Source organism: Phaseolus vulgaris, chromosome 6 (genome assembly GCF_051622355.1).
Source record: "Phaseolus vulgaris cultivar YP4 chromosome 6, ASM5162235v1, whole genome shotgun sequence".
In the NCBI taxonomy this organism is placed as follows: Eukaryota; Viridiplantae; Streptophyta; class Magnoliopsida; order Fabales; family Fabaceae; genus Phaseolus; species Phaseolus vulgaris.
The window spans coordinates 21,804,593-21,876,681 of NC_143503.1; the positions used below are offsets into that span (position 1 = coordinate 21,804,593).

Below are 72,089 nucleotides of genomic sequence, written 5' to 3' on the forward strand. Positions count from 1 at the left end.
ATTGATTTTCATCTTTGTCTTTGTGAAGTGAACCTTCACACTTACTTAACCATTTAGTTAAGTTCATGTCCAGTGGAAATCTTTCTTAGGTTTTCACCATAAATTGCTAAAATCCCAACTCTAAGTAAAGTGTCACCATAAAATGAAACCATCTAAAAATCAACTCATATCATGTGGTTATCAGAGTTTAGGTTCTTGAGCTTATTTTGCTTAGTTGATTTGACACTTTACTTTTCTTATACCTTTATTTCCTTGTCTTTACATTCAAGCACCTTTAATTTCTTATCCTTACATTCAAACACATTTAATTTCAACCCTTTATTTTCTTACTTGTCAATTCGACATTTATCTTATCAATTAGCTTTATTTTTGCTTTTGAATTATAAATTGTGTCTTCTTTTGTTATTGTCATTTTCACCTTAAGTCATATGTTCTTTATTTTTTTTAGGAGTCCTTATATTTTGCTTCTACTTACTTTGCTTTTAATTGTGAAATTTTAAAAATAATTAAAAATTTGTTTTAGTAGAAGTAGATTTAAGTTCCAAACAAAAGATTTTAAGTGATAAATTAAATTGAATCCCAAACTTTTGTACTAATTGATGGTCTATGAAAATATGCATGATCAAAACTATGGATATCTCATTCCATAATCAAAAAACAAGTTTATATATATATATATATATAAAAAGAGAAGTGGTGCAAGCTTTTGGTTCCAATCTCTTCAAATAGAGACATTTCATAAAGTAGGTTCGTTTTAATTAGCAAATTAATTTCAACATTGTGAAAATTTTATCCTTTTGCTTTAACAATTTCTAGAGAAAGAAAAACTTAATTGTTAAAAGTTTAGTAAGTATCTTAGAGTCTTTTTGTGTGTCTTTTTTACTTGTATTTCTGTAAAAAAACTTGTCATACATCTTTTCTCAAACTTGGTTTAACTTTCTTGTTTTGTACTTTTCTTGTTTGTCTTTTTAAATTTCCTTATGTTTTGTTGTGGTCTTATTGAGATCAAGTGATAAGGTTTTTTTTTTTTCATTTGAGAAATTTTAACACTAAGATAGACCTTTGTTGAGGAAAAAAAATTCTTTTTGAGTGCTTTATGTCTTTTTCTCTTTGTTTTACACAAGAGTGATGCAAGATTGAGGGAGAGTGATCTAACTTTTTTTCACTAATTGTTTGCTCATTCTTTGTATTTTATGGCTCATCTTTCTTCAGAAAAATCATCAAAACCTCAATCTCCCCAAAAGGCTTTCCTTATAGGTGAGTTGGCGGCAGCAAAAAGGTCCTAGCACAAAAGGAGGAAAAGATGAGACAATTGGAAGAGAGACTCCAAAGGCTTGAAATCGCACAAGTAAGACAAACAAGAAGGTGGGAGCATAAGAGAGCTACAAGGAGTTTCACTCAATAGGAAACCATGAGGAAGATGAAGATTGGAGAATGAATCAATTTGATAAAAGGCGCAAACATCAACACCATCCTTCTAAAATTTCTTTTCTTTATGTAAAATTGTCTAGTTTTAGTGGGGAAAGTGACCCCAACATTTACTTAGGATGTGAGGTTAAGGTAGAGCAAATCTTTAATATACATGAGGTCCAAGAGAAGGTAAAATTAGCCTCCTTAAAAATTTTAGATGCAGTGGTTGCATAAGACTTAATGGACATTGTGCTAAACAAGAGGCCAACCGTGGTCTTTTTATATGATTTGAAAAAATGCATGCATGCGATGTTCGTTCCTTCTACTATAGTAAGAAACTCTTGTTGAAGCTCCAACGACTTCAACAAGGACCTAGTAGTGAAGATGAGTACTTTAAAGAGCTTGAAACAATTTTAACTAAAATTGACATGCATGAAAGTGAGGAGTCCAAAATTGCTAGAATTGTAAGTGGATTGAGAAGGAAAATCCAAGATGTGGTAGAACTTTATGAATAATCATCATTGAAAAAATTGCTTCACCTTGCCATCACGGTTGAATCTCAACTTTCAAAGAAAACTAATTAAAAAAACTCTCACAATGATGACTACTACCAATCATCTTGAAAAAACATAAACAAATCTTCTTAGAAAACTTTTTCTTCAAATTTTGTAAAAAATTCCACTTACAATTCTAGAAACTTTAAACCCTCAACTTTTACACCTAAGTCATTCATCAAAACCTTAAGTCAAAAATGTTTTAAATATTTGGGTTTTGGGCACATTACAGCCAATTGTCCTTCTAAAAGAAATTTGATGGCTAAAGGAAGGGTTGTCATGAGTGACCATAACTCACAAAGGTCTGGGTCCCCTATCTCTTTTTAGATTCCCAAGTGAAGAATGAAATTCTATGTGGAGGAGACTTATTAGTAATGAGGCACATGCTAGACCAAGTTTTAAAGCCTTTTGATGAAAGTCAAAGGGAAAACATTTTCCACACTAAGTGCCTCATTAATGATAAGTTATGTTCCTTAATTGTGGATGGAGGAAGTTATGCAAATGTGGAAAACACAATAGTGGTGAAAAACTTAGATTATCCACCATCTCTCATGCAAAGCCCTACAAGCTCCAATGACTAAGTGAAAAAGGGGAAATAATAATAAATAAACAAGTCCTCATAGCCTTCTCAATTTGTAAATACAAGGATGAGATCCTGTGTGATGTTATACCTATGGAAGCCACACACATTCTTTTAGGTAAACTATGACAATTTGATAGAAAATCAATTGATTATGAGAAATAAAAATAGTTTCTTTGGTTAGAAAATCATCGATTATTCAAATTGAAAATGACAAACATAATATAAGGAGTTTATAAATGTTAAGGAAAAGCTCATGAAAATATCAAAGGATATGATAAAAGTGTCAAATGCAAGAAACAAAGATAGAATAGCTAAAATATGACATCAAATGCATATTGAGCTTAAAATAATGCAATTATTGTCAAATAGTTACAACATAATTAGGTAATGACAAGCAGGATAAGAACCTCTGTCAATCCCAATTATTTTTAGTTAGATAGGCAATTGAATTCATTGTGACCAATTGGTCATCAAATGCACGGTAGAAAGCCTCATAAAATCCATTCCTAAAATTATAGGGTTAATAAAATTAATATTATCTTCTTGACAATTACAAAAAAAAAAATATGTTATTTATGAGTAGGTACCGATCTTTCTTAAGAGTATGTTGATCCATCTCATCAAATTTCTGAGTAAGAACTTCAACCCCAAGAGAAAGCAACTAGGCAACAACCTAAAGTTAGGTTCCACTTGGATCCTTCCCGCTAAGATAAAATAGAATTAAAAAAATAAATGTCATACACAATATCCCAGTCCATCATCTTCCAAACTCTTTTTTCACCCGTCCTCTCTCACTTAAAAGTTTACCACCTCACTTTCTGTTGCATATTCCATAATCCCTCCAATAGTTTCAACACCAATCAACGCACGCATGCACCATCATTTCTTCTATTTTATCAATCTATCATTTTTTAAAATTACTAAATTACTCTTTCAATAACTCATATCCTTTCAACAACATCAAAATCAAGATTCTACTAAATATTGCATCACCTGATTTTGTGACTCTATTAAATCCCTTTGGGGTTCTACTTCCTGGTGTTGTTGACTCTGTTTTCCAAGCACTAGAAAACGTCCCTTTTACATTCTTCTTCAGCACTCTCTACCTCCCCACATTTATTACTTTTCTGTTTGCCCCTCTTCCTATTCTTCTTCTCGCTACCCTCACATTGTTCCTTGACTTCATCCTTATCCTTCAGCACATGCCTCCAACCAGAAATGCACACAATCTCCCTCATCTCACAAAGTTTCTCCAATTGCAGACCCAAATTGTACAAGCCTCACACCCTAAATGCAAGAGAGATACGTATCATTAATAAAACTCAAACATAGGCCACCAAAACCCTAACTCTACTAAAACAAAATCAGACTTCCAAAAATTTCTCACCCAACGTCTCATCCCTTGCAATAATAACTCCAAAGCACATAATCTAGCACACGGGAAGACACCCACCGAAACCCACTAAAACCAGAGCGACCAAATGAACGGCTACACATCACGATCCTCGCACCACACACAACGACGACAAACAACAGCAAGAGAAGAGAAACAACTCAATGAGAAAACACAGATGAGCGAGAATAAGAAATTTTTCCTCAAATTTTGATTTTTTTGTCACGTCATCCAACCTAAGCCACGTCATGCCATGTAAATCTACCTCTGCCAAATCACGCCACGTTGCAGTTTGTCAACTGTGCGTTAGTTAACAGAGGGTGTCACCACCAACCACCACCACCAATCACAAGGACCAACAACCATTACCACCAGAGACCACCAATCACCAAGCACTTAAGCTTTACTAAGAATTCAGATGCTCCAACACTACAATTAATTTATTTTAGAAAGATAAAATTGAAATTTCAAATTTTATGGATTGCAGCTTGAAATCATGGGGTGCAGAAATAAAAGGCCATTGTTGTATGCCAAAGTTGTTTTACCACTTTCAAACTTGAACCTTTAATTTTAATGTTATTGTTGCTCAAAATGAATTCAGCAAGAGAATTAACGAAAATGATATTTTGATAACTATTGAATTTATATACAATTCTTTATGTAATAGATTTAATATATATATATATATATATATATATATATATATAATAAATGATAAATTATCATGGTCGAGAATTAATAATGAAAATATGGTATATCTTTTGCCTATTGTCTCACTTTCAAATTAAAGAAAACGTACAAGTGAAAAAGTTGAGAGCAAAGATTATCCATAACAATTTTTAAGAAATCTTTATAATACCACTTTGCTCGGCTACAATACAATTATACCTAGATTTTGCTATTCTCATATAATTACACGGGTATTATTAATTAACTTTAAAGTTAACTAATATTTATTGCAGAAACTATTATCATACTCCAAACATACCCAAGTTACAAGGAAAAAATTCATCCACATGGCACAATAGTAACCAGCAATCATATCTTAGATTTGGTGTAGTAGTAGGTTTTCTTCAAGATCAAAGATGTGAAAAGAATATTACAATATAATTTTTAAATATTGTAATTAGATGTTTTATTTTTCAATCAAATCTTGAGATATCTCCAAATGGATGTTTCGGATTGATTGTGAAGTTAATCTCCAATCCAAATCGTAATCATACCCAAAAATTCTAGTCACTTTTTAAGGATAAATTGTGTGAAAATGTATTTTGTATTATATGACACTGAAACCCTAAACCCCTCAACCAAGATTATTGACTGAATATTCTACAAATAACATGATTGACATGAGTTTCATAAACTCAATAAACATTTTTTAACACTATGATTAACGTAATCATAGTACATAATGTTACTATTCTGAGGTTAACTTTAGTAACTTGTCATAATCTTGGTCTAGTATGAGAGACTTATCATGATCCTATAAATGTACACACAAATCAAGATAAATTTACACATTGAAGAGTATTTATTACTCTTATCTATCTCTTACTAAGTTCTAACTTAAACATATACCATTTCCATAGCTGAGACTCATAGTATGATTAACTAATATCATCGCGTGACGAGACAAATTAAAGAAAACTCCCCAACATAATTAATTCAGATTTTATCTACCAAATTGAAAGGGTATTAGCAAGTAAAGTAGAGTATTAAAACAATGTAAAAGCATATGATGAAGTTTGGTAGCTGCCAATTGATGTGTCTGGTCAGCACAACCACTTTGAGAGCAGCCCAGTTGACAATCACAAAACGGCTCTCATGTGGCACTACACCAACCAATTATTTACATTAGAAATAATTTTGGTGGAATGGATCCAAAAAGATGCAAATCTTGCAAATGAGCTCGATCCAAGTTTCAACTTCATTGCTTTGTTTATTGCTTGTGATTTCATGGTTTGTTGAACAAGGAATCTCAGCTTACACGTATCAATGTTTGTATCCAAATGGGTGCATTGCATTGGTTCTCCTCACACTTACTCTACTCCTCCCATGTGCTGGTCCCACCCCCAGCTCGTTGCTTACGAGTTTTTCACTACAAAATTTGTGTCTTTCCGATGATTCAGGGAAAGTAATTAGCATATCTCAAACCTACATTCTCCAACCCACATCATCTCATTTCATTAATCTTAAAACTAATCTTAGGGAATAATCTTCCTAATCTTGTACACAATTTTTTATAATTTTCTTAAAATGTCAACTTTATAATTTACTATGTATATATATCTTTAAAATAAAAATTACCAACATTTAATATATGAATCTGTTTAATACGTTTTAGTGTGTGGAGATTGAATTGTGAATATGCAAAACACATGTATGAATAAACTGTAAACTTTTTTTTAGTAAGGTGCTATTTTGAATTTTTCAAAGAAATATCTCTAAAAAATTCAAAATTATACTTTGAAATTAAAATTTTCATTATTATTTTGTGTCAGAGGAGTAAGTTCAGCATTTGGACATTCCAGCTTCATGCATATAAAATGGCAGCTACATACTCAGCCAGGGCAATACCCTTCTATCACATTTATAATTATTATATTATGTTTGGATAGAAAATATTTTTTTTATCAAAAATTGAAATGCTTTATAATAAAGTATGTTGATTTTAAGTAGAATTATAAATAAATGAAATTTAAATGATTTATAAAAATAATTAAATTACTTAAAATTAAATAATTTTAAATTTTATTATAAGAATTTGAAAATTTTCAATTTTTTTTCTTTTTTCACATTTTTTAGTTTAACTATAATCAAGAAGATATTATTTGCTCGAGTGTGATCCTAATGTTATGAACTCGACATTAGTTTTTTTTTTTTTTTTGATATAGGTTTAATTTCTTTTCTGGTTAAAGTTTATTAATAGTTAATATTTCTCATCATCGTCAAGATTATGTTTTTGTTACAAAAGATACTTTTTACCTATGTTAAGTAGTTTTTTTTTTTGTTAAAATTAATGGTATTTTTGACTGATGTCAAATTTATAATATTTTTTAACATAAACTAATAAATTAAGATTACTTTTAATTAATGTAAGGTAGGATTGTCTTTTGATCATGTTTACAATGACATCTTTTAATATTATTTCTCAATTAACGTTAACAAGAGTTTTCTTAACTAAAATTATCAAGACTCTTTTTCAACCCATTGCAACCAAGGTTTTTTTTTATCTACAGCATTGAAATTATTTTTCAAATGAAGTTTGTAACAGTTACTTTTTCATTAATATTCTATTTTAAAGAAAAATCAATAAATTTAAATTGTTTCATCCTAACGGAATATTTTAAAAATTAAATAATTTAAAATTGTAGCAATTCTATTTCAGATTTACTTAGTAAGTTGTATAATACAAATCTATATGAAAGAGTTACATAAACTACAAAGAAAAAAAATACAGATAAGATCTAAAAAATTATCACTTTCCACCTGTGTTTCTTTCTGTCTATTCCGAAAATTGGCGTATAAAAGCCCGAGTTGAAGTCCAGCGAGCAAAGCTATTTATTCTGCTCTCTCAAGTTCCCAATTCCGAACGCCACAAACAGACAAAATAACTACTTCCGATGAGCGATACCGCCGCTACGGCGCTGTTGGACCGACGCGGCAAGTACAACCGCAGCGTGTCACACGTCAACGATGAGTTCCACACGTTCCGCTCCTACTTGCGGTGGATGTGCGTCGATCAATCCAACGCCTTCACGGCGGCGCTCTCCTGGTCCGTTTTCCTCCTCCTAGCCGTCGTTGTCCCCGCGGCCTCGCACTTCCTACTGGCCTGTCCGGACTGCGACGGCCACCACTCTCGGCCCTACGACGGCGTTGTGCAGGTCTCTCTCACCACCGTCGCCGCCCTCTCCTTCCTCTGCCTCGCTGGCTTCGTCCGGAAGTATGGTCTCCGAAGGTTCCTCTTCTTCGACAAGCTCTGCGATGAGAGCGAAACTGTGAGAACCAACTACATGGCGCAGCTCAATGTATGTCATCTCATCTCTCTACATTTTTTCTTTTTTAACTAATTAATTGTTATTATTATCTATTCCCCATGCTAATTACACATTAATTCAGAATTCTTAATTATTTCAAACTCCATTCTGTTAACTGTTGCTTTCTGCATTTCTTGTTTCTGAGCTGTTTTTCATTATATTTTTTTTGTATACCTGTTCTGTCTATTCGAAATATGTTTTTGCTTGCATTACGATGAATGAGTCTGATTCTGAAGCATCTAGAAGCTACTTTCTTCTTCTGAAACACGCTTTCACTGTACGTTTTTTTGTTCCTAAGGTGTTTTTTAAAATAAATAATCATTGAACATTTTTATTATTTATTAAAATTAATTATAAACTATTAAAAATCTTAGTTCTTATTTAGTGTGTTTTTTAATTTTTAATTATATATTGTTTAATAATTTTCAAACAATAATATGTTGGATAATGTGTTGTTAACATTATTATTGGACATTGTTTTTGTCTCTTTTTATCTATATTTGGATCATCAAGTTTCGATGTTCATCTGCAAGTTTTCTATCAAAAGATTTAGAAAATTACTTACTTTTTATTTAAAAAATTTATTTACTTGTAAGGATAAACAAAAATAGTTTAAAAACTATTTTTTTAAATAAACTCATAATCATAAAACACCCTAAATATTCCTATAATTTCTATCAAGCCTTTTATAACGCCTTTTATTGTAATTCAGTTCTCAACTTGTACGAGACACAATTTGTCCCATAATGGCTTTTGTAAATTTTTTCCTTAACATGTAACTATTAAAAAAATATTATTTAGAATTTATAAAAAACATATTATTTAGAATTTATAAAAAAAAATATTATTTAGAATTTATTAAAAAAATGTTATATATTTTATTTAATTGTTATAATTTTACGAACACATTCTGTTAATTAAAAGTACTACTTTCTGAAAAGGGAAAAAATTATGCCATTTTTACTATCTGAGTTTGACTAAACAAAAACAAAAAAATTGATCCAATTTCATAGCTGCTTTATACCGTTTTTTCACCGGTAACTAAATCGTTGTTACTTGATGTAAAATTGATATGAAAAAACATTAATATGTAAATTGGTGTTATTGTTTTATAAGTAAAGTTTTCCACGTATTTAGATCTGTATGCACTAAAATTTCTTTAATTTTTAATGATGTATAACTATTTTATTAATTATGTATGTTATTTACAATGATGATTTTTATTTAGTTGTAAGTCACTCATGTTTTTTTTGGGTTACTTATGTTTAAGCAATAATGACTTGGCATGTAATCGATTAATACTCATCATATTTTTTTTTATAATCATAAAATTTTATTTCTTTTAATGATCATAATGTCACGTGATTATTTACACGATAAATGATATTTTCCTTGTTGATCTTAACTAAGTTGAGGAAACAGGAACATGTCTCTTTTGTTTTTGTTGTTTTACGGTTCGGAGATTTTTGATTTCGGCTTCTTAGTGGAAATTTGAATTGGTCCCGTAGTTTAAATTCATTCCCAACCATTAGAATATATTGACGATAGTGGAACTATTTTTTAGACAGAATTGTGAAACTTCAACATCACAACTTGAAAAATAATGATTTTCGATAGAACTTTGATGCAAGGAAATAACAGCTTTAAGTCTTAATTATTAAAACCTCATCATCTGAAGTTCCTCAAGTTCAAAAGATATGTACTAGAATAAAAATATTAACAAAAGGAAACAGTTTAATTAATTATTGTAGCTTCAAGAAGACACGTAATCTTCTAGATTAGAAAAATTGATAGACAATATTAATCTTTGTGAAAGAAACTATTATATGATGTTCCGAAATTTTATGAAATAGTAATTGTTCAGTTCCTATTTATTGTTTAGATGAAAATTTGCTGTGTAATCTTATATACCTATCTCTTAAAGTATCTAAATCTAGAACAATCTATATAGTAATATCAATTAAAGAAGAAAGAGAGGAGAAAAGGCACTCATCAACTGTTGTTTTCAAAGTGCATTCTTTTCTCTTGAACTATCTTTTACACTACATTATGATTCCCACGCAATAATATTCGACAATTAGATAAATAATTATGCACACAAAGAAGAATGACACAGAAACTTTCTTTCACACCCTTTTTCAAAACTCTCTATAATAGATTACAATTTATTAAAAACTATTAATTTTAGTATACTTCACTTCTAATTAGAAAATAATCATTAAATGATAAATAGCACACTCCAAATTTATAATTTTCAATTAACTTTTTTTGCAGAGATCACTGAAGATCCTTTCGGTGTTTGTGGGTCCGTGTTTTGTGGTGGAGTGTGCATACAAGATATGGTGGTACGCGTCTGGAGCCTCACAGATCCCGTTTCTGGGGAACGTGTACGTGAGCGATGCGGTGGCGTGTATATTGGAACTGTGTTCGTGGCTGTACCGTATCACAGTGATTTTTCTGGTATGCGTTCTGTTCCGTTTGATCTGCCATCTCCAAATCCTCCGACTGCGCGACTTCGCGGGATTCTTCCACGTGGACTCAGACGTGGCGTCGGTGATGTCGGAACACCTTAGGATCAGAAGGCACCTGCGAATCATAAGCCATAGGTTCCGCGCGTTTATTCTACTCGCCCTCGTATTGGTTACTGGAAGCCAGTTTGCAAGCCTCCTGGTCACAACCAAGCATTCAGGTTCTATGAACTTATACATGGCCGGTGAACTTGCGGTATGTCCCTTCCCTTCTATTTTTTCTAAATAAAGAAAAATTATACTTTTAATATTTTTAGCATCATAATTATATGATTTTTCAATTTTAAATTTTAATCGTGTGAATTAAATATTTCAAATATCACTAACATAGGATCCTAGTTTCTCAAAGTTCAAATTAAGTTAATTAGATTTTTAGGTTGTAATTGTCTTTTACCCTTTCAAACACATCATTAGTAACTAACACGCCTTAATAGTTTTCAACAAAATAAATGGACTAAAGTTACCTAAATATAATATTTAAATTTTTTTCATAGAATTGAAATATAATAGACTAAAATCACAAATTCATAATGCTGAAAAAAAATTATCATTAATACTGTTAAAACATGAGAAGGTTGTTCTAAAAAAAACTTCAGAAGGTAAAATTGTATAACTACAAAATAGGTAAGAAACTAGAAATGTAAGTAAACTAAAAACTTTTATTGAATATAACTTATTTAATTTGTTTTATCCGTTGTTGTAAATTAAATCATTTAGTGATAACTCGTCATAACTATTACTACTTTGGTGAGTATATACGCTTCCACTGTTATTTTTGTTTTAAGAGTTTAATTTTAATGTATCTTATTATTATAATTAATATTATGTTATACTCATAATATGTAATGATATTATTAAATACAAATATAAAACTATTTTATACTAGTAGTTAATCAATGTTGATATATTTTATTTGGGTAAATCATCAATTTAGTTGTTAAGTTTTATTCTTTATGTTTTCAGAAATTATATACATTTTTTCATTAGGATTAAATTAACCACATCGTGATCGTTTACCAATTTTGTTTATTATCTTTCTTTTAATAGACTTACTCATACGTGCCTATCTCTTAGCTGTACATATGAAATTTCTTAAAAGTTGTACAAATAAAAAAATTATATGATGGAAACCATTTGAAGTATGACGAAGATGTATCCTATTTGATTAAATTGGAGCTTCTTCCATGTTTCTTTGGTAACGTTAGTCATTACCCTATTATTGATTCCTTGTTCCTTCACTTATCTAGATCATAAAACAATACTGAAGAAGACTAATAAAAAGGGACCAAAACATTTAATAATCTACCCCATCAGGGAAACCAAATAGGACCAAAACATTTATAACAATTCATTACCAAGTGAAACTTTGGTCTGTCGTGTTCAAGCACTATAATGAAAAAGCATTATTATTATTAAGAAGAAAAAAAATCATTGTAAATAATCAGTTAATTTTTTTAAATACTGTGTATTTTGTACCAAAAAAATTATTAAGTAAAAAACAAACTTCTTAAGGGTTTTATTCTTGTGCAGTTGTGCTCAGTGACACTCCTTTCTGCGCTGTGCATACTGTTGCGTAGTGCCACAAAGATAACACACAAAGCACAAGCGATCACAGGACTTGCTGCCAAGTGGCATGTGTGTGCTACGTTGGATTCTTTTGATGGAGTGCTGACAGATGGCGAGACCCCAATGGCTCCTCAGAGTTCCCATGAAACAGTGTTTCCTAATGTGGGAACTGATGGGGAATCAGATGCAGGAGATGAAGAAGATGAAATTGATACTACAAAGTTCATCCCATCTTATGCTTACAGCACCATCTCATATCAGAAGAGACAAGCTCTTGGTAACTTCTTTTCTCACACCTTGTTATATTTTCTATCTGCCGTTTTAGAAACTCAGTAAGAAATTACCTTTAAAATATGAACCATACAATATTTTTATTATTACTTTTTAATTAAGATTAGAGATTTATATTGATAATTCATATAATATAAGTTTACATTAAAAATAACATAAATTGAGATAAATTTCAATTCTAATGGAAACAGTACCAAAAGTACATATATAAAGATTGAGTAGAGTTTTTAGTAAGACTCTTTCTAATATTTTTATTATCATTATTATTGGTTGAAATTTCTTCAAATCACAATTTTCAATACATCTCACTTCTAAATCCGGAAAGAGGAGTTTGAATGTAATTTTTTTTAATAAATTTCAACCAGTAGAGAAAAAAGTATTTATTTATGATAAATTTGTTATTTTTTATAATAATTATTTTAAAATTTATAGAAACGATAGTATATAATTAGATGATGGTGTAAAATTGTTTTACTCCCAATAACATTAAACTCACGAAAATGTACATTACTAAACAGAAGGAATAAGATCAAATGAAGAACATCAAACACGTAATGAAAACAACACAACACATATATACTTTAATTAGTTTATAATATGGAAGGCCAATGTACCAATCACTCATATATTATATTACTTGATTAGTTTCTCCGACAAGCACGTAATCTATGCCATACCTAATCATCATTAAGCTATTGTTTACTTTGGGTTTTAATGAATTAAGGTAAAACTATATGAAAATAAGAGGCTTGTTCATCCTACCATACATGTAACCCAAGAAGTTGTGAAGAAGTAACATTTTTTTTTTCTTAATGAAAGGAATGTACTGTTTATTGAATCATGATATGATGATTATCATGAATATTTGTTGACTCATAGACATGCTTTTGACCTGTTTATGCAGTAAACTACTTTGAGAATAACAGGGCAGGGATTACTGTATATGGATTCATGTTGGACAGGAGTACCCTCCACACAATATTTGGCATTCAACTCTCCTTAGTTCTTTGGTTGCTTGGAAAAACCATAGGCTCCTTTTGATCAGTCTTATTTTACTTGTTTTGTTTCATTATAATGTATCACTCCCAATTGCCAGCTGCACGCTCTTTAAATTGGATTAGAAATTAGTAATGCATTTACTTTGTTTTTATTTTTAATTTTAGCTAATTATTTATAATAATTCTCTTTTTTTTCAAAAAAAAAAAACAAGTAAAAATAGCATTATTTGGTAATCATGAACAAATAATATGTGTAATAAAATAAAAGAAGTAACATATGAAAGACATGATGAGACCCACCAACCAATAGGTGTCCATTTAATCGGTTACCGTCTTGTCTTGGTAGTAGATTGAGGTGGCCGAGCAATCCAATCCGTAAGAGCAGGGAAGCAGTCATTTTTGTTGAGTAGGATTCAAGAAATATATCACGAACAGCGACATCGTTAATAAGGGTTTTTTTTTTTCAAGTAGTGAAAATTTTCAAATTTATTATCGAATTGATAAATTTTTAAAAATTATTAGAGTGATATGAATTTATAATTAACACAACTTTGTTTATAAGAAAATGAAGTCATATTATATTAGTATGATTTTAATATTGAAATAGATGATGTATCATTTAGTATAATTTTGATTAAGATTTTTTTTTAATTGAATTTGATACGATTTTTATACATTATTTTATTATTTATATTAAATCAATATATATATATATATAGATTTTATAAAAAATATATTAATATTAATTGTTTATATGAATAATAGATCATTATTATGTAAAAATGATTATTTACATAATTATAAAAAGAAGAGTGGTAGATAATTTTATCAAAATTATTATAATAATAAAATATGTTAAAAAATATATTATAAGAATTATGATTAGGAATATCATACAAATTAGGTTGTTAGTTTTATAGACTTATATATTAATATTTGTTGATCATTATTTGATGTGACTGTGGAACAAAATACAATTATAAATAGATAGTAAAAGATAGGGAAATTAATAATAAAAATTGGAAGTGAATTTTATTATTAACCTTCTTTACACGGAAAATTGTTTTTATTGTAATTTTTGCTATTATAATATGAATATTTGTTTAGATTATTTGAAATTAGCTCATTCATTTCGTTAGGTATATGTTGAGTATTTAGTCTTCTTGATCTGTGTCGTTGCATTATGGGGTTAGATATCAAATTTAGTTTCATGTAAGTAGATCAATAATCTTCATTCTAAACGGGATGAAATTGGACTTCATAAGCCTTGAAAATATTGTGGAAATTATACACTAGGACAACAAATTTCATTAGTTGTAAATGACAAAACAAAAAGCAATAATTACATGAGGATAAGGCAACCGCAAAACTTGAAACTCCCAACAATCACACTACCATTCAATTAATTTAATTGTGTATGACATATGTCGGCATCAAAGTTTGGGAATGACTATCTCCTGAATGTCAAGCTTTGAATTTTCTCGATTATATCTTTGTACATGTATAATATATTGTTTTACAATTTTTCTTAGTAAGACATTTATATATCCAGGATATTGGTGTCGTGCTTGTAACATACACTCCATCTTGATCCCTCGTTTAATAAACCAAAACTTTGTTCTTTCAAAAATTGTCTTAACAAGAGCACAATGATGTCTTCACAAGGACCCGATAATGAAAGTGATAACGATGATTGCAAAGATAATAATGATGATCCACCTTCACTTCTTTTGACCACTAGCCTTCGCGAAGGCTTAGAAGACCACCTTTTGACATCTCTTCTCATAGATAAATTACTTCATGTAATTTAACAATATTTATATTATAATTTAATTACAATTTTTATATCTTCACTTTCCCACTTTCTTCTATATTTTGTGCTCCAATTTATACCTTCATTTGTTTCCAATTTTCCCACATATCATTACTAATTTCTATATTTTTAATATATCGCTTTTTGTTATAATATCTAAAGCATTACCTATTACTCTTATTTATTTTCCAATTACACAAAATATAAAAAAATTATACTAAAATATTAAACACCATTTATTTAACAAGACTTATGTGTTAAATATTTTTATTAAATAATCTAATAACTTTTTACGAGTGTAACTAAATATTACATAATTAATTTAATTTTTAGTTCTCGTGCCTGAAGAGAACCTTCTTGAGAACTTGATCGATCAATTCATTGGATAGGAAAACACCGCCTTGCTTTGAGGGATTGTTTGAGAAGCAGTGTAGGATTACGGTTGACGGAAGATGTGGCCCTTGGGGACATGGCATGTTTATTAATGAATGGTTTTATTCCACAATATAATGCATTGGCTTTGTTCTCACCGAGATGAGCTCAGATGATCTGAGGTGGTATTGAGGTGATCTCTTTGCAAACTGCAACTTTTGATGTTGGAAGTTACAAAATGAGGAAGGAACTCCACCAACAGAAAAATTTTCGAAGCTCAAGTCAGTTATAGTATAAAATATATGAGTGTAACATATATTGAAAATATCTTAATTGAATTACTTCTTCGAAAGTCTTCATCTATTTATAGAGTTTTTGGTGGACCTGATCATTCTTATTTTTTTTTATTAGTTATTTTAGCATAATATCATGTAAAAAGAAAAAAAACTAACATAACAAAATTTAAGTAATAAGATTTTATCAATTAATATATCTTTAATATTTTTGTATCTTCATAAACGGTTAATTTTTAGGTTGATTTCTAGGAGAGACAACTGATTAGTATCAGGTCGATACCAATCTAATATGGACCTTATCAGCATAAACCCAACTTAGGTCAAATCGACACGTATTTGATTTGGCTAGGATGGTACTGACTTCAATCTTTTTTTCAATATCTCTTATAGAGAGATTCTATCTATTTTTGTTGCAATTGTCACATTATGCGAGCTGTGTTCTGGACACTAAATTATTTTTTTATTTCCCGTGATTTGAATTGGAGTTATTAGTGCTGTGATTATGGTTTTGTAGGATTGAAAGCATTCACTTAGCTAAGAATAAGAATTAGTTGATTTTTGTTTGGGAGGGAAAAGAATGATTATATGTCCATTCTAATGTTTATGTTATGTTTTATTGAGTTGGAATAAATGGGTATTAAGATTTTGTACAAGATGAGAAGAAAATTATATTAATAAGCTAATAAGAGATTTGATGAGTTGATTGAGAAAAGGAAATATAATACTTGCAATCACTTTAAATTTATAGTGTAAGATCACATTTTATAATATTGTTATTATATGACATTTTATAATATTGTTATTATATGTTAACAACTTATTAATAAAAAAAATATTTTAGATTGATGAGATTATGATTAAATTAAAAACAAATTTGATAAAAAAAATTAAAATATTAAGGAGATTATTATGAAATTAAAATCATTAAACAACATTATTTAAAAGGTGTTAATATTCATTACAGATGTTAATATATTATAAAATAATATTAAAATTATATTTGTTACGGTTGAATAGATGTTGAGAGTGAATTCAATTACCTAAAAAATCTAAAAACTAATTTTAAAAAATTTAGCTTTTATTTTTTATTTTATTTGGATATTAGTCCTATTGTTACCAAAATAAGATTTTAATATGCTACTTAAATAAAAAAAAATTACATTAAAAATACTTTAAAAAAAATTAATGGTGAGATCAGGAATCCGTTACATTTATGGAGATTAAATCAATTGCTAAACCTAACTTAAATTAAAATACCTTAAACCTTGTGTGAATAAAGGTTTTGCCCTTCAAACTCCTTTTTTTTTCCATTTTCATTCATTTCGCAGCATCCTTCAAACTCCAACCACACTAGTCCTCTATTTCTTCGCCAAGCTTCGTTTTTGATCGGTGCCCAACTACGCATAGGCGTTAAATTTCAGGGATTCAAAACAAAAATGCTTCCTCAGGGCATCAAGAAAGCCATCACTGACAACCCTAAGAAGCTTGCCAACTTGATTGACCTCGTCAACCTTCCATCCACGCTCAGAGAATTCGTGGGTCAGTCTCAGATTTCCCGTTTGGGCTGTTTCATGTGCGTTTGGTCCTACATCAAAACCAAAAATCTGCAGGTTCCCCCTCTTTTCTTTAAATATTTATGTTTTTGTTGAAGTTAAGTTCAATTCTATTTTGTTGGGAGTTGGATTTTGCCTCGCTTTTGAAGTTTGTAAAATTTATGTTAAGGTTACTTGTGATGACAGAATTATGTGAATTGTTTGTTAATGGATTGATGTCGAAGAGGTAGTGTTCAGATATGGCTTTTGAGCTAAGGGTTTTGTTAACCAATTCAAGGAGTTTTGTTTTTGAAATAAATATTGCATTCTCTTTTGGAGTGGCAGTGATTAAAAGAGGTGGGAAGTAGAAACTGTAAACTATTGGAATGGGACCTTTATAAGGTAGTTGAGTAATTCAATAATGATACACCTAGCCCAGTTTTGAATATGTATTGGGGAATGGAATGGATTTGAATAAAGTTATAGTTCTATTGTTTGGGTAATTTTATAACGGAATGGAAAAAAGGAGTGTGATTCTGTCCCCCCAGATTGGAATGGAAGAAATAAAGGAGTATTTGATTGAATGGAATGCATTCTTTTATGTTTCATTCCATTTCTTCCTATGTTAAACAATGCAAACATTTTTACTCTATTTCATTGTTTTACATAAATCAATCACAGCTCTATATTTGGCTATGATATGCGTCCTTGCAGCTTTAATTGTACAGTAATACTTAGCAAAACTATGCACTTGTATACACGGGTTGAGGCAAAACACGAAATCTCTAGTTTGTGCTGCTTATCTTGTTTGAGCTATGCTATGCATTATCTACATATTATTCCAAAATGTAGATCTCTTTCTGACGTTTTTGAACTGTTATATAATCTTTTATAACTACTAAATTTGTGATTTTATAAAAATGTAAGTTTTAAGTTTGTAAAATGAGGGTATCCAGTTGCAGTTGGCTCTGGTGTTTTATGGGTTGGGGGCATTTATTTTGATATATTGATATTCAGCTCCCATGGATTGATTAAGATGAGTTGCTTCTTTAATTGAGCAGGATCCGTACAACAAGAATGTGGTCAACTGTGATGATAAGTTAAAAAGTATTTTGTTGGGGAAACCTCAGGTTGACTTAGCAGAACTTCCTGCACTAATCAAGATGCATTTTCCGAAAGAGCCCAAATGACATGGGTGATATAATAAGATGCTTGTTTTAGAGAGAGTGTAGCCTTCCTCAAGACGGGTTTCTGAATTTGTTCCTTTTTTGCATTTCCCCCATACTGTAACGTCATATGTGTAGGAATCTAGCTTCAGAGCTACCAAATGGGCAGTTCTCTTTTGTATGGATGGGTTAATCTTATTACATGTGATTCAACTTAAAATGTCCTGTTTCACAGCATGCTTTTGCCACTTCCTAAATTTTGTAATTAAAATTGTAAGTTAGATATTGTTTTTGTATGCAATATGCTTTTATCATTTATGGCAAATCACTTTGCGAGTCCTTAGAATTGATTTTTGAAAAGGGAGCCAAAGTTACATTATCAGAAAGATAGGGTATCTATTATAATTTGAAAATTTCAGATCTATTCTGAGTTACTTTGTGATGTAAACCATGCTATCTCCAATCTGGACTGTGCTAGTCTGCTTCATGTAGCCTCTATCAACAGAAGTGGCGATGCTATTTTTTACAAAACTCACTGCTAAGATAAATATTAATGTCAAGCCATGATTGGTCTAAGGTGAACAGTGATGATGTGGCTCCAAAATGGAATCAGACAGTAGTTATGGGGGTGTCATTTGAGGATAGTAATGTCAATGAGTTAAAAAAAGAGTTTGCCATATAAAATTGTTTGTCTTTTTAATACTTCTATTGTTAATAATTTTAAGTTTCAATCTTGCTGTATAAACCGTGTTCTGCAGCATGTGACTAATCTAATATTAGTCATGTTCTTCTTTGTGATTGCAGAAGTTCATTTAAGTTAATATTTGTGTTTTCAAAAGTTCTCATATAGCCCTAAGGAGGGAAACAAACACTAGTTGGATCCATCTAGTTTTTTTTCTTTCTAATATTGTTATTGTACTCATGTTTGTTTCTTAGATATCTATGCAACTTTTGAGCACTCCCAAAGTTAGATGTTTAGTTTCTCCCTAACGTTGAAGAGGATAAACCTAGTTTATCAATTGATTATCATCCAAACTTAGCATGTAAGTTTCTGCAGGTCAGTAGTGTTATACTATGAGAAAAAAAATTAAGGTTTAATTACTCACTTAGACCCTATAATTGTCCATGTTTCACCTTTCAGTCCTTATATTAAAAAATAATTCATTTTAGTTCTTTACATACCATATTTAGTCCATGTACATGCTATTTTATGGAGAAGTCCTCATACAACTCATAAAAAACTTTGGACATTGTGCTTCTATGATATAGAACATTGATATCCTCTATTTTTTGTTTTTCATCTTGAAATCTGGTTCCTTTGATGAGATAGAACATTGCTAACCTTTTGTTTCTCAATGTTGATTTATGCTTTTGAAGTTGGAATGGAAGAAACTTGGCAATGTTTTTTTCATTTCTTTGTTGCTCCTTCTCAATGGTTATTTTATAGTGTGCTTATTTAGTCATTTATTTTTGTAGTAACTTAGTAAGTATTATTTGTTCTTCTTGCTTGTACTTGTACATTAGTTTCTTGTTGTACACCGATGAATGGTGACAACATAAGTAAAAGATTGGGAGGAGGAATATATTTATGGTGAATCAAGGATTATTGGTGGCTCAATAAACAAGTCTCTTTAAGGTTTCCTAGTTTCTTGTGAATCATGTAGTGAGAAGCATCTGATGTACCTGTCTATGAAGACTGTCTGGTGCAGACCATTTGATGCCAACTAGAAGTGTCTATTCTCTTATAGATTGTCTACGTTTTAATTAATTGTATTAGTGTGAAAAATGTGTTAAAAAATGTGTCACATGTAACTAATTGTATTAGTGTGAAAAATGTGTTAAAAAATGTGTCACATGTAACGCATTATGTGAGATATCAAATATTTTTTAGTGGAAGCTATACAATTAAAACCTCTTTCAAAGTTCACCAAACTCTTGATTTCACTTTTTTTTGAAGATATGTGATATAAAGGATAGTTCACTTAATTAAGTAGAGTGTTTCAATTATTGTAAATTTTGTAGTATATATTTAATTTCTAAGGTTAAAAATGTGGTAAAAGATAATTCTGATATTCATACCTTCAATATGTCAATGTGAAATAAGCTGTACCAACTACTTCCTGGTAAAAAGAAATTACTTGCACAATTTCATTATCTGGAGATGTCTCCAGTGGCTGCACTTCAAGGAATTTGCAATTCAAATGAGAAACTATTACAATTAACTTGAAAAAGATTAAAAAAGTTACCGTATTTTTCATTTTATTTATTATATATTATTGTTTATCTTACATTGAAAATATATATTACATGTTCATAAAATATACATGTAAATTATTTTCAAAAAGAAATAATATATATAGAGAAATTGTACTTACATTTTATGATATCTTGTCAAAAGAAAAACTACACGGTTCAATTTTAAAATATACTTTTCACTCTATTGTACTTTGTATCTCTTATGTTATTTACATAAATTAAAATAAAAAATTAAATTAAATTTTTAAAATATAAAAGTTGAACAATTTTTCATTAAAAAATTGAATAATTCAATTACTATATATTAATAAATAAATTATATTATCACTTATTTATAAATTTTCTTATAAAAAATAAAATATTATTAAACCTACTATGTTCAAGTAGTGACATAAGTATATGAATTTCTAATTATATACTCATGTCCCTTCCATGTTTATATGGGTGTAGTACAGATCTCATATCTATTAGTGTGTATAAAGATAGAATTTTGATACATTGAACCTCTCACACTCATGTAACTATAATTACAATCAATCATGTGCGTCAATTTTAATATTAGTGTGTCTCTAACATGGTTAAAGGTTAAAGCTATATTTTTATGATTAAAAATCTCTTATACATTTTCTATATAGGTGTGTCTCCTACATTCATGTAGATAGTGTAGATGCAACGCTAAAATGTGGGGAACGCGCTTTTTTGAAAGATTTGTATGAGATCTACAAAAGGTGTTTCGACGTTCAAATTATTTTTTTGAGTATTTGAGAGTGATAAATGTTATTAAAATGTAACATTTACCTATCTTAAGCAAACACATTTATAGATTCACATTGGACCTCAACACGGAGGAGTTTGGATTAGTACGGATATTGTAACTAATTTTGTATTAGTATGACAATACGATATGTTAATTGAGTTCATTTAGGATTAGCGTTAATGTAGCCCTAACTTGAATCCATGTAACTCTTTGTAATTTTTTATATGTTGTGGTTTGATGAATGTTTTGTGTGGGTTAAATGGATAAAGAAACTAAATGGATAAGATGAATTTGGTTGGTGAATATAGATGCTTAGAAGAGGTTAGGCCAACTCCTAAGAGATTCTAAGCTAGACACAAAACTAGTGCTAACAAAGAGTGAGCAAAAAAGATAAGATGTGCACAAATTTGATCATTTCTTTAATCAATTCTAAGCTCCTTTACAAGAGGGCTAACACTTTATTTATAGTGCTAAAGGCAACAAGGTGCAGGTTTTAACCCCAAAAACTCTCCATTCCCATGGTGACAATTGACTTCCTCTCATTGGAGCAAATCCTCTCAAATTAGAGGTTGACAAGTGTCCACCTCTAACAAGAGAGAATCATCTCCATTTCCAAGAAGGCAAGTGGTGGTTTGACATTGGTGGGAGTCCTCTTCATTGAGGGGTTGTCATGTGGACCTTCATGCATTTCTTGTCACTCCATGCTTTCTGTTTGCACTCTTGTAATTTATTTGTGTACCCTAGATAGTCTAGAATTGCATTGGGTCCAAGGAGCCCTAGTTGTAACTTTAGCTATATTCTTTTTTTTTTCTGTTTACACCCTACTCTAATTGTCCAATACATGACCCATAAAAATAAGCTCAATAAGTGGCCCAAGTACAAGCCAAAAAAAGGTCCAAATACAAGCTCAATTAAATCCTACACAAAAATTACCAAAACTACGCTACTTTATACAAATTTACAAGACTAAGAAAATGAGAAAAAAAAAACTCATAGAAATGGATGCTCTAATCAAAGTTTTATCTTCTTCAATATTTTTAGCCCGAAGTTGTGGTGGTTTGATGGTCCTCCATCAAGTGTCGTGTTTAATTATTCTTGTTTATCAGTTTTTCGATATGTTTATGGCAGCATTTCAAAAAAGTCTTTGAAGAAATTTCCAAGATCTTTATGTAATATTTTCGGCCTTTTATGGTATAGGTAATATCGGTCGTGAATAGTACACCAATCCTTCGGGCTTGGAAAGCTTTGCTTGAGAGTCTTTGCAAGAATGTTTTTGCGAATTTTCTTTGGTGGTTGTCGAGATGGTCTCAACTATCTCCCTAGCCCTCAAGCTCAATGGGACTTTTGTGTAAAGTCTAGAAGATGCTTAGTACGTAATAATTGGGTACTTGAAATTATATCTCCTATGATCCCTGTTTAGAATGGTTGTGTCAGTTGGATGTGGATAGATCTAACGGTTAGAAAAATATGTGTTCTTTAGGTTTCTTTGCTTCCAAATTCTATAAATTGGAATGAGTCCTTGTGTTAGGACCACCCATATTTTATTATTCATCTAAGTAGTGGCTAGGTGCAAAGAGTTTACTTTTTTTCAAGGTTAGTGATGTCTTCTTCTATGAGTGCATCAACCTCTTTGGGTAGGTACTCATCAGAGGATTTCAGTGAACCTTCGATTATCATAGTGGGTGTCAGTTCTACCTTCAAGATTGGAGCAGTGTAATGTTGTTGACAATGTATGTCATGGCTGAGAAAGGGCTTTGTACGATTTCTTTTATATGTACGCATATCTTTTTATAAACCTTCATGTTCACTTTTGCTTGTTATGTGAGTTGTTCAAACAACTCCCCCTCTCAAGTTTTTCTTCACTATTATAGCTCACAACCAACTCACCTGATTGGTTGGTTGTCATTTGTCGGCCAATTGAGAACGTGTTTATTATACGTCCTCGTATAAAATTTTAAGGGTTTTTTTAAATGTTGTAGTAGAGCCTCTAGGTAATAAATTTTTCTATGATGAGGGGAAATCAAAGTTCCCTTTTTTATTGAACCCAAAATCCCATTCAATACCATAATTTGCCGAGGTCGATGATGACCTCTAAAGATGTAGAGGTTTTCAAGGTTTTAGACTAGTTTTCGAAGAGGTTACCCACCCAAAAGATCCTCATTGTTTACCTTTCTCCCCAACGATGGGTGGACTTTACCATTATGTATAATCTTTATTTTTGTGTAGATGTGGTTGGTGTTAACTTTGTTAGATTCAAAACATATACAAAAGCATACACAAGTTAGATGCAATAGATACCTTTTGTTGGTCATATATGAACATGTTTGAGGCACACATTACAACACCTCTCAGATCTTCAATTAATAGTGGAAAAAACCATTACCATGAGTTGTTGTTCTCAACCTCAACTAAAGCATAAGCCAATGACAACATTTTTTCATTAAGGTCCCTTCCCACTACAGTTAAAAGTTCACCTCCATAGTACCTCTTTAAGAAATACCCAAAATCAATGATGGACCTACATTACAAAAAATTGTCCTTGCATGCCTTCAAACATGTACAAAATCCTCTTGAAGACTATCTGATGGAGGACCATCCCAGTCACCTAAATCATTAGGCTTAGAAGAGAAGAAGTGTTGAATAGAATATTTTTTCCTAGAAGATTCTCTTTCTAAGCCTTGTAAATTTGTAAAGAGTAATTAGGATTTTCTAATTCAATCTTTAAATTTTTGTAGTAAACTTTTTGGGCTTCGTATTTAGGCCAACTTTTATATTAGAGTTGAAGAGCTTGAAGGGAAGTCTAATTGGCATCCACATAGGCGTCACATAGACACCTACATGGAGCATTTTCCTTCCTTTTCCCAAAGTGACTATTCCTCTTCCACGTGGAGCAAAGAGACACCTATTACTTGCCTTCTCCTCTTCATTATGCCACTTGTCACATCATGAATGGAGAGTTTTGGGATACATGGATTGTCACATGGAAACTCATGAATTGTCACATGGCAACTCATGAATGGAGAGTTTTTTCAATTCCACTAATCACTTTTGGCTCTATAAATAGAGAGTTCTACTATTGTAAACATAAGACTTCAATTGAGTAATGAATTTCTGCCTAAATGGTTTTCAAAATTTCTCTCAAGTCTCACTTTTCTTTTGTTTTCTCTAAGTGTAGAAGGTTGGTCTAACCATAAACCCTAAAGCTAGAAGGTTGGTCTAACCTCTTTCTTAACACCATTCTCCAAGCCCAAACTCATTCATTTTCTTACCCATTTCTATTCAATTTTTTCGATGCCATGTCTTCTCCAATCATTCAAATCATCTACAACTGAAGAACTTAAGGAAGGAAAGTGAGAACTTCATCACTATCACTGCATTAATTTACTCAACTTTGACTTTCACTATGGACATAGGGTTTGATCTCAACAGCTCATAGGCATAATCATAATCATTTTGTACTATTGTTGAAATGAATCTTGCACATGTCTTAATGTCATTTATGTTGTCCTTTGTGCCTTTGACCTTATAATTGTAATACTTGTGTTCCATTTCTTGACAACTTTATTAACTTTATTACATATGTTAAAACTCTTCAAAATTGAATTTTGTCTAATACAATACTCCAACTTTCGACTAAGCATTTACTACCATGTAAATCAACGTGAATTGTCCCACACACATCTTCATTAGATACCATATGAACTTCAACATTTCCTTCACATAAACCTTCATTACATTCATTTTCAACACCACATTCACCTTCAACTTCCACATCCACAAGTTCATCACGTCCTAAAGTATCTTCACATACACCATAATTTGATTCTTCATTAGGGTCCCTTAACCAAGAAGAATCTTCCAAAACCTTATCACCTCCTTCAACATTCCCACTCTCAGCCTTCTCTACATTATCACTCTCAGCTTCAACCTCAGCATCGTTCATACTGTCAAACTTAGAGTCAGCTTAATAATCACTCCCAATCTCAGCCTCAGACTCATATTGCCTGACCCTCACCGACACTCCCCACCTCACCCTTATTCTTATTCTTAACCTGATTATCACACTTAGCATCAGCCTCCTTGACATGATTATCACACCCAACATCAGCATCAACCTCACTTTGAACTCCAACCTCATTCCCCCTCTTCACCTTATCACCCATATCACCACTCTCAACCTCAAAGTTGGCCTCATTCCCCCTTCTAGAATCAACCTCAACCTCATTCCTTCCCCATAATTACCTTCAAAATCATTCCAAGCCCTATATTTCAAAAGATTATCAACAATCTAAGATTGAAACACCATGTGTACCATAAAGAAATGTATTTCACTATATAACCTTGCAATATTGACCATATTGATTGCACCATTATCATCAGCAACAAGTGCAACTTATCTTCCAACACATAACAACCACCATGAGTATACCACAACTCTTTCATTGTAACATATCACATTTCCTTAAAAAAGCATAATATCTCAAAATAACTCCATCTATCTAAATCACATGACAATGTACTTGTTTGACCAACATATTCTAGTTTCAATATTTACAAATCCCCTTAATGGTGGACCACAACATCAAAAAAACCTCTCGTACATCATAATCAATAAATATACCTAACACTGTCAAATATGGATATGCACACAAGAATAAAAAAAATTACAAAGTAATCCAACAAAACAAACACCGAAAAGGAAATGATGGACCAGAGAAAACAAAAATTTTCCACGTGGTGAGACCCTAATAAAACATAATCAACTCAAAAAGTGCAATGAAATTAATAAACTAAACAATTAACTACATAGAAACAACCAAAACCTCAAACAATAATATTTTAATCTCACCAAAAACCCCTAAACCAAACACCCGAAACACAATCGAAGACTAACCAAGAGAGACTCACCTTACAAAGTGAATAGAAAAACACCCCACTACACTGACCAACAATGCCAACACCACAAACCCAATCACCACCACTATAATACACAAGATCACTCTCCAAATCTCATCAACAATCCTTCAAGAAAAACCCCAAATTCGTTCTTCTTGAATGTTAAGGAAAAAATACGTTTTTTCAACCTCAACAAATGCCTAAAAAGGCCACACATTTTCCTTGTCAACATAGAATGACACACATGTATCACATCTCGCTGAGTCATTATACAAATTATTGTATTAAAAAAAATCAAATTGAATATTTTAAACAAAATTGAAATGACATTGAACAAAATAATAAATAAGAGACTTAATTCACTTTTAACTTTTATTAGATCAAAATTAGTATTAAACTGTTTCTTTACGAATGTTTGGTTTTAATATACAATTTTTTTTATTTTATCCTAATTTTATGAATATTTTCCATTGATATTTTAAATTAAGAAAAAATTATTATCTACAAATGGTGAAAATTTTACCAAAACAAGAAAAATGATGAAAATTTTATCAAAAAGAGTAAAATAAATTTGTTGAACATATCTACAATTTTTTTATAGACGAAATGTTTTACAAAAAAAATGGTTTTATATATCTACAAATAATTATATCATATACTTTAACTTTATTATATTTAAATTGTTATTTAATTATGGTTTGTGTTTGAATGGCCCTAGGTAATATTTGATTTTTCTTTTCGTGTTATATTAGAATTTTTTATTTTACATTTGAATAATTATAATTTAAGTGTTATATTAAGGTAATTTAAGAATGAAATTTTAGTTATTATAAAGATCAAATGAATTTCTAATTAAATTAAAATAAGATTTAAACACAAAATATGATCAAATATGTACAATGACACTAATGCATAAAAAATATAAAGCATTTATATTAAATAATAAAAATACATTGTATATTAAATAATAAAAATACATTGTATATTAAATAATAAAAATACATAATGTGTATGTAGCTTTAATAAAAGATCTTAGACAAATTAACTAAGAAACCCATAGATATTTGAATATGGTAAGTTATAGAACCTGTTTTATTTGGTTTCTTTTCCAAAATTAAAAGAAAAGAGTGAATGCTATTATTCAAATTAAGATTTATGTAGTTCTTTATGTGAAAATCAAGAATGTTCTCTACTTTGCCCAAAAGAGTTAAATTTATGTAGTTCCAAAATTTATGTAGTTGGATCCCCAAATTTTTGGAATAACAGTTCAGATATACCTTAACAGAAATTGTAACCATTGTCATTCCTAATTCTCTACTTTGCCAACGAGTGGTAACCAACTGTCTAAATTCTTCTCATGTTACAACCAAAAACCAAACAATAATAGAAAGAGAATGACCAACAACCTTTCCAATTGAAGGATAAATTGTATAAATATTTAGCTTTTCCAATTCACATTTAGAACAGACACTATGTATTAACAATGTGAGTGAGCTTCATACACCATCATGTCCAAGTAAAACAAAATACAAAGAAACAGAGGTGTAGAAAGATATTGCTAATCATCTTCCTCGGGATCGAAATCCTTAACCTTCACATCTGCATCTTCCCCATACTGGATGCAGTTGTCAATTTGGGCCAGTACATATTGTATACTGCAGATACAAAAATCCAACAAAAAGTATAAAGGAAAATAGGATAGATAAAAGAACTCGACAAAATAGGTTAAACAATGAAACTTTAGGGTGAACATGATTAGTAATGCCAACAAATTATAATGTTCCAAATTAAATTTATTGTTATAATCAATTATAATAAAAAAACAATTTTTTGATGACAAGTGTTTACTGAAAAGAGATTTAAAGATAATGAATTGTATGAAAACAAATCAGACTTCACATAATAAAAAAATATAAATTTTGTAAAAAAAATGTATTTTTCTTCAAAAAAAACAGTTGAACATAGGAAAATAAGTTTGAATTCAAGGATCTCAACACCAAGTTAGCATGTTGATTCCAGAGTACAGCATACTTCATATATCTCATGAAGACAATTGAAGCAAGTCTATTTTCTTAAACGATGAGACTTATTCTTCCCACTCCTCACACTATTCAAACTGAATGTTCTATTTGTTTCAACCATTGACTTATTCTTCCCACTCCTCACACTATTCAAACTGTATGTTCTATTTGTTTCAACCATTATACTGCAGAGGCAAGCTCTAATACAAAATCAAGTCAAAGTTAATTCATAACCATCTCAAGCCTGTAACCATTTGCCAACTCACAGTCATCCAACAGATCTGGAAGCACAAGCTACAAGAGTCATAATTTGAGATAGGAATCAGTTCCTATCAAATAAAACTGTGATTTGTATTGATTGAGAAAATAAGGGTACAACAAAAAACATAAGAAACTGATACAATGAATCTATATCTTCTCTTTATAACATATCTATATCTACACTTTCTCTCCGAATAACTAACATAAAATTCCTTCCACTAGTGCCTCATCTGAATTACAGTCAAGCTTAAGCCTTTAGCCTAGGGAAACAGGTGTAAAATACAGCCGTCTTGGCCCATGAACCTACAGTTGGTCCATGGTACTATCATCAACTACAATAGTTGTCATTCTCTCTTTTTCTTTCTTCGGTAAAAATAATTTACACCTGTTTCAGTTCATTCCATTCAGATTTAATATTTCAGTATCACCCATGGTAGATGTCCAATACCAGTCTATGATGCACAGCCACATACAAAATTATATCCACTATATGCTAACTATATAAGTATAAGATTGTTCAAGAAATGAACACGTAGTTAAGATATGCAAGGAAAAAAAAAAAATACCTTTTTTCCTTCCTCAAGTCTAGTGGTATAAAACTCACCATGTTATAGTTACTCACCTGTTCAGAAAGGGGAAATAAATAAAAAAACTGATAGAATAGAAAAAAATGCTGACATAGAGTTCAATAGGGATTGATTGTCCCAAGAAGATACATGGGAATGGGTTAAGCAGAACCAAATCCCTTAATTATTTTTTAAGACTGATCCCAAAGGAAATGCAAAATTCATATATATACATACACATTGAAGAGGTGATGAATAACTGTGACTAGAAACATAGCAAAATGGAGTTAGTTTAGTAGACTGACCCCAAAGTTTGGAAACAAAATGCATTTAAATAATAAAACAGGTGGCCGGTCTGAACCACATGAGTATGACTGTACTGAGACAAAATATGATATTTAAAAAAGAAACATCAACCAATAATCTTAACATCCCCAAGTATTACTCTTATAAAAGACTAAGGATCAACTGAAATGATTATTTAAACTTAGAAATTGTTGTCTACACAAATCCACTGTACTTCAGGATATAACAACTCTAATGAAATAGCTATCTATGTTCCTTGATAGTAGTCCAACATTCTACACAAACCCAGCACCCATAAACTGCTATCAAATTGTGTAATATAACATCACATGGCACATCACACATACATTAATCAATGGTTTAACATTGAAAACCAATATGTACATAGTTTTTTATTAACTTATAATACTATTGGGAAAGGGGGAAAATAGCATAACTTTAAAAAAATCATAGATGACCCACCAATTCAATCAAAGCTTTATTCAACTTTGCATATTGAGGACCCATCCGTTGATTCAATTCAGACAGTAAAAAGGTGGGCTCTGGATCCAAAAAACTAAGAGCAAAAGTATATTATAACTTCAATGAATGAAATTATGAAAACATGTTTGGGAAAGAAAAATTAGTGATAGTGATTACTCTTCAAGATCTTTCTTGTTAGTCACTAGGTCCATCTTTGAGAGGATATTAACATGAGGTAGTTCAAGTTGAACCATTGCAGAAAGGCATGCCATGCATCCACTTATAAATTTGGTCACATCTGTCATGAACTGGAAACATTTTAAAATCATTAGTCAACAAAGATGATAATCCAAAAAATATACAACAGCTGGAAGCCTGAAGGAATACAAGAGAGCCAAAAGCTTAAAAGAAAATTTGGTTTCAGCAAACTACCACAAACCTGAGAATCAAGTAAGTAAACAGCACAAACACTAAAATTTTTCCGTTTCAGATGTTCCACAAAATTCTTAAGCACTGGCACGTGTGAATAAAGTTCTATCTGACCTGTAAAACATTACAAGGTAAAGCTTTTTTATCTCAATTTGTCAAGTCAACCAAAAATCTTTGTAAAGAGTGAATACCAGGGCAGTCAAAAATCAAGTAATCATCATCTAAATAATTGTCCAATTCCTCAGTGAGCCAATCATCCAGGTTATCTTCAAGGTTCCTAAATATAATTATTAAGGCAACCAAATCTTAAATCAAATTTTTAAAACAGTAAAAAACTAACATGGGTAAACAAAGGGAAAAGGGAGAAACAGATCAACTGGACTGTTAAACATAATCGAGGAAAAAGGATACTCCATGCAGTAAACAAGACCACCATTAGGACCCAATCCAAGTTCCTCCATAACATCATCCAGAGAAATGAGCTCCCTGATATCTGCCAGCATCACAGCCCAAAAGTCAACCTCCAAGGATAACAAAAATCCAAACCCTTGAAAGAAAGAACTACATAATAACACGTTTTATTTACCCATTGCAACAGGATAGTCAAAATTTTCAGCAGCAGGATCAAGGTTCACAACGTGAATTGTTCGCCGCGAAGCCACACAGTATTCATACAAACTAGAGCAATAGGTAGACTGATTGCACAAAAAAACACAGATAAGCACAAGCACGTCTCAAACAAATTATAAGCTTACAAGCATACACAACAAGTTTCCAAACTGAGATCTAAAACTGCAATGGAAGCAACACCTCTATAAACCTCAATTGCAGCCACACTTGCTAACAATTTTCAACAGTAATTGCAGTGTAACTTCCATTTAAAACCTTTATATATTGTCTAACTCAGCAAGTTCAGCAAAATGGACAAAATTAACTTGCAGCCACATTTGCTTGCAAATCTCCACAGTAATTACATTTTTACATTGTGCAATGTAACAGCAATTTAAAACTTTGATAGGGGCTTAACTCAGGCAAAATTGACAAACACAATAAGATCATATTTGCTAGCAAATTTTCACAGTAATTTAATTTTTGTTAAATAGCAAATTTAAAACCTTGGTATGTGGTTTAACTCAACAAATTCTGTGAAAACAATAAAATTACCTTGCCACTACCAGCAGGACCTATGACAAGCTGTGCATAACCCATGGTAATCTTATGAAACTGCAAGGAGGTTTCAGAAAGTACAAAGGTAATTGACTGCTCGTACGGAAGCGAGAACTGCAACAGTAAGGTAAGCAGTACACCAAACCGCAACGGCCAACAACAAATTCACGAAATCAGTGTAGGCCATACACCACACACTACTACAAAACCTGAACATTAGCAATTATCAAAAGCAAAAAGAGTAAAATATTTATAAAAAAATCGCTTAATTCCCGCTTTGTGATTTTCCCTAATTGCTTTTTCATTGCAAAATGCTAAATTCTAAAGGCTTGGGTTTTCTGATCGATTGCAATACTAAGAAACAGATTTTCCCTCAACAAACAAAAGGGGCAAAAAAGAAAAACGAACTGATGAGTTTGGTTCATGATAACAAAACCTGTGAGAAGCGTGGCTGAAGTGTGTTAGGGTTGGATTGCTTGAAGAGGGAGACAATAGCATTCAACTATATGGCGTGGCTGCTACTTATATCAAACCCTGTTTAGTTTAATTATTTTCCATAGAAAATAATAATAAAAAATAAAATAAAATTTAATTTAATTACTATGAATATTAAATAACATATTTTGCTTCCTTTATATATATATATATATATATATATATATTAATGTTGAACTTCAATGTCATGCATATTTTGTAACAAAAAAAAATAAGACTATTTATCTTAAAATATGTAGTTATAATCTTGAAAATAAAATAAAAAGAAAATAAATTAGAAATTTTATGCATATCATTATAAATTAGATTATGAGTTTAAGATCATATAATATAAATTTAAGATTCTCAATCAAAAAATAAATTTTAGATTATAGGAAATAAAAATTGTTTTTTTAATAACAACAATTAAGTAAAATTTAACTAAAGGGTAGGTCTAGGAAAAAAATTCTGTTGAAATAAAAATGGTAAAGAACTCTAAAAACTAATGTAACATACAAGAAGAAAAGACAATAATAAACATTTTAGGAACTAAAAATAAATTTATGCATAAATTAAAAATTTGATTTTGAAAAAAATAACTATTACAAATTAACATATATAATTTTTTTTTTATTTTCTTTTTTCTAAGAGTGTGTTGATATTCATCCAACTGTGTATGTTTAAGAAAAAGTTATCCATGAAACTTTATACCAGATAAAAAATAAAATATTGTTAAGATTGTTTGCTTAATATCTTTTATATAAATTAAATTTAAAAACTATTTTACTTTTTCAAATATTTTTTTAAAATAAAAATATATTTAACTATTATTTAGATATAGAAAATTAAAATTGAGATATTGTTAATATTTAAGATTATGCTACATTTTTATTATATATATATTGTACATAAATAAACTAAATCATAGGTTCTCTATATAATATATTTCTTATACTTTTAAAATATATTTCAAATTTCAAAATTTAAGAATTGATTATTTTTACAGGACTTATAAAATGACAAAAGAAATAAATTTCTTACAAGTCATTATTTTACTCTTCGATGACAAAGTTATTATCTATGAGTTGCAAGACGTATCTAAATGGATTAGTTATATGGAAGGTTGTAGAAGGAGATTACATTTTTTATTCATTGCTTAAAAATTCCACCATGCCCTAAATAAAATGCAAAAGAAAAAATAACAAAGAAGGTAAAGGCGAGGTAACGTTTATTTATTGGTGTTTTACAAGTTATCCTCCTATAATCATGACCCTAAACTCATTCAAAGAAATTTGAGATTATTTGAAAGAAAAGTATAAAGAAAATAAGAATATTTGAAAGTGTTAAATTTGATAAGTGAATTTGAATTGTAAAGATCAAAGAGTCTCCAAGAATTAAGAAATACTGATAAACATAATTTTATTCACAATAATTAACTTTAATCATAAATTATTGGAATGTAATAATAAATTTATTGTTTTAATTAATATTCTTCTAATTTTAAGTTTATTTGGACCTTTATTTTTATTTATGTTAATTTTGTATTTTTAACCTAAGTTTCTTCTTTTGGATCAAGATAGGAGACAAAATCTGAAATAAAGAATTAGAGAACTAAATCTGTAAATATTTTAAGAATTGAATGCAAATTTTTGTCGGAATATTCTCTAAAAATCTTACAATTATTCTTGTGCAATATCCTTCAAAAATAGAGAAAATATAATTTGAAGACATTATTTAAGAAAATCTTCTGCAATATCTCTCACATCAATGTTGGAATCAATTATAATCAATGCACAAATATGAAGAAAATTGGGAAACAATATTTATGAAAGAGAAGCAATAATAAAACTTGAGGTTATTTGGAAAAGAATATTATAAAAGAGACTATGGAGCTTTTGGGATCGCATTTTAGAGGAGTTTGATAGGGTTTTTTTAGTTTCTTTTCTTCTTTGTAATTCTTTTGTTTTTCATTCTCACTTTCGCATGGAAGGCTAAACCTTTTTTGTTGATTATTTTGTAAATTGAGTTTTGAGGTTTTTTTCAATAAAAGTTTCAATTTTTAATTCTCTATAGCAGTTGTTTGAATAGTTTAATCTCCTGGAAAAATGGTTTTTGTGAGAGGTTATACTTGAATGCATGATTAAGAGTCTTCCCTATCTTAAATTTTGGTTTTTTAGTTAGTTTGCATTGTTCTAATTAATTTCTTGGGCACATGATTCAAGGGAGAGGAGAAAAGCATTCCCATGAAGTATAGGTATGGAACAAAGTAGGTACACTGATTAAACCAATAAACGCATACTTTACTAGTGAGTTTCATTTGAATTAGATTGGCGCATGTTCAATCTGGTTTAACTCTGTTGGACGATTGAGAAAGGAATAATCTTTAGAGAACCTGTGAAGAATTCAATGGTGGAAGAACTTGGGATCAATCGCTTTTTAATTGATTTTTTTTTTCTGCACAACAATTTTAACCCCTTTTTATCTTTATTGTTATTGCTAACTTTTCTTTCTTGTAGATATATTCTAAACATTGATTTACTAATTTCACCATTAGAAGACGACTTGGGGTCATTTGACTATATCTATACTATCATCTTTCTAGCGTGAAATAGGTCTATGCTAGAATAATCTTAATTTGACAGCAAAACGACAACTATTAAATACTCAAACACGTTGTTTGGCATTGCTAACAAGAAAAATTGTTGGGTAAGGATTTTCGTGATTGTAGACTAGTTGAGAAAATTTTGGTAATAGTGTTATAAATATGAACTATCTATTACTTTATTGGAAAATACAAAGGATATGTCTACAATTACTTTGATAGAAGTCATACATGTTTTACAAGTACAAGAGCAATGGAGATTAATGAAAAAAGATTGTGTTTTGAAGGTACTTTAGTTCATATTATCAAAGGTGCTTTTAAAAAATAACTACAAAAGGAGCAAATACAACCAAAATAATAACACACATTTTTTTGTCTTGTTGTTAATGCAGAAAAAAAAACTCACTAACACAATAGGTATTGGTGAATGCTAGATATAAAATTTCACAAATGTTGTTAATTGGGACATGTAGAAAAGATATGTAAATTCCAACATCCCTAAGAATTTGTCAAGAGTGTATAGGACGAATCACAAGAGTAATAACTTCTTGTTGCATCATATTTTACAACCAACAAATCTACACATGATTCACTTATGGATAGTGATTGTACAAGTCACATTACTCATGATCAAGAACTTTTTAAAGAGTTCAACAAATCTAATATTTCAAAAGTAAATATTGGGATTGGAGAACAAATTGCTCTAGAAGTTATAAGAACAATTGTAATTAAAATTCATTTACGTATCAAATTAATTTTGATATTTTATGTGTTGTTCACTTGTTAGAGAAAGCACTACAAAAAATCGTGTAAAAAGTGACGGTTTAATATGGCGGTTATTAATAATCGCCACAAATTTCAATATAATATGTCATTTGACTAACCACCACAATTATCTTTCAAAATATGTCATTTTCAACTGTCACAATTATACTTTAGAATAAAAACAAGTTTTTCTTCCCTCATTATTCCCAATTATTTTTTAAAATATTTTTGATAACCGAAATTAGTTTATTCCCAATTATTTTTGAAAATTTGGTTTGACTAAACAGTCAAACCTCTCTCTCTGCCTAAACACGAAGCCCTAAACGCTCAAACCTCTCTCTCTGTCTAAACTTGAAGCCCTAAATGTTCAAACGCTCCTCACAGTCAAACCCTAAACGCTCAAACGCTCCTCATGAACCCTCCTCACGAAGTTGTCACCAAGTTGTATGAAATCATTTCGCGATTATCCGAAATCGCCACCATCGGCGCCTTCGCGGAAGGATTTGTTCAGGTTTGTTCACATTCTTTCTGAATTCGATTTATCCAATGTTCTCTGATTTGATTGGATTGAATTGGTATGGTTTCCTTTTGTTGATTTTTGGGTTTTAGAGATTTCAGTTGTGGTGAATTTCATTTCGGTTTGGTATCTTAATGGTTTGATAAATTAACTCTAGCAATTTGTAATTTGTGGAGCACGACTCTTCACTGAAGAACATTATGTAGGTAGAGTTGAATCTCTTCATTTATTTCTATTCATGAAAACATATGCAAATTAAGCTAAAGCTAAAATATACTTTGGTGCATGAATTATATTTGATAAGACGACATTCGATACCGAGTGACGTGGTTCACTCGGCCCCGAACGGTACACTTGCACCCTAGGCTTGATGAGAAACTTTTAGAAATATTCTAGATGTCACTGTTTGGTGTCTCGAGGTAGAAAGTGACAATTTTGATCATTAATGGTTTGTAGTGTTAATGGTGATTAGACGTGCGTTTCTTAGTATTTCGTTTGAGTTTAACCTATTTCCTGATATAAGAGATCTAACGGTTCAGTTGGTCATGTCGTTTCATGCTCAACCATTTGAACTTGTTGGATTAGAGTGGATCCAACAATTGAGAAGAGGACAACGTTCATCCATAAGTTACTTCCAAATTGCACAACCCATTAGCTATTATTCCCACAAAAACACTTCTAGATTATATAATCCATAAGTCACTCTCTGATTACACAATCCATGAAATTCTTGGATAACGTAATATAGAGTATTATAGAACCCATATAAATTAAATGATAAAAGTGCATCACACACCTTTCATGAAAAAAAATGGTGTCACGGTATGTGGTGGTTGTCATTGCAACAATAGTGACAATGAAAAAAATTGTGAGAAAAGGTCCAAGCTATTGATGCATGAGTGAGCAACGAATAACGATAGAGAGGAGGGAAGATGAAGATGATGTATCCCAAGTTTAGGGACAACTTCATATTTTACACACCCCCTAAGAGGATGCAAAAATAAATTCCTTATTCATTTGTTTAACCACCTCTTGCAATCACAAAGTAATAATACAATCACTACAACAATCAAGGCGAGTGGACAAGTGGTCAAATACATATCATATACTGGCTCCCCAAGCTCGAGTAAACGAAGGATCACGAAGTGTCTTAAAAGAAAAATGTATTTCTTTATCGATGTATACCCAGATTGAGATCTATACCACTCTTGACCTTCTGAGATCGAGTATCCAAGAAAATCTTTTGATACAATTTTTCTCTTTTAGTGTACATCTCACACTCATGTAGACGCAATCACACTTTAATGGATGGACCTCTAATGCAATATCACTTTTGTACCTCATACACTCATGTAAATAAAGTCAAACTTCTCTGAATGAACCTCTGAATAAGATATTCATGGTGCGATTTGATTCGGTTTGTACTAAAGAATGACAAAATAAAACATGTGCGATGTAGTTTGGTTTAATTTAAATTAATTATGCAATTTGAACCAAACCAAATCAAACTTTTACACAATTTGTATACACCTTCATGGAAAAACCTCTTATATAATTCTTGTACTTTTGTACATGATAAACGTGATTAAGAGAATATATTAAAATCATTCATAGTCACGTTGACATGCTTAATTAAAATTTGAATATAAAAAATAATTATCACAAATTTTATTTTGTCTTGGATTTGTATTTTCTTTGTTTAAAACAATGTAAAATTAATGTACCACTTTATCAAGATAAATTTATGTCTAACAACTTATTATTAACTTGGTTATTCTATTTGACCTTTATTTGTTAATTGTTAAGCATCTTCAAGTCAACTTCATGCATTGACCATTTTTAACTTTGTCTAACTTCTTGAAATATCAATAATAACAAATTATTTATCTATGTAATTCATACTATATGCAAATTTCAAGTTTAGGAACTTGTGTACCTATATACGTTGAGATACTCACCAATTATCTTATATATCAATTATTATTTTATAATTAATTACTATCTTACATATTCAAATAATAATTATGTTGTTATAAAGAGATAAAGTCTTAGGACATGACTTATTATATTATATTATATTATATATATATATATATGTGTGTGTGTGTTTGTGTGTATATTATATATATATATATATGCACGCATAAACACACTAGTTACATAACCACCAAGTAACAGAGCCTGAGGGATAAACTCTTATCTTCAGCATATTACTTGATTACAACAACTTTATATGATCTAATATGATAGAAATATATACTAAAAGATAAGTCCAAACAAACATATATAATGGCACGCCCACAATAAGAAGACAAACTTCAACTTGAACTCATTCTTTTAATATGTGTGCTTATTTTGTAGTTGTTCTCTTGTTCACTTACCAACTTTAGCGTTAGAGCATCCTTCACGTGTGGATCTTTATGTAATTTTATTTTCAACCTTCATTAGAGTGCCCTTCTCAACTTATACACCAAGAGATAGGTTATTTTGACCTTATAATGAGTTTAATCGAAAGATGTTTATTTACCAGAAAGAGAATATATAAGTGTCATATAAGAATATATCAAGAGAGGTGAGTGTAATTTCTCTTTATATATACATACATACATACACACATATATACCTAAAATTGCATTCATCAATACTCCAATGTGATTTCGAAAAATGCAATATTTAACCAAACACAAACATAGTAATTTGCGAGCATATTCCTTTTGTTATATTACATAATTTACTTAATAACATCATTTCAATCGCATTGTAATCTTATCCATACACACTAATCGAGCATAACACTCAATTATGCTAGGGAAAAGATAAAAGATAAGAAAGATGAAGTTATCTTCCTCGGTCTGCAAATGATGAAAGGTATATCCTCATTGTGTAATCATTAATGAACTTGTATACAAATTTCATTGTAAAATATAATTAACAAAATGACTCCTTTATAAGTAGGGATACCTGAATCTAAAAAACTCATACCAATGTAACATATTATTTCAATGTTTGAAGTGGAAAATAGATAAAAAAAAATTCTCACTAAAATCAAAACAAAAAAAAACTATTTGAAATAATAAAAATCTATTAAATTGCACTAACCATCCTACATGATTTTGGATAATACTGCATTCAAACAGAAACATAATAATTTTGAACAATATAACATTCAAACAAAAAACATAATAATTTAGATAATATAACATTCAAACATATAGTGATTTGAGAGTATATACCTCTTTTGTTTTTTTGCACTACTTATTAGTCATACTCAAATAACACAATTTCAATCACTAAGCAATTCTTATACAAAGTAATATGTTAGGGAAAAGAAAAGAAAAATATAAGAAAAAATGAAGGCATATTTCTTAGTGAGAAAATGACATGAGACTTTTATAAATTCATCATACATTAGTACTTGTCAGCTAAAAGATAAACTAAAATATAATGTGATTTTGGAAAATGCAACATTTAACCAAACACAAACATAGTGATTTGAGAGCATATTTCTTTTTTGTTGTAGTATATAACATAATATATACTTGGATAACACAATCTCAATCACATTGTAAAATATACATTAACTAATACTCTAATGTGATTTTGGAAAATGCAACATTCAACCAAACACAAACATAGTGATTTGAGAACACATTCCTTTTTTGTTATAGTATATTACATAATTTACTTAGATAACACAATTTCAATCATATTGTAATCATTATCCATACACTAACAAATCATAACATTCAATTATGTTAGGAAAAAGATAAAAGATAAAAATATGAAGTTATCTTCATCAACCTTGCAAACGGTGGAAGATATATCCTCCAATAGTGTAATAATGCACTTGTACACAAACTTCATTGTAAACTATGGTTAACGAAAGGACTCCTTTATAAGTAGAGATGCCTAAATCTACAAAACTCATAACAATGTAACATATTATTTTAAATTTTGAGGAGGAAAACAAATAAAAAATCTCACTAAAATCAAAATAAAAAATAACTCTTTAAAATAATAATAAAAACTATTAAATTGTACTAATTAATACTCCTACATGATTTTAGGTAATACTACATTCATACAAACACATAATAACTTTGAATAATATAACAATCAAACAAACACATATTGATTTGAGAGTATATGCATTTTTTTGTGTGCACTACTTATGAATCTTACTCAAATAACACAATTTCAACACACCAATAAATAATACTAATATGTTAGGGAAAATGAAATAAAAATATAAGAAAAAATGAAGGTAAATTCTTTAGTGAGAAAATGAAAGAAGATTTATAAATTCATCATATATTAGTATTTGTTAGCTAAAAGATCAACTAAAATGTACTCCAAAAGCATAGCATAAGTAAATATGTGCACATATTTCATTGTATACTATAATTAAATGAAGAGTTCACTTCTTTAGAAAAGGAGAAATACTTAAATCTACAAAACTTATAACAATGTAACATCATGTTGTTATTAAACTTTAAAGAGGAGAACAAAGAAGAAAAATAAATCACTGAAATCAAAATAAAAAATAACACCTTAAAATGAAAAAAAAACCTATAAAATTGCATTAGCAAATTATCATATGTGATTTTGGATAATACAACATTCAACAAGACACAAACATAGTGATTAAAGAGTACATACTTTTTTATTTTAAGTGCATTGCTTTTTTAATTTTACTCAAAGAGCACAATTCAATAATTTTACAATCCTTATACACATTAAGAAAGAATCCTAATATGTTAGGAAAAAAAGATAAGAAAAATTAAGTCATCTTTCTCAATATGCAAAATTCAGAGGACTCTTCCTACAAATTCATCTAACATTATTACTTATAACATAAAAGATTCATTGAAACAACCTCCAAAAGTATACCATGAATGAACATGTACACAAACTCCATTGAAAAATATAAGAGGTGGTTTATTTAGAAGTACATATTTACCTGAATCTTTATTTCAAAGTTTAAAGATGAAAAAATAAATACTCACTAAAATCAAAATAAAAATTAACTCGTTGAAATATAAGAAAACCTATAAAATTGCATTAAACAATACTCTTGGATGATTTTTAATAATACAAAATCTAAACAAACACAAACACAATGATTTAAGAGCATGTGCCATTTTGTTCTAGTGTACAACTTCTTAATTTTATTCAAACAACATAATTTCAATCACTGTACAATCCTTATGCATACTAACAAACCATCTAGTCTTTTTAGAAAAAAGAAGTCATCTTCGGGAGCTTGCAAATCACATAAGATTTCTCTTACAAATTCACCTTATATTGTTTCTCATCATCTAAAAGATTCATTGAAACATAATGAACCTAGATACAAAATTCATTATACACCATAACTAAGTAAAGAATAGTATACGATCAAACAAATTTACCTTTTTTGAAGTTTTATTGCTTCATCGTATTCAACATTGTAAACAATCCTTATATATTCAATACAATTCTAATTTGTGCTACCATTGTTTGTGTTACTAACATGGTTATTAGAAAGTTGAATGACTACTACCACATCAACCTTTACCCCCAAATGCACATATACTTCAATTCGACAATTCATAGTGTTATGTGGAAAACATTAACCTAAAATTTAAGATGAAGGGACACGAGATATTGGATGACATTAGCTTCTCGATGTTACCCATGGCTTCTTTGACTCCATTACTCATCATTTACTTCCTCCGTGTGGCTTTTCCTCTATCTTTATTACACAAGTCACTCTACCTCTATAGTGTTGTGCTCGTGGTCATGAAGGACTTCTCCTCCTTGCTTAAGAGTGGATGGTGGAGGATCATAGGATTCTCACTTCATTGGGGTGGGTGTGAAGGCAAAGTTGAAGGCAAGATTGGAACAACATAGTAAAAATTAGGGTTTTTTTATTAGGTTATTACATTGAGAAATTAAGGTAAAAGTTGTACCTACAATATAATTTGAGATGTGGTTATATTTATTAATATAATTCATAATAATTATTACAAAAATATATAAAATATCATAAAACTTACCAATTTTATTAAACATTTTGATTTTGGTGATCAGGTTTTCCTTTTTATCTGCATATTTTTTTATATGCTCATCACATTGCATAATATAATTTATTTTTTATGAGACTTAAATTATAGTTAGCTAAATATATTTCGATATGTTGTGTTTTGAATTGTCACTAAATTGAAAGTTTATTTGACTTAGATTTATTAAAGTCAAATGTGAGTTGGAGTCCCACATTGAGTATAATAAAAATAGGTAAGAGAAGCAATATACAAGAATAAAAAACACACAAATTTATTACCTTAAAAGGATTTACTTGAAAGTGATAACATAATCATTTATATGAGATTTTTTATAACTTATACTTGAAATCTATTTGATCTTTACTCTCAAAAGAACCCAACAAAATCACATATTTGGATATCGTGCCAAAATGGTATTCTTACCTACACTTGACTACTTTGTACACATCTCTAAGTATTAACAACTTCACATTATAACCTTATTACATATATTATTTATTTATTATCATAAAATTTTGTTACAAACATTTGTTTAGACTCCAGAACGAAACGTCACAAAAACTTTTAAATTCATTTAATACAAGATATCAAAAAGAAGTATTTTTAGTCTTAAACGTCATTACTAAAGTATAGAATTTTCAATGATAATAAATATTTATCATAAATTAGGTTGGAAATCGCATATCGAATAGAGATAAAACCAATTCATAATAAGTAAATGAGTGCAAACCTCACCTTAAAAACCAATTTTGTAAGGATGAATTAGGCTTAAAATCTACTTCCTAATAAATTATGATAGATTTTCTATCGAAGTTCATAGTATACAAATAGGCACAAACCTCACTTACAAGCCGATTTTGTAAGGTTAAATTAGACTTAAAGTCACTTCTTAATAAATTATGATAGGTTTTCTATTAGAGTTGCTTAAAACCCACTTCTTAATAAATTATGATAGGTTTTCTATCAGAGTTCATAGTATATAAATGAGTACAAATATCACTTTACAAGCCTATAAGATTGAACTAAGCTTAAAATCCACTTCATAATAAATTATGATAAGTTTTCCGTCCGAATACTTGTTTGGTGATTTTAATTTTTGTAATTATAGTCATGTCTATCATCAAAGCCTTTATTAAAAAGTTGGTTCTTTTAATTTCGATATGTTGGCTAATTTTTATTACTTTTTCTCTCTTTAATTTTTCCTAATCTACCTTTTAATTGTGGGACTCAAATCCGATTCTTTGTTTATCAGTCGTCTTCAATATTACTTTCCAATTTAAAACTGTTTTCAATTTTCATTTTGTTTATTGACGACCTTCTTCTCTCATCTCGCCATCGTTCCTTAATATTCATGGGGGATTAGCAATCCCTCAATCCCTAATGAAGATAAAAATAACTTTCTTTTTATAAAGACGCACCCTCACAACCGTCTGCGTGAACAGTGTACCCTAAATCTAAACACAAGTGTGAAGTATGAAATTTATTCATATTTAAAGCTGACATTTTTATTTGATTCTCATAGATATTACATAGATGATGATAAAGTTATGGAAGCCCTCTAATGGTAATATAGCATGATGGGCATTGAATGGCTGGTTCTTGTACAATGTGATAAAAGGGTCTCTCATAATTGCGACTGATGCTGAAGAGAAAAACTCTTGGACATTCATAAGAATGTTGATACTCTCTTATCAATTGATGAACAACAAAACGACTGTATTGATTCATGTAGCTTGATAAAGGAGAGTTTTCCATGTAAACACCTCCTCCAACATTGATTGGTGACCTGCAATCAAAAACTATCTCTCCATTCTCATTCTGCTTATAGTAAACAACTCTCCTCTGTCATCAAAAACACCAAAAATTAAGATCATAAACAAAGAACACTTCTTTTTTCTCATGTTAGAAACAGTGATAGATTTACCTGAATATCAAAAATTCTTTCCCATGGATAAGGGAGTGGGGCTTGTGGGTTATTCACTATGAAGCTAAAAAAGTTTGAGACTTCCATTGAAGGCAAAGTAAGAATAACTCAGCAGCACAAGCACCTTTCAGAAAGCTTGTTATATCACACTGAGAATGCTAGATGATAGCCATATTTATACTACTATTTTCTTATTACATAATTAATTATATTTTTTATTAAGTTATATAATAACATTGTTCTTTATTAGCTGGCCTTCTTCAATAAATTTGCTTTCCCCATAAAACAAACTAAATGTTACAAATTCATTCGGATATCATAATATATAAAATGACAAACATATATATACTAAATGTATATTTATAATACTCCATTATTTGAAATAATAATAATAATAATAATAGTAATAATGTAATTTGACACCGAAATAACTCGAATGGGTAATAAAAAATTACTGAAATGGGAAAAGCATGGACGACATTTTACTTTAAAAATTAATTACGACTTTGATTAAGAAATTAATTTATCCAATTTTTTTTAATTGAAATCATCATATGAATCATAACTTGGTTGAATTTTTAAAAAAATATTTATGTAATAATTTTAAAATTATTTAAAAAATTTCCTTCACATGAATTGAATATATTAAGTATTGATATCTTAAAATATGTATTAAGTATTTTAAATATTTTTAAATAAATTGGGTTAAAAATATATTATGATTTAAATTAAAAACATTTTACTATTTTTTAAATATTTTTAAAAATAAAAATATCTGTGTTGTTCTTAAAAAAAATAAGTAATGTTAGTGAAGTATGATTTATGGTTGATATAATTATAAATAAGTGAGGTATAGGTATAAATTTTTTGATTATCTAATATGAATGTTAATGAGAGTATAGATTATATAAACTGTAAAAAAGTTTAAACTTAAAACTCAAATATAAATACATTTTAGCTACTTTCACTCTAATTGATGTATTTCCTCAAATATCTTCCAAATAATGGAGATGTTGTTCAAAATCACTTCATATTTAAGTTATAACCAGGATACTTTAAGATAGGAAAAAAGACAAATGTAATTATAGTTAAATGATATTAACTAACTTTTTTAAATAGCAAAGTTGGTTAATTTTGTTTATACTTCAATTCTAAAAGAGTAATTTTCAAAGTGGTATAGAGAAGTTTTTTCATATAATTTAATTAGTCTAATTAAAAATTCACAAAATAAATTGCAAATTATATTTATATTAAATTTAAATATTATTTAAAATGCTATAAAATTTAACTATTGAAAATATGAGAAAAAAAAATATTACGTTCTTATAAAATGAAAAATAATTACAATGGTATCTAATTTTGTACTTCTGTAAAAATTATATCAATAATTTTTTTGTAATTGAATTGTAGTGTAAATTTATTTTAAACTGATTTATAACTATTAAACTCTAAATTATTGCTCTAATGAGTAACATAAAAATATTTTCAAATAAAAAAATTAAGTGCTGTATATTATTGATAAATCATATAACACTTTGTTGCATTTCATTCGTAACTAAAACAGTAATTCTTTGTTGTAAATTCTGAAACAACTAAAGAATTTTAAAGAAACAGTTACATGTGTTTTTTTTTAAAATATGCTTTTAATTCTTTGATTATTGGTACTAGTTCATGACATAAGATTAATTGATGAGTTATTAAAACATAATTTACCAAAATTTGGGTTTTTAATAAATATATTATATTAATAAATACAGATTTTATAAGAAACTTCTAGCTTCAAATACAATATTACTATTAGTTTACTACTACTAATTTAATAATATGTTTTTCATACATCCAAAATCATACAAAATGTCGTATGTTTACTAAAAATAATTTTTTTTATAACTTAATAAGTTGCTTATTATTAGATTAAAAAGAAAATAAAGAGTAAATTTCTTTAATGTATTTCAATAAGTTTAGGTATTGTATTTTGTAATAAATACATTGCATTTAATAATATATTAGATTAAATAATTTATTATATATATTGCATTTATTAAGTCTAATAAATACATTATAATAATAAATGCATCATTTAATATTATACAAAATATATTAATTGATATAAATTTTATATTAAATAGCAATTTGTCAATGGCATACAATATTTAATGTTTCTAAATAAATATTTAATGTATCTAAATAAATATTTAATGTATCTAAATAAATATTTAATGTTTGTTATTAATATTAACTAATAACATATATTTAATATCACCTTCTTCCAAAAACTTTATTCAATTTCCGGTCAAAGTTATTAAATATAATCTAATATTTTATTATATACAACTGCTAATGAAATACTTAAAATATTATTTAGTAAATATATAGTTTTAAGAAATGCCATAGTTAACATATATATTAAAATTAAATATAGTTGTATAGTTATATATATTAAATATAATGTGCAGAGGCAGACTATTAATTATAAACATTGAGCTACTAATTCATATATAATTTTATAGTATACTATTATATGTTTCAATTTTAAATCTAAGAAAAAAAATTATTTAATAATTTATATTACATCGGGGACGATATTAAACATGTATAATATTTACTAAATTAAATACACATATTACATTTAATACTAAATACTCTCTTATAATTCTCGCCTTTTCTATCAAAATGTGTTCTTTTTTATTTATTATTTTTTAAAATTTTAAGATGCAATAACTTTTTTCGTCAATTATATGCTTATTTCCATTTTTACTATACATTGAAATTTGTTCGAAAAAAAAAACTAAAAGAAATATAATAGATAACTTATCTAAATTATATTAAAATAGAAAACTTAAATAATTGTCTTAATTTTAGTAATAAATATCTTAAAAAAGTATTATATAGTAACAGAATGAGTACAATATTTAATATTACACAAAACATGTTTTGTATATACTTTTATGAATATTGTAGTGAGAACATTAAATATTGCATTAATATTCAATTTAAGTTTACTATATACAAACAATAGCAACCGTCAATGAAGTATTCAAAGTTTGACTTGTTTAATAATTCATAAATACAGTTTAATGTAGTGTTTTCTCTCTATTCCTTTTTATTTCTTTAAATATTATTTTGCAGAAATCAACTAATATAAAAGAAATTATTTATTTTGATAAATTAATTGCTTAATTTCATATTTTACTTATTTATCATTCTATCAAACACAACAAATATCAAATATGTGTGTAAATTATTGTAAATATGTTATCAAAATTTTAAAAAATGGATAAAAAAAAGAAATGGATTAAGTATACATTAATTAATAATATAGGTTTAATTCATGAAAAAAAATTAACGGAGGTTAATATAATTCGTTAATTTCAACTTACGTTAATGAAGTTTTTTTAATCTTTGTTAAATTTCAAAGATTTATTCTAAAATCTTTGCAAAATAATGGAGATTTTTTTAACTTTCACTAAGTTCCAAAAATTTATTCTACAACCTCAGCAAATTAACAAAAGTCTTTTTAACATTTGTTAAGTTTCAAAGGTTTATTCTAAAATCTCAACAAAATAATAGAGATTTTTTAATCTTTGTTAAATTCAAAAAATTTATTGTAGAATCTCAATAAAAAACTTCAGTTTTTTCAAACTTCAATAAATAAATATAATTAAATCTATTTATAAATAAACAATTAAAAACTATATAGTTTTAATATATTTTATAAATAAATTCTTTAAAATTTTGAAAGTGTAATTTTACATTACAAATAAGTTTTCTAAAGTTTCAAAAATTTATTTTAAAAACTCAGCAAAATACCCTTTGGATAATAAGTATTTCAAAAACTAATCTTGGATAATAAGTATTTCAACAACTAATCTTGGATAATAATTATTTCAACAATATTTGCATATTTCTTATGATTAATGGTATAGTTGATTTATATGATTTCTAGTTTTTTTGTTACGAGCTCATACTTCAAAAATCTGACTTATTTTGTTTTAACTTTTGATGTACATATATTTTATGTGCAATTTTAGTTTTAGTTATAATTGTTAATATTTAATTTTCATAATTTTGAAATATTTTAAATTACGACCTTTATTTTAAAATGAATCTAATAATTAATTCACTGTGAAAGTAAGAAGTAATAAAGTTAATTTCTCCTTGCAATATGTTTTCGCAATTTTTAGTCAAGAACACACATGGCTTTGAAGCCGCCCACATCTGACAAATAATGCAATTATTTAGGATATATAAAGCAGTAATAAACACTAGTTGTTGTCGAGTTAGGTAACAATGGTTTGTGACCCAAGTTGGGGCACTAAGATGATGGAAGAAACAATATTGGAGTAAAAAGAAGATGGTGTCTTATTTAGTGTTTCTTCTCCTTAGATATAATAGACATAAGTGTGGCTGAATTGTGATTTTTTGTTAGGACTATCGTCGGAGACCATTGAGCCTCTGCCAAAAAGCAGTGTGTCTACGGTGGAAGAAGAGAGGAGTCAAGAGGATCGTTGGAGATGGTATAAAATGGGATTGAAGGTTAGGTTTTTAAACTCATGATATTTTACGAAAGTTTTTAAACCTATGATATTTAACAAGGGTTCTAAAAAACTTTTTTCTGAGGTTTAAAAAACCTCATAAAACTTTAGGAGGGAGAAACGACAACCCTGGATAAATGACTTAATAGAGATTTTAACCTTAAATAATGTAAAAATAAATTTGCCTTATTTTTTCTTGTAGTGATTTTAGTATTTGAATGGATCAAACTTATTTATTGTAGTCAGTAACATATATTATAAGCAATTTCCAATAAAAACGTACAATATTTTCAATTAATTTAAGAAATATTAGAATTAATAACTTGAAAAAAGTTATTGTCAAATAATTTCTTGGTCGTAAGTATGTCATCAAGATTTTACTTGATAGAGTTGTTTTAATAATATACAACTTAAACTAAATTATAAATTAATTAAAGTTAGGATTTTTTTAGAAATATCATTAAATAAAGTAAAAATAGTTAAAAATTATTTATATTCAATAAAAATGTGTTTTTTTATTTAAAAATGAGAAGACAATAGTATAATTGTGACAACTTCATTAATTTTGGTAATTATATGTTAATAATGGAACAAAATTAATTAATTTTTAAAAACTGAAAAACTAAATGCATAATTAATTTTTTTATAGGAACTAAAATTACATATTTTTAAACAATAATAGAAATACAAGTGAACTTAAAATCAAATAATTTTTTTTTTGTGAATTTATTGATATTGATGTGAATTTTTAATAAAGTTATATGTTGATAATGAGATTGAACACATACATACAAACTACCCTAACTAATTAAGAAATATTGTGTGAGTAAATATTTTAAATCTTAAGTTAGGTTTTAATCTTTTATGATCAGCCCAACATGTGTCTTCCAACAAATTAAGTTGAAATTATTAAAATTCTTGATGTTTTGAGTAAAGTTGGAAATTACATTAATAAACTAATTTATTAATGTATTTATTTATGTTATTATGGAGGGTGTAATCAATGTCCTTCTCAAAATAATATTTTTAGCCTTTTAAAAAAATGTCTTTTGATGTAAACAAGAAAAATATAAATCAACTTACTCCAAGAATAAGTAAAATGTTAATATTTTTATTTTTTTATTTTATATTAACAACTAAGATTATTTTAGCAAAAATGCACTTTAATTTTCTTTCATGAAAATAATAACATTTTTCTTGATAAATGTGTCCCAATACACTACTAATGAAATAATTCCGAACATTCTTCTAGATGTTTTTAATGTTTATGATCATGCTAAATTAAAAATTAGTTAATAATATTAATTAGTAAAATTATTATTATATTTTGTTTCAATTATTCAAATTCAAATTAATAAATTAAATAATGTTAATTATTTAAAATAAATCAATTATGCTTACAATTTTTTGTAATCAATTGTGCTTACAATTTTTTGTAATCAATTGTGCATACAATATATATATATATATATATATATATATATATATATTATGCTTATTTAAATGTAGACATTCCAAAATCAAAACGTTATTTTTTATTTTATTTTAAAACATGATTAAACATATTTTTTGTATTTGTATTATAAGGTAAAATTAGGTGAAATTGATTTTTAATTTAAATTTTAGATTTTTAAATACTATTAAAATATTTTTTATATATAATAATAACTGAATTTTCAATATAAACTATATTATAATATATAACATACTGACATCAACCACAAATCAAATATAAAATATTTTAACATCCTAATTTATACTCAAAATTTATTTATCATATAAAAATAAATTATAATAATTTTCTTTTTACAAATTTCTAAAATTTAAACTATAAAAAAAATCAATTTCACGTTTAACTCTTAATATTATTGTGAATTTAACCATATAGAAAGTAGATAATATTTAAACATTATCTACTTCATACTAAAAATTCATTAAATGCATTAAATGATGTAATAAATACTGTGTTAACTTATTAATATAAAACAATTATAATATATATATATATATATTAATGAAAATGAGAGAATTACAATCCTCATTCTCCAACAAACAAACAAGATGTTAACAAATTTATGTGTTTCACCAACTAAAGTGTATTTATGATCTAAGTCGTTAGTGTAAAATAAATAGAAGGCTGATATTAAGAGTAACATATATTTATTTTACTCATATGTTTTATTTCAAGACTTTTTTTTTTATAGAAGTAGTGTAATTTTGTTTATAAATTATATAAATAAATATATTTTTAAAAAATTATAAAATTGGGTAAGTACGTTTGCTAAAATTGTAACAACAACTTTAAGATAAAAAAAAAAAATCTTCCTTTCCGTTCAAAGGATAATTTTGTGATTTTTTTCTGCTAAAGTGTGTTAGTAAACATGTTTTTGTAATTTTTTATTTTTTTATAAATTTTTGCATTGTGCTTTTTTTTGTTCTTGATTGAAGTCGCATTTGATAGTACTTTTACATTTTTTTTTGTGAGGTTGTGGTTGCTAGTATTACTTTTATTTTATTTTTTAAATCATGCATTTTAGTATTTTTTTTTTGTTTTTTTATTCCCTTATTCTTTATTTCTGTTTTTTTTGTTTTTAATTTTTTAAAATTTGATAATGTTGTTAATTATTTATTTATATTCTAATTAAATATATTTTAGATAATTTAAAATATTAATTCAGTCAAAAAATATTTAAATTGTTTTTCTGTAAAAAAATAGTTAAATATTTAATTAATTAATAAAATTACTTATGTTTCTAAAATATATATTACCATTGAAATCAGATTAATTGAAAAGAAAGAGAAATAAATATGTAAGGAGTTATTTATCATTGTTTATATGAGCAATTTTTTCAATTGTGACCTTTATTTCGACAATAAAATTTTGATCCGGTTGATTCATTTATTTATGGGTATAAGCAGTTATTCATTTTTGTAACTATTTACATGCATGTGAGGGTTAGAAATGAAATTCGAATCCAATGATAAATAATCTTCATTCTTTTATAAAATTGAACTTCATATATAAGTCTTGTATATGTTGTGTAGAGTGTAAATTGGGTCAACATAGGTTAGCAAATGCAAGTCACAAGTGGGTCAACATATTATTTTAGATACATCTTCCTCTTTTAACTCTTCAAGTTGTTTTTTAAGGACAAAGATAGAGCACCGAGTTTTAAAGTGGACAATACAATGTAATTGACCCTACTTATGCTATCTTAATGGACTTGAAGTCGGAATATTAGCGTCGTATGTGGAGATCGAAAAGAGGCCCCAAAGACAAATCCTCACTATCCAAGGACATGGAAAAGTGGTTCCAAAGATGAATCCTTGTTTCCTTAATCCTTGACTAAGAGAATAGAAAAGTGATTTCAAAGACAAAACCTCGTTCCCCTTAAACCTCGACTAGGAAGCTTATTTTTGTATGTCCAATAGTCCCATATAGCTTAGGAATTGAGACTAAAAACAATTTAAATACACATTTATTATGTAATCCTCTAAGATGCCTTTTAAGAACAAAATTGTAATGATGTTTTAAATTTCAAAGTGGATAATATCTCATATGCGATAACTGATTCTAGTCATGTTATCACTTGAGGTAGGAAAAGTTATTTAAAATGTTGTAAATTATATTTTTGAAATGAAATAAAGGATTTTATAAATTTATTTAAAAAAATATTTAAATTAAAAATATTAAACAATATTTTTTATAGTTAAATTGTTTAACAAATTTTGTTATTGATTAAAAAAAATAAAAGTTAGTATATAATTATTTTGAATTAAAAAAAAAACATCATAAAACTTGTAACACCTAAAAAATACATCTAATTATTTCAATACAAGTTCTACATATTTCTATACAAGCTTAGAGTTTTTTTGAAACATTCGTAATACTTGATTAAAGCTTATAGAAATACAAACATTTACAAGTTTTAACAACACCCTAAAGCTCTTGTAAGTATCGCAGTTCAAACACAACAAGAAAAACAATGGTAAGCTAATGAAAAGAAATTTCATAACAAATATAATTTGTGTTAAAATAACCAATCAAACTAGTCATTTAAAAATATTTCTTTAAATGTTGTCATGTAAAATTTCAATACCAATTCTATCATTCATATAAACCACACATAGATATATTTTCAATCACAAACATTGGATTTTATTTCAATCCCACTACACATGAATCCATCGTCTTTCGGAAGACTCATTAAGTATGCTTCTACCAGAGACTAACACTTGATCCAAAGATTACTAGCGAATCCGATAGAAAGAATTAGGGTAAGTTCAAGCATCCTATACCGAGTATCTACAGTGGGACCTGGTGTGTATAAACTCCCTCTCAGCTTCTCACAATCTGATATCTTAGTCTATATGACATAGATCATCAATAAAGTTAAAGGATCTCCATTAAACATAGGTTTTTCATACTTAATGTCATCAAACAACAAGTCATACATTATCCCAAATGTATGACATCAATTTCATACAATTTTCATCATTCACATATAATACATATTATTCAATCACATAAGATTTAAAAATTCGTACCATTCAAGAATTTTTCCAACATAAAAAATAATATTTAACTTTCAAATTATTAAAATATAATATTTAGACATGTTCACACAACCTTTATCAAATAACATCTCTTGAAACTTGAGACCACGTCCCCTCCACATTCAAATCTTCTAGTCTATAATACTATTAAAAGTTAAAGTTAGTTTCTCTTACCTTAATTGCTTGTTTTCCAAGCAACTATTAGAACTTTGTCCTCTTCAAGATTTAAGGACATACATCTACAATGTGGTGCCATCAGATTGTAAAATAGATGAATATGGATAGAGAAGAAAAAAAAACGGTGGATGGAATGGACTCTGTGGCACGCTATTACAAAAGTGATATAAAAATTAAATCTAATAATTATAATGACATTTAAATATAATATATATATATATATATAAACAATTAATATTTTTCATTGATAATTTAAACGGATCTTAAAATATTTAATTATTTTATTTTATTTTTATTAAAATAAAATTAAGTTCAATTGAATACTAATTTGATAATATTAGTGATTTTTATTTCCTTTTCTTGTAAAAGAAATATTAACAAAATAAATTAAAGTTACATGAAAATATCAAATTATATTAAAAAATTAATTATTCTGTAAATTCATGTATTTTTATGGAATGTTATTAAAAGAAGTTTAAATATTATTTTTTATTTTTATAGATTAATTACTTTCTAATTAATTATTTTTAAATATTAATTTATACCCATTTTTTTATTAAAATTAAACTAGGGATATTTTGTATTTTAATTGTCCAATTAATTTTTTTTTGTCACATTAATTATATTTATTACATTTGTTTTATTTTTTTAATTAAAAAACATCACTTTTCCCTTTTTTTTATTCTTTCTTTCTTTCTCTTTCCACCCCTAGCACACAGTTAATTCATACTCTAAAACCCTTTTAACTATATTTTTTCTAGGATAAACTAATTCTGGTATTGAAAATAAATAATACATCAATTATAAAAGCAAACACTTTATTGATTTGAAAAAACTAAAGGACTCACGAGTTGCTGATAAAAAAAAGTAACGAGTAATTAAATTTTGTATAGGAATCAAAATTATATTTTTATTAAATTATAAAGACTAAATATATAATTAAATTTTTATAAGAATCAAAATTATGTTCATTTTCGAAATTACAAAGATTAAATTTATAATTAAATTTTAATACAAAATAAATATTTGAAAAATGGATTGATATGTCTCCCTTCTATAATAAAAGAAGAAGAAAATAAATATAATTAGAAATTCTCGTCAATCTACCAGGTAGATGATTCTCTTTTGCCTATGTTCCATTGTTCTAGACTCTTCCAATTTGGAAACTACAATGAAATTCCCATATTATACACCACAAAAATTAAACATTGCAGTTTCCAAACCCCAAAATAGAAGGGCAATATAGTCAACTAGAGAAGCATTTCCATAAACCCTAACCTCCAACATTTGTTTTCTTTCTGTCCAAGCAAATTTTCCCTTATTCATTGTCTTCTTCTTTCTCCTCACAAATCACTCAGTCATATTTGCATTTTGGATATTGCTTTCTATGATTGTGTTCTTGGTCCAGCAGAAGTTGGTGTAACTCAAGAAGTAGATGATAACAAAGCAACTGGGTGATAATGGCATGAAGAAATCATAATTTACAAGGGACTAAGAATGAAAATTTTCATTATACAAGTCACAATTTCTCATTCATTTCCTTCTACAATATTTCTCTCTATTTTGAAAAAAAACATACTTTCAGTTTCTATATTTTTTTCCCCTTCCAGACAAGGATAACATTAAAACTAGAATATCACAAAGATGAGGACTGTTACAAGGTTTCTCATTTCCCTCTCTTACCAAGGGTTTCCATTTAAAACTTAAATTAAAAATTAAAAATTTCACTTCAGTAATATATCTTGACGTCAATACAAACTTTTATCACACATATTACCAAATGCAACTCTAATTTTGATTAAATAGAGAAATTGCTTCTAGATTTTGTTCTACATAGTTATGAATTTCCAAAGCCTACAATGCAGCATACTTAAGACAAGACATAGTAAGCATCACATTATGCATATGATCCATCATGAAATGTAACTGATCATTCCTATGCTACTGGCAGCACTATACACAAGATTATGGCTCAATTACATTACATGTCAATGTAGGATGGTAGGATGTAAGGTGATAAAAGGTCATATATTACATTACATGTTAATGTAGGATGGTAGGATGTAAGGTGATAAGAGGTCATATATACTAGCTTGGTATTTCTTGAATGAAAACTTCCCTGCCTGACAGCTTGATTTTGTACTTGGGAATCATATAGTCAGTTCATGGACCAACCACTAGATATTAGTTTCCAATTGATTATCACTGTTCAGGCTGGTTTCATCATTGTTGCTTTCCAAGTCCAAACCATGATCCAATTTAACAATGTTTGAATCCTGCAATACATTGATATGCAGACAAAAGTTAAAAACAAACTTTGTCAAATTCCAAATCTTCAAAGATAAGGTCATGCTGTCAATGGTCATCATCTCAATTGCCTAACACAGCCCTCCTCTCCTCTTCCATCTGATTTAGGATCATTTACTAAATGCAACACAGACAAAAATTATAGTGTCATACCTGAATACGGAAAATGGTTTTGGAATCCCCAAAGGACAAATGATAGAAGTCTTTACATGGCATTATGGTTTATTGCAAGCACACATGATTGTTCTTGAATGTTAAAATAAGGTTTGTGTGTGTCAATATGTAACTTAGTCAGCAAAGGATAATCCAAGGGCAGTCTGAGTGAGGAAGAATACAGATTTAAAGCACATGAAATCCGATGTCAACTTCGAAAGTCCAAAAACTGTAACCAGAATACTAGACCATTCAAAACAGGAATGGAGAACTCTGTTACTTTACCTTGGTCTCCTCCAATATTTCATCCATGTTTAATTTCCCTTGCCTCTCATGGGTGATATTTTTCTGTCTAACTGCTGGTTGATCACTCTCAGTTGCGGATTCATGTTCTTTCTTTACAACCATAATCTTTTTCTGTTCTTCTAGCACCGCAATCTGCACCATGGAATTGACCAACCTTTAGTCATGATGAAAAGGACTCATTTGACAGATACTATGATGAACCAAAAAAATAAAGCACAAACCTGTTTACATAATGCACAAACTGAATGACACTGCATGATCCCTATAACCAATCTCTCCCAAGAGACAAGACTTTGTTCTTGCTTGCCTTATACTTCTAAAGTTAACTTATTTTTTTCATTTTTTCTTCAACCAAATAAAAACTTAGAAAAATGAGTTTTTTTTTTCATCTCATTACTCTAGGTCAAACTTTATCATGGTCCGTATACTTTCAAAAGAATTGAATTTAGCAGGCTAGCTACAAAATATGTGAATTTAATCTATTTTCCCAACTTTATAGCAATCAAAATCCATTGCCAAATATTAAATTTAAACATGGCTAGGGACTAAATTTATATATCTCAAAAAACTAGAGAACTAAATTCATAAATTTGTGAGTACATAAACCAAAATCAAGTTTCCCAGAGGATATGGAAACTAAACACATCTCCCCAGAAACAAATTATTACTCTGTATTTTCTCATCTATCTTCTCTGTTCTTTTCCCTCTCTTCGCCATATATCAGTACCCACCTAGAATCACAGATAAAGCAGCAAAAAAACCATCTTTCTCACAACCCCAAATCCCAATTCATGCAACATGCAAACGAAACAATTCAACCCAACACTTTTCGTTCCACAGAAAAATCCCAAACCCACCTAAACACTACACCCCATCACCAAAACACAGGAACATAAACAATAAATCGAAACTTTTCACCACAAAGCAAAAGCCCAATTAAATATTCACCCAAAAATGAAAAAAGGGCAAACAAAAAAGGGACAAAAACAGAGAGAGACATACAGGAGTGTAACGGAACTTCCTTCTGGGAGGCTCGTCGGAGACAGCGGCCGCGTCATCGGCGGTGGTGGGGGTCCATCGGCGGAGGAGTAGGCGAGAGGAAGAGTTGGAATTGGCATGAGAACCCTTGTTGTTGTTGGTGGTGGTGGTGTTGCTGGCTGAGGAAGAGGGGTTGACTTGGACCCACTTCTTCTTCCACTTCCTGACGGGGCCGGTGAAGACGGTGGAGGCACCGTAACGAGAGGAAGCACGGCTGAGTCTGGAACCAACGGCCTCCATTTAGCGGTGGTGGCGGTGGAGGAAGATGGTGTGGAGTTTGTCACCAAAGTGGCAGAGTGAGAAGTGAGTTATGTTCTGAAAGCAAGAGATGAAGAAATAAGGAGTGGTAGCTTTCAAAGTTATTATTACTGATGTCATAAATTTGTAGTATTGTGAATTTTTAAATTTATTTATTTATTTATTAATTAAGAAATTAAAGTTTTCTTCTTCTTCTTCTTCTTCCTTGTAAAATTAGAGTTTTCATTTCTTGTAAACTTTTTATAAATTGTTAAGTGAAATTGTAGCCTTGGTTTTATTTAATCTGTAGTCTGTGGTTGTAATTTTTAATTTTTTCAGTCAAATTTTAAAAAATTGCTAATTGAATCTGTGCAAGGTATTATAAAAATATTTTAATTAATTGAAATATAAAAATAAATGTATGTAAAATTAAACAAAAGTTATGTTTTTATAAAATTTAAGAGACCTAAACTCCGATTTATTCAAATTATTATTATTATAAAAGTGGACAAAATTTTACAATTGAATGGTGGTTCTTTTTCTATAGAAAACATGTTAAATTACAAAATGATAATTCTTAATAATTATTATATTATTCAATAAGGTTCGATTTTTTTTTTAAACTTACTATAAAATTAAAAAAACACACATATATATATATATTAATAATTATCATAAAAAATATAATATAATCCATGCCTATACTTCAAAGTATAACTACTCAACATTAGAGTTTAAAAAATACAAGTATTTAGAAAGTTTATTTTTTTACTCATGTAGTAAGAATAATCATTATAGGAAATTAAATAACCATATTTAACAATTGAATCGATGTATAATAAAAACAGTTACAAAAATAAGTTTATTTGAACCAATCATAACTAAATATAAAAATAAATAATAATAAATAGATGCTTCTCAGAAGAATATTTGTATTAAGTATTTCTTATCTAATACATATGTAACTAGTCTCAAGCATATTTGGCAACATTGATTTCATAAATTAAGGTCAATTTTGTTACATCAACATATATTTTTTATTTTTTTAAAAATAACAATTATTTGTTATTACATAAAAAAATTATTAAAAAAAATACAAAAATATAAGAGATTAGACCAAAACTCATATGCTAACAAAAACGATACATAGGTAGACTATACATATTCACAAAGAATTCAAAGAACAGACTAGATGGAAGTCTATTATTATATCAATGAAATGGTTTTCTATGAATAAATCCTAAATTAGCCAACTTATCAGTACATGCATTTCCCTTCAAGAAAAATATGAGTAGCCCTAAACCTGATTTTCCCACATAATTAAAACAAGTATTACATCGATTACGAAGCATCCACGAAACATTAGTCATAGCAGTAAACGCAGTACAAACCAAGGTAGAATCACATTCAAGCCAAACATTAGTAAGCCCCATCTTTTGAGCTTCCTCCATAACATGTATAACTCTATAAAACTCAGCAACCATAGTAGTCTGAACTTCAAGAAATGCATAGAAAGCACCAATAAACTCCCACATACTCACACGAAAAATACTTCCACAAGTAGCAATACCAGGATACCCTTTAACAGCCCCATCAGTGTTAATTTTAATCCATCCTGGTGAAGGAAACTCTCATTTAATAGGAAGAGGACGAAGAACTTTACCACTACGAGTATTAATATCAAAAAACTTAATCACGTTGAAATCCAACATATCATTCTTTATTGAAGCTTTAGACAAATTTCTCACTAGACAATAGAGTGAATTTTATGCATCTTTGAGAATCAAGCTAATCAAACGAAAGGACAACATTCAAGTAAGCTAAAGTTGTTGAAAGGGCCAAAAACAAAATTGCAATCACTAGGTTCCTCAACTCCTATTTAAAGTGAATGTCATTCACCATGATGAAGAATACAAAAGACTACATTGCATAGTGTCAAAACTCTATCCAGTTCTTATGTGCCAAAAAAAGCTTCATAGAGAACATTGTTCGTGTTCACTTAACAAACTAGAACATAAAACATATCCTCACATATGTTGAAGGACACAATCACTCTTTAGTGAGCAATCTTTTGATTTGTGGATCACTATTCATATAACTCTTTGTTTATCTCATCCAAAAGTGACTAGGTTTAAAGAATACTCATTTTATATAGGAGTGATTGCGTCTAAAGAATACTCGCTTTAGCCATAAGTGGTTGCATCCAAAGAATACTCATTTTAGTCAGGAGTGGTTGTGTCTAAAGAATACTCATTTTACCCAAGAGTGGTTGTGGTCCAAACAATACACAACTACAATCTCCAACAATACTTAAGGTGTTAGTCATGAGTGACTACAAGCTCAAATAATACTTAAGGGGTTAACCATGATTGAATATGTACTCAAAGCACACTCGATTTATACTTCACAACATTAGTCTGCTTAGTGGAACTCAATCTGTTGATTGAGAACTATATGTAGTTGGCTATATTAGACGAACTGGTATAAAAGTACAATGTGTATTTATCTTTTCCTTATCTCTTTTACATTGCATGTTATTATCATTTGTATTGATATAAGAGGGATAGCCATTGTAAAAACTAATATTTTTGAGAAATAATTTTTTTAAACAAGTGAATCTATCACACGAAAAGTAGTTCACTACAATAAATTCATTAAATAGCAACTAAAATTAGAGACAAAAAATAATTAATCACTATATTAACTAAATTAGATACTGTTTTAGAGACTAAAAAATTATTTGTATCTAAAGTGATTTCTATTATTAATAAAAATTTATATAATGGTTTCTAAATTGGTATCTAAATTAGCTACTAGGATTTTAGCTACTAATATTTTAGATTCTAAAACCATTCTATAAATTTTTATTAATAATATAAAATACTTTAGATATCAATATCACTTTAATCTTTAAAATAATATATAATTTAATTTAATAGAACTAATTATTTTGATTTATAAAATTAATTATAATTTGATGATTTTTTTTTATTACGCTTGACACATCTCATTAGACGCAATCCCTATTAAGAAAATTGTTGATAGAACGATTGAAGTATAATACTATCGTCTGAATTATCATTGCCATACAATGCTTACAAAAAAGAATTATAGAATTATTAAGACATAATTCAACCATTATTTTTTTTTCTTGTTCTCTATAATTATTAATTAATTAAATATTATATTGAATTTAATTTAAATAAAATTACTATGAAAGTTAATATCTATTATGATAATTAACCAGACAATGATATTTCTTATACTATAATCTCATTATAATTATTTTTCGTATGATAAAATTCATAAAATAAATAATGCATTATACTATCATTCTTCCTGTTTTGATCATTAGGTGCAAATTTTTTAATTTAACCAATAAAAAGTTGAAGAAATCAAATTTCACGAATATAACTTTTACTAATTATTACATTATTTTTTTATATTTTATATAAAAATTATTTTTCATTATTCTAATTAATAAAATATTATTTTATGTTATTATACATATTTATGAAAGAAATAACAATAATAAAAAACTATTATATATATCATAATTTTATAATTTTAGACGTAAAACACAACTTTTTTTTTTCATTCATATCTAGTTTTTCATTCATATCTCCTCATTATCGTTCTTTCTTTCTTTAAGAATTTCTCTATAACTTCTCTCTAATTTTCCATCTCCAAACTTCATCACTTCCAAAATCTGATCACACCTCGCAGTAGTGGAGGAGTTAAGATCATTTTCAATCGATCAAATTTTGAAATAGAGTAAGTTCATGTTTCCTCTCGAGATATTTTATTTTTTTCAAATATCCCACATCGATTAAACATAAAGATAATTCACAGTAAATAAATAGGTACAAATCTCATCTTACGAGTTGGTTTTGTAAGGTTGTGTTAGATCTAAAGTCCAATTCTTAAGAATTTTCTTCCTTTTCTTTTGGATTTGTCCCCAATCTTAGTAGGATTGGTTGAGAAAAGCAATAATCTTAACCTGGTTAAACTTATACTCTGAATGTAAAGGTGACGTGATCATAGTATCTTGAGTTTTATATAGGGTTATGTATCTTTGAACATATTTTAAATGTTTGAGTTTAATATTAATATTTAATGAGATGAGATTTTATAGTTTGAATAAAAGAAATTGTTGTAGTTTTTTTTATCAATTTGGTATTAGAATATTGCATCTAGGACAAATTGGTTCAAATTATGGTTATTTTGAAACAAAATATTAAATGCTAGGTAAATGAGTGTTATTTGAGTTTTTTTTTATTAATAGGAGATTTTTTAATATTTTGAATATGATACTCTTGTTTAGATGTTAATATAGTGGTTAGATTATGCAAGTTAAAGTATAAAGTCTCTTAATTTGAGTTTTTGAATATGGTTTGGATGAGTAAAGTTATTTTCCTACAATTTTTCATAAATTAACTTATGAGTTTGATTGTGAATGGATATATATATATATATATATATATATATATATATATATATATATATATATATATATATATATATATTAAATTTGAATAATTAAGGCCGAATTGAAATGAGTGAAGAATGATGTTTAAGCAAATTATGGATTGTATTGACCATTTTGAATGTGTTTGAAAGTTGCATTGATTAAACTAGTTTTGGGTAAAACTTTGTGATGTGAGTTGATTTTAGAGTTGTCCATTTTATGGTGACACTTTATTTAAGATTTTGAATTTTAACAATTATGGTGTGAGACCTAGAGAAGATTCTCACTGGACACGAACTTAACCAAGTTGTTAAGTAAGTGTGAAGGTTCATTTCTAAAGGCAAAAGGGAAAACATGAGATATGGTGATGATGATGTTTGAGGAAAAAGAAAGAACATAAAATTAAAGCAACAAGAAGAGGATGACTAAATTGAAATGCAGTAAAAACAAGAACACCAGAAAGGGAAAATAATGGCGTGATGGAAAATGAATGAAAAGGTAAAGGATAGGAAAACTTATGGATATTGGAATGAAGGAATACACCACTTGGAGGAGGGGTGAGATCTCCAAGATAAGTGATGAAGGTTGTCACTTGAAGAGCTCTTACACTCACAAGATAAGACAAATGAAGAGAGCACTCCAGACTCACTCACAATTTGGCAGAGTTTTCTTTCTATTTCAAAATTCAATGTACCAATACATGAGGCAAGACATCCTATTTATAGGAAATGGTGCCTTGATGGGCAAGTTGAGCAAGGGTAGAAAGGGAAAAAGGGAGGGGCGGCCAAGGGGGGTTGGCTAAGGTCAAAACTGCCCATTTGGCTAGGTCTTCTAGAAGGTAGGGCAACCTTCCTTCCTAAAGGGATATACACAAACTAAAATGATAAGCACAGCCCCTATTATTCTAAAAGAACCCTACTCTACTGAAATTAAAAATAAAGAAACTAGCTGATGTTAGCTCCCATGGGTTGGGCTTTACTCCTTGTGATCCTCTGGGGAAGACTAGGTGCTAAAGCATTGGCTAGAGGTGGGTCCTGACCTAGCCCTAAATCTTGGGTCATGCTCTAAGTCATCCTTCTGGAGGGCTGAGCTTGGTCAGTGGATGTGCTATCTCTCAGGTCCTCATCACTTTGAAAATAGATTTGGTTGATGCATGAAGTTCATTTTCAAATATTTTTGTTCAAGCAAAAGATTTTAACTCAAGAAAGAATAGATAGAGATCCAAATTATATTCTCAACCCTATTTTTGCTCAATTGAAAATAGAGATGCAATTCAACCCTTACTCTCAACTAGTTTTCGCTCAAACAAAGAAATTTTCGCTCAATCTAAAAAAAAATCTTTCCTTATGATCTCTTTAATGGATTGAATTTGAATGTTTATTATAAATGTAAAATGAATATTAACTTATCATTTAATTTATTTGTGATTTTTTTTAAATGAATTATGTGTTATGAAATTGAATAGTGCACTAAGTAATGACTACTATATTGTAACTAATATCTCATTGCTTCACTAATAATCTAAATAACCTAAATCACATTGACTAAGATATCATGTGGTAAGAAGTTAAGAGAAGAGTTCTTGCACACCATGACATGTATATATGTACGACTTGAATTGTAATGATCTTATCATTATCCATTACTTTTGGATTCGTTTGTTAATTTAAGTTTTGGACTGGGCCAAATGTTAGTATCTTGCAGAACATACTTAATATGAATATTCTAGAAGACATCATTTGATATTTCATTTATTGAATATGTTTTATGTATAAATCTATATGTGGTCTTTATGATTTTTGTATGTTGGTGTTTGATAAAATTGAATTGTTTTGGATTATTAATCAAAATATTTTATTTTAAAAACATTTTTCTTTATATTGAAATTTTATTTTAATAACTTTTAATTTTGTATAAATTATTTTTGTGATAATCTGCTAGAAATTGTACTATCTACACACGAACATATATAAGTATATAACTACATATAGAAGCATCATCTAGAATTTTTTTTTTATTATAAACTGTATTTTATATATATATATATATATATAATTTGTGTATGTTTAAGTGTATTTTAAAATACCATATTAAAAATTTGTCATGTTGAGTTTATAGTAAAATAGATAGCTTTATGAGAGTATTATATTATATGATATGATATTATAATATATATATATATATATATATATATATATATTATATTAATATCTTATCACTTTTGAAAAATAAATCTAATTGAAAGATACTAAACGAAATAATAATTACTAAAAATTATATTGGTATAATTTGATATTTTTGTGATATAAAATATATTTAAATAAACTTTATAAAAAAAATATATTTACACTTAATTATTATAGAAAATAATAAATTCATAGTTAATTAATTAATACGAAGAGATTTAATTCTCACTTATAAAAATAGAAAAATAAATCGTCTAGGCCCTCAAAACTTGTTTCGTCTGAAAAATGTTTTTATTTTTATTAAATATGTGAAACTTTTGCTTTAAAATTTTTTAAGAAATATTAAAATAATAATAACAAGAGTAATATTATAACTGCTATAGAAGAATAAATATCATGATAATACCTTAAATTGGTCTCTGCTTAGTTAATTAAGTGTTTGTATGAGTCTCAAAAAACATATTATGACTATTATGTGATTACAATAATGTCATGCCATTAAAAAAAATAGTACCAACTCAACGAGGTCCACTTATTAAATGAATGTTTTTATATTAATGAATTAAGTTCAAGAATCCACGCACAGTAAAGCATGTGGCTGAACTGAACCACAATATTCACACAAAATTTCCTTACTATTTTTTTTTTAAATTCTCTTTTTATTATGTATGTAATTTAAATAAAATAAAATAAAATAATATTATTTAATTAACCATTTAGTTTCCATGAAGAAAATAATTATTGGGTTAATTTCTATTATTTTGTTTTTCTTTTTATGTGGGTTAGGTAGGGTACCATTTGAGCAAAGACATTAACTACTTCAATAAAAAAATTGGTCAAATGAGTCACATTCGTTCAAATAATATTTCACTCCTCCCTAAAACATCTTTTAACTCAATCTAAAAGTGCTTATATATTTAATCATAATTCATAATGTACTTGGAATATGTTTGATAATGTACTTGGAATATGTTTGGTAAACTAATTAGTAACTTATTTGACCATCTTATAATCTAGTTTGATTATGTGAAAATTACACTCTAACACTCTAAAAGTTACATCTAACTATTATAATACAAGTTCTATATGTTTCTATACAAATTTAGAGTTTTTCAAAACATTTATAATACATTTTTAGAGCTTATAAAAATACAAATATTTAAAATATAAGGTTCAAAACAACATCCTAAAGTCGTCCGACACCTGTATGATCATCTGCTTGTATACATAGTACATTCATCACAATTCACTTCACAACAAGAAAAACAATGGTAAGCTAACGAAAAGAAATTACATATCATATTTAATTCATGCAAAAAGAACCAATTAGACTAATCCTTTATAAACATTTCTTTAAGTGTCGTCATATAAAATTTCAATATCAATTTCATCATTCATATAAACTACACATGGATCTATTTTCAATCACAATCATTGGATTTCATTTCAATCCATAACACTTTGATTTCATTTCAATCACACTGACTACACATGAATCCACCATGTCTTTCGGAAGACTCATTAAGTATGTCCCTACCAGAGACTAACATCTAATCCATACATCAAGGATCAAGGTAAGTTCAAACATCCAATACCGCGAGATCTGGTGTGTATGAACTTTCTTATCAACTTCTCACCACCTGATATCTTAATTTATATGACTTAGATCATCAATGAAGCTGGAGGATCTCGGTTAAACATAGGAATTTCATACATTATCCCAGATGTATGACATCAATTTCATACAATTTTCATCATTCATATATAATACATATCATTCAATCACACAACATTTAGAAATTCATAACATTCAAGAACCTTTTCCAACATCAAAAGCAGTATTTAACTTCGAAAATATAAAAATATAATATTTATACATGTTCACACTGTAGTAATTTAGGCTTTAAAACGAAAAAAAAAATGGTTTCCCGAGGCGTGAGTAATCACTGTCCGTAAGGACTTATCCGCAGTGTATTGCGTAAGTCCCCCAGGATACAACAGGAACTTCCCGGTAATTTCCGAGGATCAGAACTTGTAAGTTTCTCTTTAAAAGAGTAATACCAAATAGAACCCAAAAAATATTATAATATTAAAATAAAGAGGAGAGAGAAAGTGAAAAGTGGAAATTGGGAAACGAAGAAGATGGTGAGCGGAGGAAGAAGATGAAGTAGTGAGAGTTGCGTTTTCTGAAGAGGGGAAAGCGGTATTTATAGATTGAGAACCCCCAAGGGTGCCGCCTCTTCAAACCCTAGAGGGTTCAAGGTTGTCGCCGCAGAAGAGGGAAGACCAGCGTGAAGGAAGGAGTCAACCTCCCACTCCTCTCGTAACGATCTACAACGTTCAAAAATCCAGCAGTGCGGAGGCGCCCAACTTCCGATTCGTGCGGCCACGATCCAAGGTTGAAAGGGCAACGTTTGATTTTCAACTTGGAAACTATCTCCACTTCACCCATGCTTCCGAGATTTCCTCCAACGGCACTATGAAGAAGTTAGGGTTTTTCTGCGCATCCTCTATTTCTGTTTCTGCACTTTATTTTGCAATACATACTCTGTTTTTACAACAATCCCCCACATATTGCAAAAGATAAAACATAGAGATAAGAAGAAGAAAAAAATTGGATTCATCTAAGATGTAATGCATCAGATCAGGTATAGCAAGCTATATGAACCAGTCTTAGATTAATGAACGTAACACATAGTGTAGTTGGTATAGCAAGCTATATGAACCAAGACACTTAGTATGTGTTAGAGGTTTATCAATCACAATACACCCCCACATTACTTGTTGTTATCGCTGTGTTGCGCTACTAGGCCATGCGCGTGCCCGGTATTCATGAGTGCTATAGAGATCTTGCCAAGATCTCATGCAAGCGGCCCCACTTGACACTCATATAGGTGATTTCATCAAGTGTATGCTGCAAATTATACATCACCCATAAGAGATATGAAAATCATTAAAACTTTGTAAATCATTAAAACTCTTTTATCTTTGAATTTTAACCACAAAGTTTATCCTCTCGATTATGCAGTATCTAGCACTTTCACACACACCATAGGAATGGACAAAATTGATTTAAAAATCAATATTAGTGCTAGCAGAACAAACAAGTGACTTGTTTTTACCCATATGAACCTTATTCATGGGATCTCCAATCACAAAGGTTGGGTTTCCATCACTTGTTTGTTTGCAAGTGGCTTAAGTCCCATTCCCCTCGATGTTTCTAAAATCATTTTTCTCCCTAGGGGTTTTGTTAGAGGATCCGCCAGATTCCGTTTTGACTTGACATAGTCAATAGAAATCGTTCCACTCTTTAACAGCTGTTTCACCAAATTGTGTCTCAATTGTATATGTCTATTCTTCCCATTATAGCTTTTATTTTTAGCTATATCTATTGTCGATTGGCAATCACAATGCATTGATACAGATGGGGTTGGAATCATTCCTAAAGGAATGTTTGCTAAGAAGTTTTTCAACCACTCAGCTTCACTACCAGCCATTTCTAGAGCAACAAACTCAGATTCCATTGTTGATCTTGCAATAATAGTTTGCCTGGCTGATCTCCATGTAACTGCACCACCCCCAAGTGTAAATACATAACCACTAGTGGATTTTGTCTCCTCTGAATCAGAGATCCAGTTAGCATCACTGTACCCTTCTAGCACAGCGGGAAATCCACTATATTCAATGGCATAATCCATTGTACCTCTCAAGTATTTCATGAGTCTCGCAAGTGTTTCCCAATGATCCTGACTAGGACATTGAGTGTATCTACTCAATCTACCTACTGCATAAGCAATATCTGGTCTAGAAAAGCTCATTAAATGCAATAAGCTCTCAATTATCTGGGCATACTGAGTTTGAGAAATAGATTCTCCTCTGTTCTTCTTTAATTTAGAGTTAGCATCATAAGGGGTACTCACTAACTTAAAGTCATAGTAACCAAACTTCTTTAGAAGTTTCTCAGTGTATTTTTCTTGGGATAGTAATATACTATCTCCCTTCCTTATGATTTTAACTCCTAGAATCATACTTGCTTCACCCATGTCTTTCATCTCAAACTTAGATCCAAGAAACAATTTTGTTTTAAAAACTATATCATTGCATGTACCAAAAATTAGCATGTCATCCACATACAAACATATAATGACATATTCACCATTTTCAGATCTAGAATACACACATTTATCAGCATCATTGGTAGAAAAACCTTCACAAAGTAAAACATTATCAAGTTTTTCATGCCATTGTTTTGGTGCTTGTTTCAAACCATACAAAGATTTTAAAAGTTTGCATACTTTTTCCTTTTGACCTGGGACTACAGAACCTTCAGGTTGAGTCATATAAATTTCCTCTTCTAATTCACCATTCAGAAAAGCTGTTTTAACATCCATTTGGTGAATTACTAACTTATGGATAGATGCTAAGGCTAGCAATACACGGATAGAGGAAATCCTAGTAACAGGTGCAAAAGTATCAAAGTAATCTATGTTATGTTTTTGAGTAAACCCTTTAGCTACTAATCTTGCCTTATATTTCTCTATGGATCCATCAGGATGGTACTTCTTCTTAAAGATCCACTTACAACCAATGGGTTTTGCTCCTTTAGGCAAATCTACTAAGGTCCACGTATTATTTTTCTTAATTGAATCAAGCTCAGTTTTAATGGCCTTATCCCAATGTTTAGCATCAGGAGCACTAATAGCTTCTACAAAACTTATTGGATCATTCTCAACTAGATAAGTATAAAAGTCATCTCCAAAAGATGTTTCCTTTCTCTATCTTTTACTTCTCCTAATATCCTCACTCAAGGTATCACTAGCACTATCTATAGGTTGTTCAGATGTACCACTACTCTTTAGAGGAAAGATGTGTTCAAAGAACTCAGCGTTTTTCGTCTCTACTATAGTGTTACGTTCAATTATATCACTATTAAGAACTAGAAACCTATAGGCAGCGCTATGTTTTGCATATCCTAAGAACATACAATCAGATGTTTTAGAGCCTATTTTCCTTTTCTTAGGATCAGGTAACATTACTTTAGCTAAACACCCCCACACTCTTAGGTATTTCAAATTAGGTTGATAACCTTTCCACAACTCATAGGGTGTTTTACCAGTTTTCCTATGTGGTATCCTATTTTGCAAAAAACACGCAGTAAGCAGAGATTCACCCCATAAATTATCAGGAGCATCAGAACTAATAAGCATGGCATTCATCATTTCTTTAAGAGTCCTATTTTTCCTTTCAGCTACTCCATTAGACTCAGGTGAATATGGTGGGGTTACTTCATGAATAATACCTTCTTTTACACAATAGTCATTAAATAAAACATATTCACCACCTCTATCTAATCTAATTCTCTTAATTTTCTTATTAAGTTGATTTTCTACTTCCGCTTTATAAGTTAAAAACATGTCAAAAGCTTCATCCTTATGTTTAATTAAATACACTTTGGTGTATCTAGAAAAATCATCTATAAAGGTTACAAAATAATTTTTACCACCTCTAGACATGGTTTGTTTTAAATCAGCAAGGTCGGTATGAATTAAACCAAGAATTTCAGTTTGACGTTCTACAGAGTGACATGTTTTCTTCGTTATTTTAGATTCTACGCATACATCACATTTACTACTTTGTTTGTCATGCATGTTGATTAATCCTAGTCGTTGCAATTTTATAACATACGAAGAATTCACATGTCCTAATCTAGCATGCCATATATCATACGAGTCAACAATATAAGCAGAAAATTTAGATTCATTCATAATTTCAGAAATGTTTAATACAAAAAGGTCTTGATCACAATATCCCTTTCCCACAAAAACATTGTTTTTGGTCATAACAATCTTGCCAGATTCAAATGACACTTTAACCCCAACTTTGCTTAGTAATGCCACAGAGACCAAATTAACTCTAATTGATGGCACATGTAGCACATCATTCAAAGCTAGAGTTTTACCACATGTGAGCTTCAGAAGAACTTTTCCTTTTCCTAGGACAAGAGTTGTTCTGGAGTCACCGAGATATACTTGTTCTTCTCCATCCCCCACACTTGTGTAGGAGGTGAACACATTTCTGTTTGCACAGATGTGTCTGGTAGCCCCAGAGTCTACCACCCATTTGCTCACATTTGTCACAAGGTTTACTTGTGAAGCGACTGCCACAATAGTATCTTCCCCTTCGGCTAGATTTTCCTTAGGAGGATAGTCGTTTTTAGCCCTATGTCTGCACTGAGGTGCATGATGGCCTGGCTTTCCACAGACAAAGCAATTACCTTTTTTCTTGAAAGTGGGGTTAGTTCCACTGGGACGAGAGAATTTGTTATTAGGTTTCTTTTTGTGATCAAATTTTTTCTCGTACCTTTTTGGAGCTGGTTTGTCTTCTATCACGTTTGCTTTGGCAGACAAAGCTTTGGCCTTTGCAGCAGCGCACTCCTTCCTGTTTGTGTCTTCAATGATGATGTGGGTGATCAAATCTGATAGAGACATCTGTTTCTGTCTGTGCTTCAGTTGTTGTTTGTAATCTGTCCAAGACTGCGGAAGCTTTTCGATCAAGAGTTCGGACACGAATTCATCTGGCAATTTTATGCTTTCAGTTTTGATATCTTCAATCATCTTGTGATATTCGTTTATTTGGATTTTGATGTCTTTGCCTTCGATCATCTCCCAACGGTAGTAGTTTGCAATTACGAACCTTTGTCTGACGATGTCTTCGGCAGTATATTTGAGGATAAGAGAATCCCAAATGTCTTTCGCATTCTTATAAGAAGCATAAACATCAAACAGATCGTTAGATAACACACTCAGTAAAGTGTGACGACATACCTTATTCGCATGGATCCAGTCGTCAACTTGTTTCGCAGCCGTGGTTGAGTCGAGTTTGGCAGTTGTAAGTGCATGAGCAACTCCGTACATGAGCAACTTCGTACATGTCCAATAGGATGGACACGCGTTTTTGCCAACGTCGGAAGTTCTGACCGGTGAAGACTTCAATTTTGGAGACGTCCGGAAAAGGTTTCGCAAAAATGGTTTGCGTTGCGGAAGCAACATTTGATGTTCTCGTAGCGGTGTTGTCGTTGTTGTTCGGATTTTCAGCCATAAGTCCTTACGACTGTAGTAATTTAGGCTTTAAAACGAACAAAAAATGGTTTTCCGATGCGTGAGTAATCACTGTCCGTAAGGACTTATCCGCAGTGTATTGCGTAAGTCCCCCAGGATACAACAGGAACTTCCCGGTAATTTCCGAGGATCAGAACTAGCAAGTTTCTCTTTAAAAGAGTAATACCAAATAGAACCCAAAAAATATTATAATATTAAAATAAAGAGGAGAGAGAAAGTGAAAAGTGGAAATTGGGAAAAGAAGAAGATGGTGAGCGGAGGAAGAAGATGAAGTAGTGAGAGTTGCGTTTTCTGAAGAGGGGAAAACAGTATTTATAGATGGAGAACCCCCAAGGGTGCCGCCTCTTCAAACCCTAGTGGGTTCAAGGTTGTCGCCGCAGAAGAGGGAAGACCAGCGTGAAGGAAGGAGTCAACCTCCCACTCCTCTCGTAATGATCTACAACGTTCAAAAATCCAGCAGTGCGGAGACGCCCAACTTTCGATTCGTGCGGCCACGATCCAAGGTTGAAAGGGCAACGTTTGATTTTCAACTTGGAAACTATCTCCACTTCACCCATGCTTCTGAGATTTCCTCCAACGGCACTATGAAGAAGTTAGGGTTTTTCCGCACATCCTCTATTTCTGTTTCTGCACTTTATTTTGCAATACATACTCTGTTTTTACAACACACAAAACATAAGATCAAACAATTTTATCAAATAACAACTCTGTAAGAGAAATTGAAACTTGGGACCATGTCTTCTCCACATTCAAATCATCTAACCTAGGGTACTATTGAAAGTTAAAGTTAGTTTCTCTTACCTTAATTGTTTGCTTTCCAAACAACCTCTAGAATTTTATCTCCTCGGTCTAGATAAACTTCAAGATATAAGAGCCTAATGCAAGCTATCTAAACAAAACAAAAATTCGGTACATAGTAGAATAAGTTGAGAGGATTACTCGACCCCACCAAGATTGATGACTAAATCATAAAGAAAAACAGAGAATAAGGGATCTTTAGAGTATAAATAAACTTACTCTA

At 29.2% G+C, this 72,089-nt stretch overlaps 6 protein-coding genes and 1 pseudogene across 13 annotated transcripts; 2 read left to right on the plus strand and 5 right to left on the minus strand.

Moving 5' to 3' along the window:
• Positions 1-7,477: 7,477 nt before the first annotated feature.
• LOC137831266 (uncharacterized) lies at positions 7,478-13,519 on the plus strand. Its single transcript, XM_068638864.2, has 4 exons — positions 7,478-7,968; positions 10,252-10,701; positions 12,036-12,348; positions 13,267-13,519. The coding sequence occupies exons 1-4, from the start codon at positions 7,564-7,566 to the stop codon at positions 13,401-13,403; spliced, it is 1,305 nt and encodes a 434-aa protein (XP_068494965.1). The 5' UTR covers positions 7,478-7,563; the 3' UTR covers positions 13,404-13,519.
• Positions 13,520-17,118: 3,599 nt separating this feature from the next.
• Positions 17,119-18,759, plus strand: LOC137831267 (SWIB/MDM2 domain superfamily protein). The gene is made up of 2 exons (XM_068638866.1): positions 17,119-17,451; positions 18,435-18,759. The coding sequence occupies exons 1-2, from the start codon at positions 17,278-17,280 to the stop codon at positions 18,561-18,563; spliced, it is 303 nt and encodes a 100-aa protein (XP_068494967.1). The 5' UTR covers positions 17,119-17,277; the 3' UTR covers positions 18,564-18,759.
• Positions 18,760-27,843: 9,084 nt separating this feature from the next.
• LOC137831268 (P-loop containing nucleoside triphosphate hydrolases superfamily protein) lies at positions 27,844-32,173 on the minus strand. 8 transcript variants are annotated; one of them, XM_068638867.2, is made up of 10 exons: positions 32,097-32,173; positions 31,658-31,869; positions 31,080-31,188; positions 30,905-30,986; positions 30,685-30,770; positions 30,504-30,607; positions 30,242-30,372; positions 30,065-30,158; positions 29,297-29,352; positions 27,844-28,103 (listed from the first exon to the last, which is right to left on the minus strand). In XM_068638867.2, the coding sequence occupies exons 2-10, from the start codon at positions 31,700-31,702 to the stop codon at positions 28,007-28,009; spliced, it is 804 nt and encodes a 267-aa protein (XP_068494968.1). In that variant the 5' UTR covers positions 31,703-31,869; positions 32,097-32,173; the 3' UTR covers positions 27,844-28,006. The 8 variants fall into 8 exon arrangements, with proteins under 8 accessions (XP_068494968.1, XP_068494970.1, XP_068494971.1 ...); XM_068638869.2 differs by having other exon boundaries at positions 31,658-31,774; positions 32,097-32,171; XM_068638870.2 differs by having other exon boundaries at positions 31,658-31,717; positions 32,097-32,162.
• An 11,376-nt stretch (positions 32,174-43,549) lies between these two features.
• LOC150027287 (uncharacterized) lies at positions 43,550-44,109 on the minus strand. Its single transcript, XM_090303061.1, has 2 exons — positions 43,987-44,109; positions 43,550-43,904 (listed from the first exon to the last, which is right to left on the minus strand). The coding sequence occupies exons 1-2, from the start codon at positions 44,071-44,073 to the stop codon at positions 43,608-43,610; spliced, it is 384 nt and encodes a 127-aa protein (XP_090159187.1). The 5' UTR covers positions 44,074-44,109; the 3' UTR covers positions 43,550-43,607.
• A 10,919-nt stretch (positions 44,110-55,028) lies between these two features.
• On the minus strand, positions 55,029-57,395 carry LOC137831269 (uncharacterized). Its single transcript, XM_068638871.2, has 3 exons — positions 57,024-57,395; positions 56,001-56,153; positions 55,029-55,531 (listed from the first exon to the last, which is right to left on the minus strand). The coding sequence occupies exons 1-3, from the start codon at positions 57,297-57,299 to the stop codon at positions 55,433-55,435; spliced, it is 528 nt and encodes a 175-aa protein (XP_068494972.1). The 5' UTR covers positions 57,300-57,395; the 3' UTR covers positions 55,029-55,432.
• Positions 57,396-66,789: 9,394 nt separating this feature from the next.
• Positions 66,790-67,768, minus strand: LOC150027288 (secreted RxLR effector protein 161 pseudogene; annotated as a pseudogene).
• A 957-nt stretch (positions 67,769-68,725) lies between these two features.
• On the minus strand, positions 68,726-70,564 carry LOC150027289 (uncharacterized). Its single transcript, XM_090303918.1, has 2 exons — positions 69,802-70,564; positions 68,726-69,249 (listed from the first exon to the last, which is right to left on the minus strand). Exons 1-2 carry the CDS (start codon positions 70,562-70,564, stop codon positions 68,726-68,728), a joined length of 1,287 nt encoding a protein of 428 aa, XP_090160044.1.
• Positions 70,565-72,089: the final 1,525 nt, after the last annotated feature.

Coding starts and splice junctions, on each gene's coding strand:
- LOC137831266 (XM_068638864.2), top strand. CDS start 7,564: ATGAGCGATACCGCCGCTACGGCGCTGTTGGACCGACGCGGCAAGTAC. Junction 10,702..12,035: donor ACATGGCCGGTGAACTTGCG/GTATGTCCCTTC, acceptor ATTCTTGTGCAG/TTGTGCTCAGTGACACTCCT. Junction 12,349..13,266: donor TCAGAAGAGACAAGCTCTTG/GTAACTTCTTTT, acceptor CTGTTTATGCAG/TAAACTACTTTGAGAATAAC.
- LOC137831267 (XM_068638866.1), top strand. CDS start 17,278: ATGCTTCCTCAGGGCATCAAGAAAGCCATCACTGACAACCCTAAGAAG. Junction 17,452..18,434: donor TCAAAACCAAAAATCTGCAG/GTTCCCCCTCTT, acceptor TTAATTGAGCAG/GATCCGTACAACAAGAATGT.
- LOC137831268 (XM_068638867.2), bottom strand. CDS start 31,702: ATGGGTTATGCACAGCTTGTCATAGGTCCTGCTGGTAGTGGCAAG. Junction 30,987..31,079: donor TGACTATCCTGTTGCAATGG/GTAAATAAAACG, acceptor TGATGCTGGCAG/ATATCAGGGAGCTCATTTCT. Junction 28,104..29,296: donor GACTTGAGGAAGGAAAAAAG/GTATTTTTTTTT, acceptor TTGTATCTGCAG/TATACAATATGTACTGGCCC.
- LOC150027287 (XM_090303061.1), bottom strand. CDS start 44,073: ATGGAAGTCTCAAACTTTTTTAGCTTCATAGTGAATAACCCACAAGCC. Junction 43,905..43,986: donor AAAGAATTTTTGATATTCAG/GTAAATCTATCA, acceptor TTTTGATGACAG/AGGAGAGTTGTTTACTATAA.
- LOC137831269 (XM_068638871.2), bottom strand. CDS start 57,299: ATGGAGGCCGTTGGTTCCAGACTCAGCCGTGCTTCCTCTCGTTACGGT. Junction 56,154..57,023: donor GGAAGTTCCGTTACACTCCT/GTATGTCTCTCT, acceptor TCCATGGTGCAG/ATTGCGGTGCTAGAAGAACA. Junction 55,532..56,000: donor AAATATTGGAGGAGACCAAG/GTAAAGTAACAG, acceptor AATGTATTGCAG/GATTCAAACATTGTTAAATT.
- LOC150027289 (XM_090303918.1), bottom strand. CDS start 70,564: ATGATTGAAGATATCAAAACTGAAAGCATAAAATTGCCAGATGAATTC. Junction 69,250..69,801: donor TAAAGTGTCATTTGAATCTG/GCAAGATTGTTA, acceptor GTGTAAAAGAAG/GTATTATTCATGAAGTAACC.